The sequence below is a fragment of the Bombina bombina genome, chromosome 6 (genome assembly GCF_027579735.1).
Source record: "Bombina bombina isolate aBomBom1 chromosome 6, aBomBom1.pri, whole genome shotgun sequence".
Taxonomy (NCBI): Eukaryota; Metazoa; Chordata; class Amphibia; order Anura; family Bombinatoridae; genus Bombina; species Bombina bombina.
The window spans coordinates 241,959,175-242,031,263 of record NC_069504.1 but is presented as its reverse complement, the minus strand read 5'-3'; the positions used below and the strand labels follow the sequence as shown (position 1 = coordinate 242,031,263).

The 72,089-nt window shown below is 37.6% G+C and overlaps 1 protein-coding gene across 1 annotated transcript; it reads right to left on the bottom strand.

The window, feature by feature from the left end:
* Positions 1–12,655: 12,655 nt before the first annotated feature.
* On the bottom strand, positions 12,656–47,961 carry KRR1 (KRR1 small subunit processome component homolog). Its single transcript, XM_053716773.1, has 10 exons — positions 47,760–47,961; positions 45,640–45,815; positions 43,377–43,511; positions 40,683–40,808; positions 40,511–40,594; positions 37,309–37,365; positions 35,908–36,078; positions 27,382–27,459; positions 27,211–27,304; positions 12,656–13,852 (listed from the first exon to the last, which is right to left on the bottom strand). Exons 1-10 carry the CDS (start codon positions 47,830–47,832, stop codon positions 13,713–13,715), a joined length of 1,134 nt encoding a protein of 377 aa, XP_053572748.1. The 5' UTR covers positions 47,833–47,961; the 3' UTR covers positions 12,656–13,712.
* Between the last annotated feature and the right edge of the window lie 24,128 nt (positions 47,962–72,089).

Sequence of the window (72,089 nt, the reverse complement as noted above, 5' to 3'; positions counted from 1 at the left end):
ATGTCTGAATCATGAAGGGAAAAAAAAAAGTTGGACTTTAATGTCCCTTTAAGTATGCTGATGTGGCTTCATGCTACCCAGTGATTGCTTAGAGCAGTTAAATAATTTACACCTAGCCCTAAAAAGATACAATAAACATACGCACCAGGGTTTTAAAGTGTTTGATTCCTGGACTGATGGTGAGGATGCAAATCCTTGTACATTGTACCATTATCCTTTTAACGCCGTTGCGGCGTTCTATTCCGTCCTAACAGCGCCGGACTAGTGTCGTTAGGGCTGGAGGGCGTGCCTAGCTTCATAGGGATGCCCCCCTGACCCGATCCCATCATTGAAATCTCGCGATCACGTGCCTGATTGCGGCATTTCAATTTGTCTACAAGTTAACCCTGTCATTAAAGGGTTAAATAAACCGTTTTTTAAAACATTTATTTTGTATGTAGATCACTTACAATACAGGCGTACCTCGAAAATATTGCAGGTTCGGTTTCCTAGTGCATAAACAAGCTACTTTTACACTAATTAAAAAATTATTTATTGCTAAAAAAAACCCCAATCTGAGCCTTCAGTGAGTTATCTTTTGATGGTGGTGTGTGTGTATACACATATATATATATATATATATATATATATATATATATATATATATATATTTACACACACACATATATATATATATATATATATATATATATATATATATATATATTTACACACACACATATATATATATATATATATATATATATATATATATATATATATATATATATATATATATATATATTATACATACACACACACACACACATGTTGAAAAAATTGCGGCAATAGACTTGCTCGACGTAAGGTTGCCACAAACCTTCAAATTTGTAAAAAGAGCAATATCTGCAGCACAATAAAAGCAGGTATACCTGTACATTGCTTAATTTTTACTATAGGATTATAAAAATCCTTTTAACTCCTGTGAGTATATAACAAAATTATAAAAATTTTAATTATTCTAATGGATTTCTAACAGATTATCAACAATTAACTTTCAAGATTTTTTTTTTACTACATAGAAGGCATTTTTAAAATATGCTAAAATTAAAAAAATGTCCACCAATAGAGCTGTAGGCGTTGTTCTTTCCCTAGAGATGAATGATGCACCAACACTTCATATTTTCAAATAAATTTAAACAAATAAACTGAATAGTTTCAAGTCAAAATATTTCAAATGTTTAGTGTCAAAATGCATGACAGAAATGTAAAGTTTAAAGGGAAAGTCTACTTTAAAATGTTTGTTTAAAAAGATATATAATCCCTTTATTACCCTTTCCCCAGTTTTGCATAGCTAACAGTTGTATTAAAGGGACACTGAACTCAAATTTATTCTTTCGTGATTTAGATAGAGCATGACATTTTAAGCAACTTTCTAATGTACTCCTATTATCAATTTGTCTTCGTTCTCTTGCTATCTTTATTTGAATATGAAGGCATCTTTTTTTTTGGTTGAGGACTATGGACAGCACTTTTCTATTGGTAGATGAATTTATCCACCAATCAGCAAGAACAACCCAAGTTGTTCACCAAAAATGGGCCGGCATCTAAACTTACATTCTTGCATTTCAAATAAAGATACCAAGAGAATTAAACACATTTGACAATAGGAGTAAATTAGAAAGTTGCTTAAAACGTCATGCTCTATCTGAATCACAAAAGAAAAAATTTGGGTTTAATGTCCCTTTAATATACTGTTTACCTCTGTAATTACCTTGTATCTAAGCCTCGGTAGACTGCCCCCTTATTTAAGTTCTTTTGACAGATTTGCATTTTAGCCAAACAGTGCTGACTCCTAGGTAACTCCATGGTAATTTTGTTGGCACACATGAATTAGCCCTATCTAGCTGTGAAAACTGTCAAAATGCACTGAGAAGAGGCTGACTTTAATGACATAGAAATTAGCATATGAGCTTTCCTAGGTTTAGCTTTCAACAAATAATACCAAGAGAACAAAGCAAATTTGATAGAAGTCAAATTGGAAAGTTGGTTAAAATTGCATGCACTATCTAAATAAGGAGTTACATTTTGACTAGACTGTCCCTTTAACCCCTTAACGACCAATGACGTATGGGGTACGTCCTGCAAAAAAATGCAGTTAACAACCAAGGACGTACCGCATACGTTGTTGGACTTTGAAAGCAGAGGAAGTGATCTTGATCGCTTCCATGTTATCGCAGTGATGCCTCAATATTGAGGCATCCTGCAATAACAGTTTTGAGTAGTCCGATGCAGAGAGAGCCACTCCGTGGCCCTCTCTGCATCGGCCATCGATGGCCATGTTAGTTGGTGGGTGGGAGCTGATCCAGGGAGGCGGGTGGGCGGCCATCAGTGGAGGAGGGGGGAGGGATCGCATGCGGGCGGGTGAGAACCCTACACTATGGAACAAGTCTATGGTAGGACTCGGTGGGAGAGAGGGTGGGAATAAAAAAATTTAGTGATCTGGGAAAGGGTGATAAATTTCTCTCTCTTGTGATGTATCCAGTCCACGGATTCATCCATACTTATGGGATATACTCCTTCCATACAGGAAGTGGCAGAGAGAGCACCCACAGCAGAGCTGTCCATATAGCTCCTCACTTAGCTCCACCCCCAGTCATTCGACCGAAGGCTAGGAAGAAAAAGGAGAAACTATAGAGTGCAGTGGTGACAGAAGTTTTTTAAATAAATACTAAAAGAAATTGTTTCTTACAATTTCCAAAGGCTAAAACTCAGTGCATTATATAGTCACACATTGCAAACAGTCCCCTTCCCTATTCTCTGTTTTTCTTTTCTATTTAATTTTTGCTATGGAGGCATACGAGCAGCGATCTAGAGAGGCACTTATACTCCTATGGCAGGAGCGGGATATTCCAATACGTTCAAAGAACAAAGATTTACTAATACAAGCTCTTGTTGAATATGATAACAGCCATATCACACCAGTTGAAGTCTCAGGAAAGATGTCTGCAGCTGTGGGCGGTGATTCATCAGGATCTGGGGATCCATTGGACTGTTATTTGCAAACTGTTCTTAACCTCTTAAGGACATATGACAGAATTTTTCCGTCATAAAACAATTGAGCAAACTGAAAGCTGTGTCCTTAAAGGGTTAAACATATGGGCTCAGTGGATGCAAGTTTGCGCATGGAACTGATTACAAAGTTTTATGAAAGACAGGCTGCTGTGGCTGAGAGACAGGCGTCTCTGGCAGCTGAGAGAGAGGCTCTGGCAGCTGAAAGACAGGCTGCTGAACGACAGGCGGAGAGAGAGTATCAACTACAGCTTGCACGGTTGGAGAGAGGGATGGTCTCACCTGTTGTTAGTGAACCGAGAGACCCACCTGCTCCCAGAGTGCGTGCAGAGAATTTTCCCACCCTGGAGAAAGATGGAGATGTGGATGTATTCCTGCGTAGCTTTGAGAAAGTTTGCAGACAGTTCCAGTTGCCAAGGGAGCAGTGGGCCAAGTACCTTACCCCTGGCCTGAAAGGTCCTGCACAGGAGGCGTTTGCTGAACTACCCCCAGAGTTTGATCAGGACTATGATTCAATTAAAGCTGCACTGCAGAGGAGATACAATCTTACTCCTGAAGTTTACCGAAAGAAATTCCGTTCTCTGCAGAAAGGTTTGTCAGAGAGCTATATTACCGCTGTTGGGAACTTGATGACAGCCTTTAAACAGTGGGTCAGAGGATTAAAAGTTGCCACTATGGAGGAGCTGGAAGATTTGATGGTGAAGAAGCAATTTATGCAGCTGTGCCCAGCTGGAGTTCAAGAATGGGTTTTAGATCGGAAGCCCATAACAGCATTGGAAGCTGGCGAGCTGGCTGATTTTTACACAGCTAACAGGTCTCCAGAGAATGGGAGGAAATCCTTTTCTAAGGGGGGGATCCACCTATAAAGGAGCTGCTGCACAACCCCCCTTCACAAAACCTGCTGTGCCTTTATCCAGTGTGTCTGCTCCCTCTGGGAAAGGAGGGGCGGGTGCTGCATCTGGGCAGGGAGATACTCGCAAGTGTTTTGCTTGTCAAAAAATGGGTCACATCAGCACTAACTGCCCAGAGAGGAAGAAACCTTCAGCATCAGCAGGAGGAGGCCGCTCCTCAGGATTATCATCTTCTGTTTTGTTTGTAACCCGGCCAGAGGAAAGTACCAATGAGAACTTACAACCTGTGACTGTTGGAGATAAGGTAACATTGGGGCTCCGGGACACGGGTGCAGAAGTGACTATTGTACGTCCAGAGCTAGTTAGCTCGGAGGACATTATCCCTGGAAAGACTCTAGCAGTAAAAGGGATCGGGGGAGTACAGCCTGCAGTGCCTATGGCATGAGTATATCTAGATTGGGGAGCAGGAAGAGGGTTAAGAGATGTGAGAGTGTCAGATAATATTCCTACAAATGTATTGCTTGGTACTGATTTGGGTAGATTATTGTCACAGTATATATCTGATCATGATGCCTGTGACCTAGGTAAACAAGATAGGGGCCCAAATGTACAAAAGACCATGTGTAACTATGCCCAGATATGTGCTGTAGGGGAGGGGGGGCTGTGTACGTGTGTGACGCAGCCTTTACCTGAACCAGACATGTCTGTAGTGCGCTGTGAACATGTGGAAGGATGCACTGACAGAGAAAGAGAGAGAGAGCTGAATGAGAATGACAGTCTGTTGGTGTGTGAACCAATTGTCCCTCAGTACCTGAAGTGTGTGAAAGTAGTGCCAGAGGTGGAGGGCCCCTCTGTATCAGTGGTGACCCGACAGCAGTCTGCCCAGATTAAGGAGCAGGGGATGCTTCAGCCCGAGGACACCACTGATATGGAAGATGGGGGGCCTCAAACAGCACAGTCACTAATAATTGGTCAGAGTCAGGATTTTCAGCAGGCCCAGGGAACCGATCCCACACTAGAGAAGATAAGGGACCTAGCTAGGCAGCTGCCTGCTGACTCTGATAAAGAGAGAGTGTACTGGGATAAAGGGAGGTTGTACCGGGAGTCCATTCCAGTGGAGGGACAGGATCCCTGGCTAGCTGAGAGACAGTTAGTGGTACCTAAACGGTTTAGAGCGCAACTGTTGGGAGTGGCCCATGAAATTCCTATGGCAGGACATCTAGGGGTACAGAGAACCAAAGCCCGGTTGTCCCATCACTTTTATTGGCCGGGGATGGGTACTGATGTTGCTAATTATTGTCGCTCCTGTCCTGCATGTCAGAAAGTGGGGAAACCTGGAGAGGTGGGACGTGCCCCTTTAATTCCCCTCCCCATAGTGACTGAGCCCCTTGAGAGGGTGGCTGTGGATATAGTAGGGCCCCTAGCCATCCCAAGCAGTTCAGGGAAAAGATTTATTCTGACGATAGTGGATTATGCGACCCGCTACCCAGAGGCAGTGGCCCTATCATCTATCAGAGCTGATAAAGTGGCTGATGCTTTATTGGGTATCTTTGCAAGGGTAGGTTTCCCTAAGGAAATGCTAACTGATCAGGGCACGCAATTTATGTCTGGCCTGATGCAGAGTCTATGTAAAAAGGTGCAGGTAGAACACCTAGTGACTAGCCCATACCACCCCCAGACCAATGGCTTGTGTGAAAGGTTTAATGGAACCCTGAAGCAGATGCTTAAAACCTTTGTGGAGTCACAGGGAAAGGACTGGGAGCGTTACCTGCCACACCTCCTATTTGCTTATAGAGAGGTGCCCCAGGAATCCACTGGTTTCTCCCCCTTTGAACTCCTATATGGACGCAGACTGCGTGGCCCCCTTGATCTGATCAGGGAGGGATGGGAAGGGAAATTGGGTGCTCAAGAGACCTCAGTAGTAGACTATGTGATAAGGTTCAGGGACAGAATGCATAGCCTAGTGGGGGAGGTACTGGAAAACCTAAAGGCTGCCCAGTCTAAGCAGAAGCAGTGGTATGACCGGAATGCCAGAGAGAGTATGATGTGGGACAGAAAGTGCTTGTTTTAATACCCATGAGACAGAACAAACTACAGGCTGCCTGGGAGGGTCCATTTACTATCCTAAAGAGGATGAATGATGTGAACTATGTGGTGTCTCTGGATGAGGAGGGTAAAAGGCAAAAAATCTATCATATAAATATGATAAAAGCTTATTATGACAGAGAACCCACCGTGTTAACTGTGTGTAGTTTGCCTGGAGAAGAGCATGAGACTGACCCTCTTGTTGATTTACTGGCCCCCACCAGAAAAAACAACACCCTAGAAGCTGCCCAGATTAGTGCCCACTTAACTGGGGATCAGCGGCATCAGCTGTCTGAGGTGCTTAGGCCTTACTACAGCGTGTTCACAGGGAAACCTGGCAGGACACACCTAGTCACACATCATGTAGATACTGGGAATCACCATCCCCTCAGACAAACAGCTTACAGGGTATCCTTGCAGGTCAGTGCTGACATAAAAAGGGAGATAGAGGAGATGCTAGAGCTTGGAGTGATTTGTAAGTCCCACAGCCCCTGGGCCTCCCCAGTGGTACTAGTCCCCAAAAAGGACAAAACCACTAGGTTCTGTGTAGATTACAGAAAGCTAAACTTGGTGACTGAATTTGATGCTTATCCTATGCCTCGCATAGATGAGCTACTGGACAGGCTAGCAGGGGCCAAGTTTCTGAGTATCATGGATCTCAGCAGGGGATACTGGCAGATCCCTATGACCCCAGAAGCACAAGAGAGATCTGCCTTTATCACTCCTTTTGGGTTATATGAGTTCCAAGTGATGCCCTTTGGGATGAAAAATGTCCCTGCCACATTCCAGCTGCTAGTTAACCACGTATTGGAGGGGCTAGAGGGGCAAGCTGTTGCATACCTGGATGATATTGCAGTGTTCAGTGATACCTGGGAGGAACACCTCACACATTTAGCCAGTGTCTTGGACCGAATAGCCACTGCTGGGCTAACTATAAAACCAGATAAGTGTCAGCTGGGCATGGGAGAGGTCCAGTACTTGGGTCACCTGGTGGGAGGAGGGGTACTGCGCCCCGAGCCCAGTAAAACTGAAGCCATAATGGCCTGGCCTACCCCTGAGACAAAGAAACAGGTTATGTCCTTCCTGGGTACCGCAGGGTACTATAGAAAGTTTGTGCCCCACTATAGTGCCATAGCCAAACCCCTAACAGACCTTACAAAGAAAAGCCTACCTCTAACAGTCAAATGGACCCCTGAGTGTGACAGGGCTTTTAATTTACTGAAAATTGCCCTTACGGCCTCCCCTGTACTACAGGCCCCTGATTTCCACAGGAGATTCATAGTGCAAACAGATGCTTCTAACTATGGGCTAGGGGCTGTACTGAGTCAGGTGGATAAGAAAGGTGAGGAGCACCCCATTGTATACCTCAGCAGGAAATTACTCCCGCGAGAAGTGGCATATGCCACTGTGGAAAAAGAGTGCCTTGCTATAGTTTGGGCCTTGCAAAAGCTACAGCCTTATCTGTATGGACGCCAGTTTACAGTGATAACTGACCACAACCCCTTACACTGGTTACATAGGGTAGCTGGCTCAAATGGTAAACTCCTCAGGTGGAGCCTAGCTCTACAACAACATGAGTTTACCATACAACATAAAAAGGGCAGTATGCATGGTAATGCTGATGGTCTGTCACGCCAGGAGGAGTGTCCCCTTTGATACGCATCGGGAGTGGCTTGTAGCCACCCCCTTTTGCGTCTCTTATTGGGGGAGGTGTCACGAATATCTCAGGATTCAGCTGCTAAGGAGTTAACTTTGTGTAGCTTGGACTCAAAACAGTTATTTGTTTTTCAAGAAGAATTGTGTTTGTGTCTTCTTTGAAGTGCCAGGAGCATCATAAATGCTTGGCAGTGTAAACAGGACAGACTTTTATGGCCTAAGCTGTCAGGAGCAGGGCATGATGTAGAACAGGGCCCCCCAGCACATCTCCTGAGGAAGTCAATAAAGGGACATGGGTTATGTATATATGTGTGTTAAAACTGCTATACCCTTAAAGGAAGGTAAATATGACAACCTATGGCATATTTGATATCAAACCGATTCTCCCAATAAAACTAAAAAGGTTCTAGATATGTAAATATAGAAATTTCTTACCTAGCAGGAATGATAATGGATTGTATAAATTCAGGCAAGAAATTAGTCTATTGAAGGTTGTAAAGACAGGGGGGTTTCTTAGCCCTCCCAGGAGGGTGTGGTTAAGCAACCTGATCTCTGAAAAGTAGTTTTAAGAATCTTATTTCTTAACAATAAGAGTGTCATTCTTACAAGGGGAGCTGCTGTACAGAAGTAAGGAGCCATCATTTTCATGCCAGCCCCTGGCGCATATCTTGAAGACTAGGAAAGTATTCAATTCTGTTTTTCTCCTTTTTATTTTAAAAAATACTGTTTGCATGTGTAATTTTATTTGTAACAACTTTTTATTAATAATGCATTGTGCATAATATTTTTGGCATAATAAATAATTCCTTTATTAAGTTTGGCCTTTGTCTAATAATTGAACCACGTTACTGAAAGAGACTGGAATATTAGAACTGTATAATTTAGGTTATTTTCTGCTAAATTGTATTTCTAGAGTTAATGTGTAGAGTCTGGGTTTTTCCTTATGATTTTCCCTTTAATAAATTTTAAGTGGTGGCAGTATTTGAGCTATAGGATTGTTGGTTTAGTGTGGGTGGCATTAAAAGGGAGTTTAGGGCATTTCTCTTACGTCTAGTACAGACTAGGGAGTGGGATTAACCCTTGCACCCACTAAACTGAATCACAAGCTTGCCTGGTGTGGCTAGATTGTGACCTATAGGTGACAGAAAAGGGGGCTGAAAACCCTTTCTGTGCCAAATAAGTGACTGGAGCAGGGTTGGATAACCTTGGTTCGTCACATAGGTCTCGTGAACATCGTGAACATCTCTTGCCCAAGCCTGAGCGAAGAGAGAGTCTGCCCCCTTTTAGATCCGGTCCTGGATCGGGGGCTACCCCTTCATGCTGTCTTAGAGGCAGCAGCAGGCTTCTTGGCCCGTTTACCTTTGTTCCAAGCCTGGTTAGGTCTCCAGACTGACTTGGATTGGACAGAATTCCCCTCTTGCTTTGCTGCAGGGGAAGCTGAAGCGGGACCTTTGAAGTTCTGAAAGGAACGAAAATTATTTTGTTTGGTCCTCATCTTATTTGTTTTATCCTGAGGGAGGGCATGGCCTTTCCCTCCAGTGATGTCTGAAATAATTTCTTTCAGTGTAGGCCCGAATAGGGTCTTTCCTTTGAAAGGGATGTTCAACAATTTAGATTTTGATGACACATCAGCAGACCAGGACTTAAGCCATAACGCCCTGCGTGCTAAAATGGCAAAACCTGAATTCTTTGCCGCTAATTTAGCCATTTGGAAAGCGGCATCTGTAATGAAAGAATTAGCCAACTTAAGGGCCTTAATTCTATCCATAATATCCTCTAATGGAGTCTCCACCTGGAGAGACTCAAACCAGAAAGCAGCTGCAGTAGTTACAGGAACAATGCATGCAATAGGTTGGAGAAGAAAACCTTGATGAACAAAAATTTTCTTTAGGAGACCCTCTAATTTTTTATCCATAGGATCTTTGAAAGCACAACTGTCTTCGATAGGTATAGTTGTACGCTTAGCAAGGAGTAGAAATAGCTCCCTCCACCTTAGGAACAGTCTGCCACGAGTCCTGTATGGTGTCAGATATGGGAAACATTTTCTTAAAAACAGGAGGGGGAGCGAACGGAATACCTGGTCTATCCCACTCCTTAGTAACAATAGTCACAATCCTCTTAGGGACTGGAAAAACATCAGTGTAAACAGGGACCTCTAAGTATCTGTCCATTTTACACAATTTCTCTGGGACCACTATAGGGTCAGAATCGTCTAGAGTAGCTAATACCTCCTTGAGCAATAAGCGGAGGTGTTCAAGCTTAAATTTAAAGGCCGTCATATCAGAATCTGTCTGAGGGAGCGTCTTTCATGAATCAGAAATCTCTCCCTCAGATAACAAATCCCTTACCCCTACTTCAGAACATTGTGAGGGTATATCGGATACGGCTACTAAAGCGTCAGACGGCTCAGCATTTGTTCTTAACCCAAAGCTGTCACGCTTTCCTTGTAAACCAGGCAGTTTAGAGAAAACCTCTGAGGGTTTTATTTATAACTATGGCCATGTCTTGTAAAGTAAATGAATTAGAGGTACTTGGCGTCACTTGTGCGGGCGTTACCGGTTGTGAAACTTGGGGAGAGCTAGATGCTAAACCCTCATTTCCTTCTAACTGAGAATCATCTATTGCAATATTTTTAAGTGCTAAAATATGTTCTTTATAATTTATAGACATATTAGTGCAAGTGGGACACATTCTAAGAGGGGGTTCCACAATGGCTTCTAAACACATAGAACAAGGATTTTCCTTGGTGTCAGACATGTTAAACAGGCTAGTAATGAAACAAACAAGCTTGGAAAACACTTTAATCAAAGAAAATAACACTAAACAAAAACGGTACTGTGCCTTTAAGAGAAAAAAAGCTGCACAAACTCTGCAAAACAGTGTAAAAAAGCAGTAAACAAAATGAAATTTTTACAGTAGCATCATAAAGCCTTAGTAACTTTGTACCACTATGCAAATAAACAATTAACCCCTTAATGTAAAAACCGGATTGAAAAAACGTAAAAACCAGTAAAATAATGTTCAGCACCTTGCCACAGCTCTGCTGTGGTGCCTACCTGCCCTTTAGGAAGATTTGTGGGGGAAAAAAACCTCTTTACAGCCCTCAAATACAGCAGGAATCTCTGGAGAAGTAGCTGGATGCTTCTGAGGTAAATAAACTGTAAATAGGCCCCTCCCACCTCACTTAAACTAGCCATGTGGGTTAATAACCATTAAACAAGCCACAAAGACCCCTTAAAGTCCCTCAAAAAATTTTTATATTTGTAATTAAACCAAAACGTTTTTTCCTATCAGTGTCACCAGTAACTAAGAGCCCTTTATGCAAGCTTGGATTCCTCTTTTACTGAATACAGCTTACCTTTCCCTCATGGGGATATTGCCAGCCTTTTCTAGAAATAACACAGTCTGTCTAGAAAAAAATAGACTGAACATACCTTAATGCAGTTTAGCCTGCAAACTGTTCCCCCAACTGACGTTTTCCAGTACTCGTCAGCCCTTTTGAGAACAGCAGTGGATCTTAGTCACAAAATGCTAAGATCATCATCCTCCTTGCAGAAATCTTCATCCTTTTCTGCCAGAGAGTAAATAGTACACACCGGTACCATTTAAAATAACAAACTTTTGCTTGAGAAAATAAAAAATAACATTTTTGTCACCACACTCCCTTTGCCCTTCCTAGCAGTTAAGCAGGCAGAGAGAATGACTGGGGGGTGGAGCTAAGGGAGGAGCTATATGGACAGCTCTGCTGCGGGTGCTCTCTCTGCCACTTCCTGTAGGGAAGGAGAATATCCCATAAGTATGGATGAATCTGTGGACTCGATACATCTTACAAGAGAAACATAATTTCATTTCAAACTGGGTACTGGCAGACAGCCCAGTACCCAATATGGCGCACAATAAGGCAGAGGGGGGGGGGGGGGAAAGATCAGGGAGGTTGGGGGCTAAGGGGGGGATCCTACATAGCAGAATAATTATTATTTTTTGTTTTTTTTAAACAGCAAAAAAAAACAACTTATTTTAGTACTGGCAGACTTTCTGCCAGTATTTAAGATGGCGAGGACAATTGTGGGGTGGGGGAGGGAAGAGAGCCGTTTGGTAAGGAACAGGGGGTGTGATATGTCAGGTGGGAGGCTAATCTCTACACTAAAGCTAAAATTAACCCTGTAAGCTCACTACAAAGTTACCTAATTAACCCCTTCACTACTGGGCATAATAAATGTGTGGTGCACAGCAGCATTTAGTGGCCTAATTACCAAAAAGCAACGCCAAAGCCATATATGTCTACTATTTCTGAACAAAGGGGATCCCAGAGAAGCATTTACAACCATTTGTGTCATAATTGTACAAGCTGTTTGTAAATAATTTCAGTGAGAAACCTAAAGTTTGTGAAATAATTTGTGAAAAAGTGAACGATTTTTTTTATTTGAAAACACATTTGACGTTGAAATGGTGGCATGAAATATACCAAAATGGGCCTAGATCAATACTTTGGGATGTCTTCTAAAAAAAAAAAAAAAAAAAATACATGTCAAGTGATATTCATGGATTCCTGAAAGATATCAGTGTTCCATTGTAACTAGCTCTAATTTTGAAAAAAGTCATTTGGAAATACCAAAATGCTACTTGTATTTATGGCCCTATAACTTGCAAAAAACCAAAAGAACATGTAAACATTGGGTATTTCTAAACTCAGGACAAAATTTAGAAACTATTTAGCATGGTTGTTTTTTGGTGGTAGTAGATGTGTAACAGATTTTGGGGATCAAAGTTAGAAAAAGTATTTTTTCCCCATTTTATAAAAAAAATTTCTAGTAAATTATAAGATATGATGAAAATAATGGTATCTTTAGAAAGTCCATTTAATGGTGAGAAAAACTGTATATGTGTGGGTACAGTAAATGAGTAAAAGGAAAATTACAGCAAAAACACAAACACCGCAAAAATATAGGGGTTAATGTAACTTTAAATAAAGTACGATTTGTCTTCTCAAATAAACACATGAAATCTATTAATACAATAAATTACAAAGTAAGTTTATTGAGCAGTGATGGAGTTTTTAATAAAAACAAACAAGTTTTGACAGTTTGAAACACAATATAAAATTCTAGTATCCAGACAAAGAATGGTATGAAAAAAAACAAAAAACACAACTTATCCACATGAGCAAGCAGTTTTTTCAAGGACTATTTTAGTTCAGCTACTGAATCCTCTATCCGACTTCAAAACAAGTAGTCAGGAAAAAAATTTTGCAGACAAATATTTATATTCCTTATTCTATCATAAGAAAAAACATGAATCTTTATTTCTGTTGTCATAGAAACATGAAATGTAATATATTGCTCTAGGTACGGTAGAATTACAGAACTTTTGTTTAAGATTTGTTTATATAGTTGATTATTTGAAAGACAGTATATAGGGTCTTGTTTTTCTGTTTAATGTGTTTGATACATTGTAAAGAAAGAACTGCGCCAAATAAACATGGAATTTTAGATATGTTTATGACTATTGTTGACAAGCAATGTAAAATGTTTAAACAGCTCCATATGGCATTTGTCTTTTTAAACTATGCAGAAACAATATGGGGGGGGGGGGGCGGACAGTCTTGTTAAAGTCAATAGAGGCTGGCATTGCTGGTCAGAGAAGACTATAGGAACAGTTATTCATCACTTTGGAAATGGACGCCTTCGCATTTATGCTATGAAAATTTATGAACAGAATGGTAATAAACTGCAGTCAAAACATACGTGTGAAGAGTGCACCTGTTAATATGATTATACACTAATCCACTTTTTGGACAGTACTTAATTTTTCTATTAAAAAGGGAGAATTAGCCACTCAAGGAAAAACGGTAGTTTTACAATGAATACCAAAATATTTCCGCTTACCTGGTAAACAAAACCATTTTACACAGCTAAGGTGGCAGTTGTAATAAGTACAGCAGAACACTGGAAGAATGAGGTCTTTCATTATATTTAATCTTCTGAATTTGACGTCAGGTTAAAAAAAAAAATATATATATATATATATATATATATATAGTAATGTCCACTTAATACTTTTATAAAAATTCTATTTCTTCTTCTTTTTCTTGTCAGCTGCTGCCATCTTCTGCTTCACCTCCTCATCAGGAAGAGCGCCAAGCTTTTTACTCTTTGCTTTCTTTACTTTTTCCTTGATGGCATTTACATCAATTTTGGTAGAACTGGGGGCTAGAAGGTACAAATAATTGTGAGAAGTGAAGACTGAAATGAACAGATATGCTATGTTGTGATCCAGTTATGCTGAATGTGAAATAACCATTTGTTATTACATGACACAAAAGTCCATAAAAGAAAATGTAGATTCTCCAAACCTACATGCATACATCTTACTGGTCTCTGTATACAGATGTGTTTTTCTTCACAGTAATGTATATTGCAATGTCATGACTAAAGTAGTATCAAAACTGCTACATCCAATGGTCAACAAAATTTCACATGGCCTTTAATTGTGGTCTTGTCAATAAATTTAAATAGGATTTTAAAAAGTACATATTCTACTTTTATTTGGCAACCTACAAAACTGTAGTGCATATAGATAGATATGTACATATAGAAAGGTACTGATGTAGGAGGGCACTCACAAGACTTTTATTGAAGCAAAGAACAGTGTAATTTTATTTCCAAATGTATTTCACATGTTTAAATGTCGACGTTTCGACCCATTTGTGGGGCTTCAAGACAATTATGATCTAGCAACTGCTGCACAGGAAGTAAATGGGAGAACAAAGGTCAGTTCAATATATGAAACTGACCTTTGTTCTCCTCCCATTTACTTCCAGTGCAGCAGTTGCTGGATCATAATTGTCTTGAAGAAGGCCCATAAATGGGTCGAAACATATATGTGTATATACATACAAAACATGGAAGGGGACTGCACTCTTAGCCTGGACTGGGTACACATGCCATGACCCTGCAACATGCTCAGCCCTGCGTGCTATAGCACTCTCAGGAAGCTGTGCTGTCTGCAGAGTCACAGGCAGTTAACCCCAGACAAGCCTGGGTGCAAGGCCCATCGGGAAAATTACAAAATAAATACAACACACAAAGAAAGCCCAGCACTCTCTTACAAGTTCTCAGCTATGATTAAAAGCAAAACAGAGAGTTAGTAACCGCATCTAGCCAAATGGGACAAGCCCAGGTACCACGTCAAGGTCTCTTCCAAAACCTGGGTCCCTAATACAGCCATACAAATGCAAGCGCTCAAACTGGGAATAAGTCAGGGTTCAGAGACTTATGTAATCTCCCTAGACATATACAAAACACGGAAGGGGACTGCACTCTCAGACTGGAATGGGTACATACCCCATGACCCTGCAACATGCTCATCTCTGGGTGCTATAGCCCGCTCAGGAAGCTGTGCTGTCTCCAGAGTAACAGGCAGTTAACCCCAAACAAGCCTGGGTGCAAGGCCCATCGGGAAAATGACAAAATAAATTAATACAACAAACAGAGAAAGCCCAGCACTCGCTTATAAGCTCTCAGCTAAGATTAAAAACAAAACTGGAAGAGTTAGTTACCGCATCTGGAGATCTTGCATTTGTATGGCTGTATTAGGGACCCAGGTTTTGGAAGAGACCTTGACGTGGTACCTGGGCTTGTCCCATTTTGCCAGATGCGGTTACTAACTCTTCCAGTTTTGCTTTTAATCTGTTTTTAATCTAAACGACCCCTCTGAGGAAGCGTTTTTTGTGAAACGTACGTCAGGGGTCCTCTGGGATAAGCTTTGTCTTTCCCCTTTTTTAACTTGCTCACCCTCGTTGGTCTGGTAAATTGCAGCTTTATAATATACTTGGTCAAATTAAACTTAATTTAGCCCTCGGATTGTAAGGGCTTAGTCTATATTTATATTCATGCTGCAAGATACCCTATATGCTGATTTCAGATTAATTTAAAAACTACAGCTCTACCTGGGTGTAGTGTTTTTAATTTTTAGCTCTTGCTAAATGTATGTGTGGTTAAATATATTGACTTAATAAACTTTAGTGTATGAATGGATAAGAAAAACATTTTTTCTAAATAATACAAATCTAGCTCTGACTCTGATAGGGCTCAGTTGGTAAAATTTCTCTCACAGATTTAAGTTACCTATTCTTATTTGTAAGTCTATTTACAATTACTTGTTAGTTGCTTTTAATCTTAGCTGAGAGCTTGTAAGCGAGTGTTGGGCTGTGTGTTGTATTAATTTATTTTGTCATTTCCCCGATGGGCCTTGCACCTAGGCTTGTCTGGCATTAACTGCCTATGACTCTGGAGACAGCACAGCTTCCTGAGAGTGCTATAGCACCCAGGGCTGAGCATGTTGCAGGTTCATGGGATGTGTACCCAGTCCAGTCTGAGAGTGCAGTCCCCTTCCGTGTTTTGTATATGTCTAGGGAGATTACATAAGTCTGTGAACCCTGACTTGTTCCCAGTTTGATTGAGAGCTTGCATTTGTATGGCTGTATTAGAGACCCAGGTTTTGGAAGAGACCTTGACGTGGTACCTGGGCTTGTCCCATTTGGCCAGATGCGGTAACTAACTCTTCCAGTTGTGCTTTTGATCTTAGCTGAGAGCTATATCTCTATATATATCTATCTATATCTCTATCTATATATATCTATATATCTCTCATTTGCAAAAAAATCCTTCTGTTACAAGTTTCTTCTTCACATAGACCACGGTGTATGCTCTGGTTGCAGCACTGATTTGTCACTATTGGTGCTTGTATGCTATTTGTATATATTATACACACACACATAAAAAATTGGGACAGTATGGAAAATGCAAAAAAAAAAAATTTAATTTAAAAATTTGATTCACCCTGTACTATAGTGAAAACACCATTATTAAACACATTGTTTAATGTATTTTTGAAATTATACACTCATTTCAAATAGGATGACTGCAACACACTCCAAAAACGTTGGAACAGTCGACTGTGTAACATAACCTTTTCTTTTAACCCCTTAATGACAAGTGACGTACCAGGTACGTCCTGCAAAAACTTGCAGTTAGTGACAATGGACGTACCTGGTACGTCACTTGTCTAAGAGAGTGCTGGAAGCGATCGCAATCGCTTCCAGCAGCTCTCAGGGTATTGCAGTGATGCCTCGATATTGAGGCATCCTGCAATACCCTTAGAAAGCATCCGATGCAGAGAGAGCCACTCTGTGGCCCTCTCTGCACCGGTAGCGATGCGGCCGGTTCGTTGGTGGGTGGGAGCGCAACTGGGAGGCGGGTGGGCGGCCCATCGCTACCCGGCATCCGGCTCCTGTTAGTGCAATGTGCACGCCGGGTGCCGGGGGCGCGCGTGCGCGTGCGCGCGCGCACGCCCGCGATCACCTACCCACACTGACACCAATGAGTGGGAAGAGGGGGGGAAATATATATATATGAGGATCTGGGAGGGGGAGGGGGTTGGGGTATTGTGGGGGGCTGATACACTACAGGAAAAAATAAATTAGTAATAAAAAATAATTAAAAACACTTTTTTGGGGGGCAAATTGGGTACTGGCAGACAGCTGCCAGTACCCAAGATGGCGGCAATTAGGTAGGGGAGAGGGTTAGATTGCTGGGGGGGGGGATCATGGAGGTTGGGGCTAAGGCAGGAGTCCATCACAGCTAAAACATTTTATTTTTTTTTATTAAAAAAAATAAAAACTCCTTTTATTTAGTACTGGCAGACTTTCTGCCAGTACTTAAGATGGCGGGGACAATTGTGGGGTGGGGGAGGGAAGAGAACTGTTTGGGAGGGATCAGGGGGTGGGATGTGTCAGGTGGGAGGCTGATCTCTACCCTAAAGCTAAAATTAACCCTGCAAGCTCCCTACAAGCTACCTAATTTAACCCCTTAACTGCTGGGCATAATTTACGTGTGGTGCGCAGCAGCATTTAGCGGCCTTCTACTTACCAAAAAGCAACCACAAAGCCATATAAGTCTGCTATTTCTGAACAAAGGGGATCCCAAAGAAGCATTTACAACCATTTGTGCCTTAATTGCAGAAGCTGTTTGTAAATAATTTCAGTGGGAAACCTAAAGTTTGTGACAAAATTTGTGAAAAAGTGAACTTTTTTTTTATTTGATGACATTTGGCGGTGAAATGGTGGCATGAAATATACCAAATTGGGCCTAGATCAATACTTTGGGTTGTCTTCTAAAAAAAAATATATACATGTCAAGGGATATTCAGGTATTCCTGACAGATATCAGGGTTCCAATGTAACTAGCGCTAATTTTGAAAAAAAGTTGTTTGGAAATAGCAAAGTGCTACTTGTATTTATGGCCCTATAACTTGCAAAAAAAGTAAAGAACATGTAAACATTGGGTATTTCTAAACTCAGGACAAAATTTAGAAACTATTTAGCATGGGTGTTTTTTGGTGATTGTAGATGTGTAACAGATTTTGGGGGTCAAAGTTAGAAAAAGTGTGTTTTTTTCAATTTTTTCCTCATATTTTATATTTTTTTTTATAGGAAATTATAAGATATGATGAAAATAATGGTATCCTTAGAAAGTCCATTTAATGGCGAGAAAAACGGTATATAATATGTATGGGTACAGTAAATGAGTAAGAGGAAAATTACAGCTAAACACAAACACTGCAGAAATGTAAAAATAGCCATTGTCATTAAGGGTAAGAAAATTGAAAAATGGTCCGGTCATTAAGGGGTTAATAACACTTATTAAGCGTTTGGGCACTGGAGACACCAACTGGTTAAGTTTAGCAAGTAGAATTTCCCCCCATATATCCATTACGCATGTCTTCAGCTGCACAAGTATACAGGACCTTTGTTGCCTTATTTTGCACTTCATAATGTGCCACACATAGGTCAGGACTGCAGACAGGCCATGCTGGCACCCGCACTCTCTGCTTACGCAACCATGCACTTGTAATCCAGGCAGAATGTGGTTTGACATTGTCCTGCTGGAAAATGCAGGAACCTCCCTGGTAAAGATAACGTCTGGATGGCAACATATGTTGTTCCAAAATGTATATATGTCTTTCAGCATTAATGGTGCCCACACAGATGTGCAAGTTACCCATGCCATGGGCACTGATACACCCCCATACCATGACAGATGCTAGCTTTTGGACTTTACAGCTTGTATGGTCCTTTTCCTCTTTGACACGACGACTATTTTTTCCAAAAACTACTTGAAATGTTGACTCGGACCACAAAAACACGATTCCACTGTGCTACTGTCCATCTCAGATGAGACCAGGCCCAGAGAAGTTGGCGACACTTCTGGACAGTGTTGATGTATGGCTTCTGCTTTGCATTGTAAAGCCTTAACTTGCATCTGTGGATGCAGTGGCAAATGGTGTTGACCGACAAAGGTTTACCAAAGTAATCCCGAGCACATATTAGAATATCCATTAGAGACTCATGAGTTTTTGATACAGTGACGTCTGAGGGATCGGAAATCACGCGCATTCAAAAGTTGTTTTCCGCCTTGCCCTTAACACACTGAGATTTGACCGGATTCCTTGAATCTTTTAATTATATTGTGCACTGTACCGATTTGTCTTTGGGGAATGTTGTTCTCAAAGTGATGGATTATTCGCTGACGCATCTGTTGGCAACCCATCCTTGCTCTTGAAGGACTAGGCCTTTTTAGAGGCTCCTTAAATATTATAACAACACGATTGCCTCACATCACATTCTTATTTCAACTTGTCACATTGCCATTAGTTTTAAATTGCCTCTGTCCCAACTTTTTTGGAACGTGTTGCAGTCAGATTTGAAATGTGTATTTTCTCATAAATACATTAAATGCCCAAAGTAAAACATCAAATAATGTGTTCTCAATATAGTACAGGGTGAATTGAATTTTCGAATTACTCTTTTTGGTTTTGTGTTTGCATGTTCATACTGTCCCAACGTTTTCGGAAGTGTGTGTGTGTATATATATATATATATATATATATATATATAATATATATATAATATATATAATATATATATAATATATATATATAATATATAATATATATATATAAATATATATATATATATATATATATATATATATATATATATATATATATATATATATATATATATATATATATATATATATATATAGTAAATATCTATGTTTGTGTGTGCATTTGTATGTGTGCATGTTTGTGTATGTGTCTACGGAAGTTGGCAGCTCTATACAAAATAAGATTAAAGTGAAAGTCAATCCTAGCATTGTACAAACGCTAGGATTAACTATTGAAACAAATAAAGGGGACTTTCATTCATGAAGTATAAGATATCATGTAGAAAGCTCCTTTATTTGTTTCAACCGATCGCCGTTCTTAGCTGCTACAGCAGCCCACGGGAGCAGGGTTTACCGCACAACTATTGGCTAAGAGGTGACGTCACCTCTTAGCAAAAAATGTTTTAGCCTTGGGCTGTTGTAGGAGCTAAGAATGTCGATCGGTTGAAACAAATAAAGGAGCATTCTAAATGAAGTATCTTATACTTCATGAATTAAAGTCCCATTTATTTGTTTCAATAGTCAAGCCTAGCGTTTGACTTTCACTTTAATGTCTGTCTAAGTATGTGTGTTTGTATGTATAAATGTGGGCATGTGCATGCATGTGCGTTTTGTTTGTATACATATTTCTTTCATGTAATTAGCAAGAGTCCATGAGCTAGTGACGTATGGGATATACATTCCTACCAGGAGGGGCAAAGTTTCCCAAACCTCAAAATGCCTATAAATACACCCCCTCACCACACCCACAATTCAGTTTTACAAACTTTGCCTCCGATGGAGGTGGTGAAGTAAGTTTGTGCTAGATTCTACGTTGATATGCGCTCCGCAGCAAGTTGGAGCCCGGTTTTCCTCTCAGCGTGCAGTGAATGTCAGAGGGATGCGAGGAGAGTATTGCCTATTTGAATGCAGTGATCTCCTTCTACGGGGTCTATTTCATAGGTTCTCTGTTATCGGTCGTAGAGATTCATCTCTTACCTCCCTTTTCAGATCGACGATATACTCTTATATATACCATTACCTCTGCTGATTCTCGTTTCAGTACTGGTTTGGCTTTCTACAAACATGTAGATGAGTGTCCTGGGGTAAGTAAATCTTATTTTCTGTGAAACTCTAAGCTATGGTTGGGCACCTTGTTTATAAAGTTCTAAATATATGTATTCAAACATTTATTTGCCTTGACTCAGAATGTTCAACTTTCCTTATTTTCAGACAGTCAGTTTCATATTTGGGATAATGCATTTGATTTAATCATTTTTTCTTACCTTCAAAAATTTGACTTTTTTCCCTGTGGGCTGTTAGGCTCGCGGGGGCTGAAAATGCTTCATTTTATTGCGTCATTCTTGGCGCTGACTTTTTTGGCGCAAAAATTCTTTTCCGTTTCCGGCGTCATACATGTCGCCGGAAGTTGCGTCATTTTTTGACGTTATTTTGCGCCAAAAATGTCGGCGTTCCGGATGTGGCGTCATTTTGGCGCCAAAATAGCATTTAGGCGCCAAATAATGTGGGCGTCTTATTTGGCGCTAAAAAATATGGGCGTCGCTTTTGTCTCCACATTATTTAAGTCTCATTTTTCATTGCTTCTGGTTGCTAGAAGCTTGTTTTGGCATTTTTTCCCATTCCTGAAACTGTCATTTAAGGAATTTGATCAATTTTGCTTTATATGTTGTTGTTTTTTCTCTTACATATTGCAAGATGTCTCACGTTGCATCTGAGTCAGAAGATACTACAGGAAAATCGCTGTCTAGTGCTGGATCTACCAAAGCTAAGTGTATCTGCTGTAAACTTTTGGTAGCTATTCCTCCAGCTGTTGTTTGTATTGATTGTCATGACAAACTTGTTAAAGCAGATAATATTTCCTTTAGTAAAGTACCATTGCCTGTTGCAGTTCCTTCAACATCTAAGGTGCAGAATGTTCCTGATAACATAAGAGATTTTGTTTCTGAATCCATAAAGAAGGCTATGTCTGTTATTTCTCCTTCTAGTAAACGTAAAAAATCTTTTAAAACCTCTCTCCCTACAGATGAATTTTTAAATGAACATCATCATTCTGATTCTGATAACTCTTCTGGTTCAGAGGATTCGGTCTCAGAGGTTGATGCTGATAAATCTTCATATTTATTTAAAATGGAATTTATTCGTTCTTTACTTAAAGAAGTCCTAATTGCTTTAGAAATAGAGGATTCTGGTCCTCTTGATACTAATTCTAAACGTTTGGATAAGAGATTTAAATCTCCTGTGGTTATTCCAGAAGTTTTTCCTGTTCCTAATGCTATTTCTGCAGTAATTTCCAAAGAATGGGATAAATTGGGTAATTCATTTACTCCCTCTAAACGTTTTAAGCAATTATATCCTGTGCCGTCTGACAGATTAGAATTTTGGGACAAAATCCCTAAAGTTGATGGGGCTATTTCTACCCTTGCTAAACGTACTACTATTCCTACGTCAGATGGTACTTCGTTTAAGGATCCTTTAGATAGGAAAATTGAGTCCTTTCTAAGAAAAGCTTATCTGTGTTCAGGTAATCTTCTTAGACCTGCTATATCTTTGGCTGATGTTGCTGCAGCTTCAACTTTTTGGTTGGAAACCTTAGCGCAACAAGTAACACATCATGATATTATTATTATTCTTCAGCATACTAATAATTTTATCTGTGATGCCATCTTTGATATTATCAGAGTTGATGTCAGGTTTATGTCTCTAGCTATTTTAGCTAGAAGAGCTTTATGGCTTAAGACTTGGAATGCTGATATGGCTTCTAAATCAACTCTACTTTCCATTTCTTTCCAGGGTAACAAATTATTTGGTTCTCAGTTGGATTCTATTATTTCAACTGTTACTGGTGGGAAAGGAACTTTTTTACCACAGGATAAAAAATCTAAGGGTAAAAACAGAGCTAATAATCGTTTTCGTTCCTTTCGTTTCAACAAAGAACAAAAACCTGATCCTTCATCCTCAGGAGCAGTTTCAGTTTGGAAACCATCTCCAATCTGGAATAAATCCAAGCCAGCCAGAAAGGCAAAGCCTGCTTCTAAATCCACATGAAGGTGCGGCCCTCATTCCAGCTCAGCTGGTAGGGGGCAGGTTACGTTTTTTCAAAGAAATTTGGATCAATTCTGTTCACAATCTTTGGATTCAGAACATTGTTTCAGAAGGGTACAGAATTGGTTTCAAGATGAGACCTCCTGCAAAGAGATTTTTTCTTTCCCGTGTCCCAGTAAATCCAGTAAAAGCTCAAGCATTTCTGAATTGTGTTTCAGATCTAGAGTTGACTGGAGTAATTATGCCAGTTCCAGTTCAGGAACAGGGGATGGGGTTTTATTCAAATCTCTTCATTGTACCAAAGAAGGAGAATTCCTTCAGACCAGTTCTGGATCTAAAAATATTGAATCGTTATGTAAGGAAACCAACGTTCAAGATGGTAACTGTAAGGACTATCTTGCCTTTTGTTCAGCAAGGGAATTATATGTCCACAATAGATTTACAGGATGCATATCTGCATATTCCGATTCATCCGGATCATTATCGATTCCTGAGATTCTCTTTTCTGGACAAGCATTACCAGTTTGTGGCTCTGCCGTTTGGCCTTGCTACAGCTCCAAGAATTTTTACAAAGGTTCTCGGTGCCCTTCTGTCTGTAATCAGAGAACAGGGTATTGTGGTATTTCCTTATTTGTACGATATCTTGGTACTTGCTCAGTCTTTACATTTAGCAGAATTTCATACGAATCGACTTGTGTTGTTTCTTCAAGATCATGGTTGGAGGATCAATTTACCAAAAAGTTCATTGATTCCTCAGACAAGGGTAACCTTTTTGGGTTTCCAAATAGATTCAGTGTCCATGACTCTGTCTTTAACAGACAAGAGGCGTCTAAAACTGATGGCAGCTTGTCGAAACCTTCAGTCACAATCATTCCCTTCGGTAGCCTTATGCATGGAAATTCTAGGTCTTATGACTGCTGCATCGGACGCGATCCCCTTTGCTCGTTTTTCACATGCGACCTCTTCAGCTTTGTATGCTGAATCAATGGTGCAAGGATTACACAAAGATATCTCAATTAATATCTTTAAAACAGATTGTTCGACACTCTCTAACGTGGTGGACAGATCACCATCGTTTAATTCAGGGGGCTTCTTTTGTGCTTCCGACCTGGACTGTAATTTCAACAGATGCAAGTCTCTCAGGTTGGGGAGCTGTGTGGGGATCTCTGACGGCACAAGGAGTTTGGGAATCTCAGGAGGTGAGATTACCGATCAATATTTTGGAACTCCGTGCAATTTTCAGAGCTCTTCAGTTTTGGCCTCTTCTGAAGAGAGAATCGTTCATTTGTTTTCAGACAGACAATGTCACAACTGTGGCATACATCAATCATCAAGGAGGAACTCAGTCATCTGGCTATGAAAGAAGTATCTCGAATTTTGGTTTGGGCGGAATCCAGCTCCTGTCTAATCTCTGCGGTTCATATCCCAGGTGTAGACAATTGGGAAGCGGATTATCTCAGTCGCCAAACGTTGCATCCGGGCGAATGGTCTCTTCACCCAGAGGTATTTCTTCAGATTGTTCAAATGTGGGAACTTCCAGAAATAGATTTGATGGCGTCCCATCTAAACAAGAAACTTCCCAGGTATCTGTCCAGATCCCGGAATCCTCAGGCGGAGGCAGTGGATGCATTATCACTTCCTTGGAAGTATCATCCTGCCTATATCTTTCCGCCCCTAGTTCTTCTTCCAAGAGTAATATCCAAGATTCTGAAGGAATGCTCGTTTGTTCTGCTGGTAGCTCCGGCATGGCCTCACAGGTTTTGGTATGCGGATCTTGTCCGGATGGCCTCTTGCCAACCGTGGACTCTTCCGTTAAGACCAGACCTTCTGTCACAAGGTCCTTTTTTCCATCAGGATCTGAAATCCTTAAATTTAAAAGGTATGGAGATTGAACGCTTGATTCTTCGTCAAAGAGGTTTCTCTGACGCTGTGATCAATACTATGTTACAGGCTCGTAAATCTGTATCTAGAGAGATATATTATAGAGTCTGGAAGACTTATATTTCTTGGTGTATTTCTCATCATTTTTCTTGGCATTCTTTCAGAATTCCGAGAATTTTACAGTTTCTTCAGGATGGTTTAGATAAAGGTTTGTCCGCAAGTTCCTTGAAAGGACAAATCTCTCCTCTTTCTGTTCTTTTTCACAGAAAGATTGCTATTCTTCCTGATATTCATTGTTTTGTACAAGCTTTGGTTCGTATAAAATCTGTCATTAAGTCAATTTCTCCTCCTTGGAGTTTGAATTTGGTTCTGGGGGCTCTTCAAGCTCCTCCGTTTGAACCTATGCATTCATTGGACATTAAATTACTTTCTTGGAAAGTTTTGTTCCTTTTGGCCATCTCATCTGCCAGAAGAGTTTCTGAATTATCTGCTCTTTCTTGTGAGTCTCCTTTTCTGATTTTTCATCAGGATAAGGCAGTGTTGCGAACTTCTTTTGAATTTTTACCTAAAGTTGTGAATTCCAACAACATTAGTAGAGAAATTGTGGTTCCTTCATTATGTCCTAATCCTAAGAATTCTAAGGAGAAATCGTTGCATTCTTTGGATGTTGTTAGAGCTTTGAAATATTATGTTGAAGCTACTAAATCTTTCAGAAAGACTTCTAGTCTATTTGTTATCTTTTCCGGTTCTAGAAAAGGCCAGAAAGCTTCTGCCATTTCTTTGGCATCTTGGTTGAAATCTTTAATTCATCTTGCCTATGTTGAGTTGGGTAAAACTCCGCCTCAGAGAATTACAGCTCATTCTACTAGGTCAGTTTCTACTTCCTGGGCGTTTAGGAATGAAGCTTCGGTTGATCAGATTTGCAAAGCAGCAACTTGGTCCTCTTTGCATACTTTTACTAAATTCTACCATTTTGATGTATTTTCTTCTTCTGAAGCAGTTTTTGGTAGAAAAGTTCTTCAGGCAGCAGTTTCAGTCTGAATCTTCTGCTTATGTTTTTCGTTAAACTTTATTTTTTTTTTGGGTGTGGATTATTTTCAGCAGGAATTGGCTGTCTTTATTTTATCCCTCCCTCTCTAGTGACTCTTGTGTGGAAAGATCCACATCTTGGGTAATCATTATCCCATACGTCACTAGCTCATGGACTCTTACTAATTACATGAAAGAAAACATAATTTATGTAAGAACTTACCTGATAAATTCATTTCTTTCATATTAGCAAGAGTCCATGAGGCCCGCCCTTTTTTTGTGGTGGTTATGATTTTGTATAAAGCACAATTATTCCAATTCCTTATTTTATATGCTTTCGCACTTTATCACCCCACTTCTTGGCTATTCGTTAAACTGAATTGTGGGTGTGGTGAGGGGTGTATTTATAGGCATTTTGAGGTTTGGGAAACTTTGCCCTTCCTGGTAGGAATGTATATCCCATACGTCACTAGCTCATGGACTCTTGCTAATATGAAAGAAATGAATTTATCAGGTAAGTTCTTACATAAATTATGTTTTTTTGTGTATGGGATTATGTTTAATAAAAAAAATTTTTTTTATATATTATATATATATATATATATATATATATATATATATATATATATATATATATATATCTATATCTATCTATATATATCTATATCTATATATATCTATCTATCTATATATCTATATCATGGTAAAGAGGAGGTTTGGTATCAGAGAGATGGATAAAAGAGGAGGCAATGTTTCAGTACAAAAGGGGAATACAAAGACAGTGCGAGAGACAGAAGGAAATGTATGAGAGAAGAAGAAAAAAATTGGATGATTAAGAGAACGTGAGCTAGCAGAAAAGAGAATGAAGAAGAGACTGTAGGATAAAGTACTGAGAAAATAATGAAGATAACGGTGTGATTTTTAAAAACAGACAGGGTGCACAGTGGTTTGTGTAACAGAGAGAGTTGGAAAGGATAAGATTGAGAGTGGTCAGTGGGTTAGGGGAGGATTCTTTTTGTGAGGACTAAGATGTGAGAAGGGGATATGTGTGAGGTACACCACAAAAATTAGGTTATTATCAATGAAAATGACAGTGCGAGCAGGGAATGGTTTGAGGATCACAAATGCCGATTGGGTCAGTAGGTATTTGGTTCATAGAAAGGGTGAAGAGGAGAATTGAGGTTGTGAGGGAAATTGATCTTTGCAGGTAAAAGTATAAGTTTGTGTATGTGTGGAAAAGTCCGTCTGATTCTAATGGATGTCGTCATAGGTGATGTCACTAGTGTCATTAATTATGTCCTCCGTGATGTCAATAAAAGCTCCCAAGGGGGTTGGGGGGAGTTTAAGTTTGAAATTGCAATGCTATTTAACATTTGATTTTGCATTAACGAAAAGTTTTTTGCCCTCTTAATATATAAAGCAGGTATATTAGAAATGTTTACTTAAAATATACATACTACTTAGGGCTTCTGATTTAAGTTGCTCTTCTTAATTCTTAATTTTTCCCTTACATACATATTACTGTAACTTATAAAACATTACGAAATGTTTTGTTAACATTTTACACATTTAAGTATTTTAATTAATAAAACAAGATGTTAAGTTACCTTTCTTTGTCTTGATTAATGTTTTTTCCTTTGGTGGAATAAAGGCCTTGTTCCTCTCTTCTTGTCTCTTGCTCACAGCTTCTGCTTGTCTTGCCTGAATTGAAATAAAGTAATTAAATTATCACATAGCAAATAAGTACCTGGCTCATTACTAAATAGTATATTACTCACTTTTATTTCTTCCAGCTTCTTCCGTCTCTTCTGACTTTCCTTCAAAAAGTATTCACCACTTGCCAATTCTTTGTCAACCTATCAAAAAAGTTTAAGACACAAGTACAGTGTTTATTAGCTGCAAATGTAGCTGAATTAACATCTATATAAAATAGTTCTATTTCAGTATTTTTGTTCCATGTACATTTTTTTTTCTTTCAAAATTAAAATTTTGTCCTGAGTTTAGAAATACCCAATGTTTACATGTTCTTTGCAAGTTATAGGGCAATAAGCTTTGCTATTTCCAAACCAGTTTTTTCCCCAAAATTAGCGATAGTTACATTGTAACACTGATATCTGTCAGGAATTCCTGAATAACCCTTCACATGTATATATATTTTTTTTTAGTAGACAAGTATTGTATACAAAGAATAAATGCAGGAGTCGCGGAGGTAAAGTCAATTTCTTCAGCATTTATTTCGGTTAAAACAGGTCACAAAAAAGGAAGAACAGCCCTTCAGTGATATACAAGCTTACGTGTTTCGGCTTTATGCCGTAATCATAGCTCACAAACTCCCTTCTTACTCTGGGCTTTAAAAAGGGTGTAAAAACATACTATTGGCTAAAAGGCTGTAGCCGGTTTAACTCCTTCACCGGTTAACTTGACTTAAACTTATTAGTGATCAAAATTTTACCTATTACCTGTTGAATTTATGAACTATGTTGTTTTGTGAATAATGATAACACTGTTGACCATTATTTTGGGTGATTAGTAAGTTACTACGTCTATAATACTTTTTGCAGCTTTTGCTGCTTAGATACTAACTGCCTTATTTTAAGACTATTAAATACATCCCTCATTCACGGACTGCACTGTGGGGCCCTGAATATCCTATATACCCACTCTTTGTTCAAATTCATGCAATACTAGGAATGATCAATTTTGTGTTTCTTATAGAATAAATTTCATTAAGTTGAATTAAATGTTGGGGTCATTAATCTAACACGCTCATCTCAACCTAATAATACAGAACACAGATATGGGATGGAACATTCCCTTAGATTTAATATGAAACAAGATTATTTCAATTATTAGAATTCTATTATATTGAGTTAAATTGGATATAATACTATTCTAAACTCTGGTGTAATGGTCAGGGGTTCAAAGTTGGGCTATTCTAAATCCAGTGATTAATGAGGTCATAAGCTGAATTAAGTCCTGTGGGATATCTTGTTTCCAATTTGAATATCCAGAATACTTTTTTGGCAAGCACTGACACTCTGTCCCCCCCCCCCCTTCGCCCTGCATCCACAGTCTCAATTATTGTCCATTTAAAATGTGTACTATCCTTATTGTGGATCAATTTAAAATGTTGGACGAGAGGGGTGGTCAGGAGGCCCGCCTTGATATCCAATAGGTGCTCCCTAATGCGCACCCGTGTCTCCCTTGTGGTCATGCCTACATATTGTAGGTTGCATGCCACACAGCCTGCTAGGTAAATCACAAAACTATTTCTGCAATTCATGCACTTTTTGTGATTATAATTGATGTTAGTTACACTACATCTAAATCCATTACCTATCAAAAGATGTTCACATGCATTGCATGTAGAGTTGTGACACCTGAATACTCCCTTAAATCTGAGCCAAGAGCTTGTTTGCTCTCTCCGTACACTTTTTAATTGTGTGGGGGCCAATAGATTGCCCATCATGACTCCCTTTCTGAATGAACACTTACAGCCTTTCTCTACCACACTAGCTAACGCATTGTCCGCTGCCAGCAGTTTGTAGTGCTTTCTTACTATTTGACAAATTTTGTTATATTGGATGCTGTAATCCGTTACAAAATACGTGTTTTTACTCCTAGCTGGCTTAGGTTCAGCTAGGTAACCTCCTTTTTGACTTTGTTTATCTCAGATGATCGATACCCTCTTGCCTTCAAGCGTTCTGTTAATTGTTCAGCATGCATTTCATATTGCTTGAAATCGCTACAATTGCGCTTAAGTCGGATAAATTGGCCCTTTGCGACCGATTTAAATACCTGTTTTGGATGACTGCTCCTGGCGTGGAGTAGTGTGTTACCTGTTATAGGCTTTCTGTAGACCTCAGTTACAACCCCGACCTTGGGAATTCCTCTCAATGTGAGGTCCAAAAAATTAATCTGATTTTTATTTAGTTCAAAAGTGAACTCGAGCCCAAAGTCTTTGTTGTTTAGCCACTTCACAAATGTCTCCGCTTGGTCCACTGTGCCCCTCCACACCAGGAGCAGATCACCTATGTAGCGCCGGTAAAATTGAATATTTCTCCTGAAGGGGTTCTCATCCCCATAGATATGGGACAGCTCCCACCACCCCATATAGAGGTTGGCGAAAGAGGGCGCAAACTTTGCGCCCATAGCTGTCCCGCATCTCTGGAGATAAAAAAACCCCTCAAAAGGAGGAGAAATAATTATGTGTCAAGAGAAACCGTACAATTCTGAGTACATAACTGATTAAGTCATCTGAAAAGCCAGTATGCCTCCTCAAGAAAAATTCTATTGCCTCCAAACCCTTTTCATGCGGTATGGAGGTGCACAGGGCTCCAACATCAATGGTGAGCCACATATCCTAAAGTATTGATCTAGGCCCATTTTGGTATATTTCAGGACACCATTTCACCGCCAAATGTGATCAAATTAAAAAAAATAAATAAAAAAAAATAACTTTTTCACAAACGTTAGGTTTCTCACAAATTTACAAACAGCTTGTGCAATTATGGCACAAATGGTTGTAAATGCTGCCAGTACTAAAATAAAAATATGTATGTATGTATGTATGTATACATACATACACAGGTGAAACTCGAAAAATTTGAATATTGTACAAAAGTTCATTTATTTCACAAATGCAACTAAAAAGGTGAAACTAATATATGAGATAGACTCATTACATGCAAAGCAAGATCGCTCAAGCCGTTATTTGTCATAATTGTGATGATTAAGGCTTACAGCTCATGAAAACCCCAAATCCACAATCTCAGAAAATTAGAATATTGTGAAAAAGGTGCAATATTCTAGGCTCAGTGTCCCATTCTAATCAGCAAATTAAGCCATAACACCTGCAAAGGGTTCCTGAGCCTTTAAATTGTCTCTCAGTCTGGTTCAGTAGGAATCACAATCATGGGAAAGACTGCTGACCTGACAGTTGTGCAGAAAACCATCATTGACACCCTCCATAAGGAGGGAAAGCCTCAAAAGGTAATTGCAAAAGAAGTTGGATGTTCCCAATGTGCTGTATCAAAGCACATTAATAGAAAGTTATGTGGAAGGGAAAAGTGTGGAAGAAAAAGGTGCAAAAGCAGCAGGGATGACCGCAGCCAGGAGAGGATTGTCAGGAAAAGGCCATTCAAAAGTGTTGGGGACTTTCACAAGAGCCACTACACACAGACGGATCCTGGACATGGGCTTCAAATGTCATATTCCTCTTGTCAAGGCACTCTTGAACAACAAACAACGTCAGAAGCGTCTTACCTGGGCTAAAGAAAAACAGACCGGTCTGTTGCTCAGTGGTCCAAAGTCCTCTTTTCTGATGAGAGCGAATTTTGCATCTCATTTGGAAACCAAAGACCCAGATTATGGAGGAAGAGTGGAGAGGCACACACACTGCAAGATGCTTGAAGTCCAGTGTGAAGTTTCCACAGTCTGTGTTGATTTGGGGAGCCATGTCATCTGCTGGTGTTGGTCCACTGTGCTTCATTAAGTCCAGGGTCAACGCAGCCATCTACCAGGAGATTTTGGAGCACTTCATGCTTCCTTCCGCAGACGAGCTCTATGGGGATGCTGACTTCATTTTCCAGCAGGACTTGGCACCTGCCCACACTGACAAAAGCACCAAAACCTGGTTCAATGACCGTGAGATTACTGTGCTTGATTGGCCAGCAAACTCGCCTGACCTAACCCCCATAGAGAATCTATGGGGCATTGTCAAGAGAAAGATGAGACATGAGACCGAACAATGCAGAAGAGCTGAAGACCGCTATTGAAGCATCCTGGTCTTCCATAACACCTCAGCAGTGCCACAGGCTGATAGTTTCCTTGCCACGCCGCATTGAGGCAGTAATTGCTGCAAAATGGGCCCAAAACCAAGTACTGAGTACATACAGTATGCATGCTTATACTTTTCAGAGGTCCGATATTGTTCTACAGGTATGTAACAATCCTTGTTTTATTGATTGCATGTAATATTCTAGTTTTCTGAGATTGTGGATTTGGGGTTTTCATGAGCTGTAAGCTATAATCATCACAAATATGACAAATCACGGCTTGAACTATCTTGCTTTGCATGCAATGAGTCTCTCATATATTAGTTTCACCTTTTAAGTTGCATTAGTGAAATAAATGAACTTTTGCACAATATTCTAATTTTTCAAGTTTCACCTGTATATCAATAGTTGAGGAAGTGAGAGTGCTTATTCCACAACGAATGGCCAGGGTGTCAGGAACAGTGGTTATCAATAGTACAAAGATCCGCACTCACTGGACTTTAAAAAACAAAACACGTGGTTATCACTGTCATACACCATATCATGGGGGGAGGGGCCATGGGCCTATATAGGCACAAAGTATTTTTCACTTTTGTTTGGTCTGATGAAGGGGATGGTTTGATCCCTGAAACATCACAACAATAAACCACGTTTTGTTTTTTAAAGTCCAGTGAGTGCAGATCTACTTTGTACAAAATATATATATATATATATATTTTAATATTACAGTGTTCGATCCCACCCCTTAGCCCCCAACCAGCTGTCTAACCCTCCTCCCTCCTATTTTATATAAATACCCCAATTTTTCTGTAATGTAGCTGCCCACCCTCAATACCCAGATCCCTTTCATAACTCTAATTCCCCCCTCCCTCTAGCTCCTTCACTTAAAATATACTTTATGAAGTGCACGTGTCCCCGCCCCCTCGACCTTGATCACATAGTGGCCCTCTCTGCATCGGTTTGCTTAAAAAAGGGTATTGCAAGATGCCTCAATATTGAGGCATCGCTGCAATACCCTGGAAGCGATCACGATTGCTTCAAACCCCAGAGGACGTGCCAGGCACGCCCTTGGTCGTTAAGGGGTTAAATAGGACTTTTTAAAATAAAATGTTTGAGGGAATATATATATATATATATATATATATATATATATATATATATATATATATATATATATATATATATATATATATATATATATATATATATATATATATATATATATATAGTTTCTATTTAAAGGGACATTATACACCAACAAAAATATGGGCTAATTAAATAAAGTGTTCGATATAGACAAAGTTTGTAATTAACATGCATTAGCTATTTTGCTTCTAAAAATGAGAAGAAACTTGCAGTTATTTGACTGTATATGAATACGGACATATTACAGGCTTGTGATATGGTTCCTAACTAGTAAGCTTTCAGCCAGCCGTCATGCTGGAGCTGTTTGTGTAATGTGGATGGGCAGTGTTATATGTAAATGTAAGAAAAGCTGCATATTCTCTGTAAAGACAAAGTAGCTACTCACTTTGAGGCAACAGAAATGTTTTACAACCAAATCCCAGTAAAATGACAGTATAGTTCTCAAATAGACATGTGCAATTCGGTTCGGAAATTCGGAGATTCGGATCGAACCGAATTTCCGAATTAAAATAGTGCCGAATAAATCCGAATTAGTTCGGATTTATTCGGTAGATTTGGATGGCCATGGATTACACTAGTATTGTACAGTATATTAGGTTATATCACTCTGCTATGGGTTACACCTAATATACAGTACATAATACTAGTCTAATCCCACCTAACACTTACCGAAATTCCGAACCGAATCCAGCCGAATTTATTTGAATCCGAACCGAATTTATTTGAATCCGAACCAATTCAAATTTTTCCAAATTCGAATCGCTCCGAACCAAAATTCGAAAAAATCAGAATCAATCCGAACCGAATTTTTTCGCCATGCACATGTCTATTCTCAAATTCCTTACATTCTTTGTAAATAAAAACAGATTGTTTAGCACTAAAACGCTCTCAAACCATATATGCAGGTGCACTTTTCATATCAGGGAACTGTAATATGGAAAAATATAAAGTGAAACCAGTAGAGCAGCTTTCAAACCCATTACCAGACCTTGCATGTTTCCAGGTTACCACGGCAGTGCACACACCTGAGGGGAAGTCTCACATACTGCTCTGTGTATTGATCTCCTTGAAATGAGGATCATATTACACAGAGCAATATGTGAGACCTCCCCAACGGTGTGTGCACTGCCGTGGTAACAGAGGGGGGAAGGGTTAGGGACATACCAGCAGTTACATAGGAGCTCTGCAGGGAACATAAACTGAGTGAGTAGCTGCTTTGTACAGAGAATCTGCAGCTTTTTCTACATTGATTAAACCTGGAAACATGCAAGGTTTGTACAGTAGTGCATTGCTTCCAAGCCTACCTATGCAGCCTTTTATACCAAGAGAAAAAAGCAAATTAGATAAAAGAAGTCAATTGAAAAAAATATTAAAAACCATGTTTTTTCTGAATCATGAAAGTTTAATTTTTACTTTACTGTCCCTTTAATGCCATTGTTCCCCTGCAAATCTATGTACACAGAATCAACCCATACAAAGTCTGAATAAGTTCACTGAATAGGAGATTGTTTGGAGTGGAATAGATCTGCACAAGGACCTAAGTGTGAGAGGAAGCATTACAAATGCAAATAATGTTATTGTTTTAGTTAAATAAAACTATTTAATTTATTATTAATGTAATCATTTTTCTCCTTTCACTAAAGTACAGGTAAAAAGGTTGATCAAATATGAATGATTAACCAATTAACTGGAGATAGTTCACCTCCAAATAATTTCATTCATGTCAATAATCTATCTATGCATTTCTAATGCTATATAGCCAAATCAGTAATGGTCTGATATAACAGGAAAAAAAAAATCTGAAAAACTTTATTCTAAAAATGAAAACCATGATTTAAATCAGTCTTACTGACTAGTGATTTAAATCAAATCCGCCCTGCTGATGTATATACACAATATGGATGTATTTAGTTATAGTCACTTTCTAGAATCACGGCTTCACTTACTCCTTTTGCAATGTGTTTTAGTACCAGTCTTTGTTTGGCTATGACTACATTGTCACTGTTTTAATGTTGTAAATCACAAAATTCATGTTTAGTTAAACAAGCCTACTTTATTGTACAAAAATATATTGTAACTGTAGAATGTAAGAGAATATTCTAGAACTTTGTAGTATATGTGATAATAAGGTATAAATGCCTTTGCAGAAGAGCTTTCTATCAGACATCCTTTTACCTTCTTTGGATGTCTCAACGTCTGCTTTATTTAAATCTGCTATTTAACATGTTATTTACTATTCAAGGAAGAAATATAATAAAAATATTTACTTAAATATTTGTGTCTGGGAAGTCCCTGTATAAGTACTGTACAGATTACAAAGTATGATCTTTTTAATTTGTTAGTGAAAACCGTGCGAGGCATCCGTTTAAAACTGATCAAATAAGTTTGGGGTTTTCTTAAAGAAAGGTCCTGCTTATACAGAGCATATTAGTCAAAAGTTATTGGAAACCTGTTTTCTAAATGAGGGCTTCAAACCTAGGGTTTTCAGGTATTTTAATTAGCTGTTTTTCCTCCCTTGCTATTCTACTACAACAGTTTTTACAACAAACTGACTCTTCTCTCTCACCACCATGGAGAGATATCACCCAAAAACTTTTGAGGTTTTATTATTTTTCAGAGCATTTTATTGTAATTTATAGGTACAGTATACACTCATTTTCATATAACTGTATGTAATAGACACTACAATAAAGAATAAGATGCAGATACTGATATAAAAATCCAGTATAAAACTGTTTAAAGAAAAAAGGAAAAAAAAAACTTACTTAGAAGCTCTCAGTTTAGCTCTGTTGAAAAGGTAGTTGGAAAGCCCACTGCAAGTGGGAAATAAGACACTCCCCCCCCCCCCCTTTTGCATATGAAAAGACCCTTTACACAAACAGGAGCAAGCTGGAGAAGGTAGCTGACGGTATTCTCATAAAACTTTGGGGCTTGGTTAGGAGTCTGAAAATCAGAGTAATGTTATTTAAAAATAAGCAAAATGATAATTTTTTTAAAAAGCAACAACTTTATGGACTATATAAATAGATAATCTGCAAAACATTTATGCAAAGAAAAAATGAGTGCATAATGTCCCTTTAAGTATTTCTCCTTCACATCTGAAACCCGCATAGAGAGAAAAACAGATCAAGCTAAAATTTCTCTTTCTAAAGTTTTTGGGGGAACCTCTCAGTAATAACAAGCTTTCTTAGATAATCTTGCCAGAGTGGAGAGCTTTAGATCATCAGGCTCTCAGAGAGAGGATAACAATACTATTGGCACTTATCTTGCTAATAAACTTTTCATTTGAAGTAAGGGAAAGGGGGATAGGGAAAAGAATTTAGCGTGATGCAAGGTAATATGTCTAGATGAATGTGCAGGAGTTTAGAATATTTTTCTTACCTGACTTTCTGGCTGTGGCGGTGGGAATGGTGTATAATCCTTTTTAACATTTTTCTTTTTCGGTTCTTTCCGTTTGTTCACATTTTTATGCTTAAATTTAGGCAAAAATCTCTCCCAACTTTTTGTTCGCAGTTCTGGATCTTTGGCAAGCTCTCGTTTTATCATTAAAGCCTATAAAAAAAAATATATAGATATGTTCGATTTAGAGATTTTGTCACTAACATTTATTGAAAAATAAAAATAAACATGTATCGCTTTTGCTGAATTATATAACATACTATAATTTAGATTACATATTAGGCCTACATTCAAAAAAAAAAAAATCTAGTTCTGATATTAAAGGATAGAGTGTTATTTTTACTGCAAAGACAAATATTTAAAATAAATAAAAACCAAAATAATTTTTGACTGGAAAGAATTAAATAACTGCATCCAAAGGTGCTCATCAGAAAAAAAAAAAACAATGGCCACTCAAAGCCAAAAAAAGAATAAAAGTAAAATATAGCATAACATTAAAGAAATTAATTTTACTCATAAGAAAAAAGTGTGTTTATTGAGAGTTATAAACCTACTTGGTATAACAATTTTCACACTGTGGAGCATAATGCTAGACAATTAATACAGCGTAAAAAAAAATTTTTTATCAGAGGCAAGCAATATGCAACAGCTCTAAAGTGAGCAATTTATATAGATAACAACTATCCACATAAAATTCTATACGTCAGCTTAAAGGGCTATGAAATGGCAGCTTAAAGGGCTATGAAACCGTCTGTTGCATTGCTCTAATAAAAAAGCACTAAGCAGCGACTTGTTCTTAATAGAAATTGCAGTATTATACATCAAAAAAAGAAAAGAAAAAGGGTTTTACCTTATTTTCTTTTTTTAAACTTAATTTGTGCAATGTCCATTACTTCCTGTCCCAGCTCTACAAGAAGGCTGGGGCCTCTGCAGGAAGGCATTTATAGCTAAGCTTGATGTCATAAAACTAGTAACATGAGCTGGTTTATTATTAAGTGAATATTAGATAACCAGGGAGTCAGATATGCTCATGCTTAGAACAGGCAGAATGCAACCTACGTCTCCAACAAATCTATTATCTAGCACAGATTTTGTAAAATGCTAATTTTGCAAGTAAACAAGTTGTTTGCTGGAGTTTTTTCCCCCCCACAATCTGTTTCTTTTTATGTTTAATTTGATTTAATATATTTGTATTTACTAAAAGGAGCACTGTTTCATATCCCATTAATGATTGTTGGTATTGTAAGTACATAAAAACCCTGCATAAATAAAAATTAAATTTCATAAACCTTTGGTATAACCATTGTTTGCATTTTGTTTTTAATAAGTATACAATGGTGTAAGACCAATATTTGTATGTTTATACCACCTCTTAGTAGTTACCTTAATATTGTATATAGGGTGGATATTCTTCATTGTGTCCAAAACGACTTTCCTAACCTGTATAAGGTAAAATCAACAGTTTGAAATCAACAGCATAATCTGAAAAAACAAATAAACAAACCAGGAACCACATCTTGCTAATTTCCAGGTAAGTAAAATAATTATAAAGGGACAGTCAACACCAAAATTGTTATGGTTTATAAAAGGTAGATAACTCATTTACTACCCATTCACCAGCTTTGCACAACCAACATTGTTATATCAATGTACTTTATAACCTTTAAACCTCTAAATTTATGCTTGCTTCTAAGCCACTAAAGCTTCTTATCACATGCTTTTTTTTTGCTTTTCACTACAGGGGAGTGCTAGTTCATGTGAGCCATATAGATAACATTGTGCCCATGGATTGTGGCAGACACTGCACTATTTGGATACAATGCAAGTCAATAGATAATAGTCATGCGATCAGGGGGCTGTCAGAAAAGGCTTAGATACAAGATAATCACAGAGGTAAAAAAGTATATTAAATATAACAGTGTTGGTTATGCAAAACATAGATTATCTATATTTGTAAACAATAAAAACATTTGAGTTGACTGTCCCTTTAAGCTATATAACTGATCAGAACAGACCAAATCATGATCTACTTCTGTTTCGTATCTAAAAGTGAACTGTGCATATGTTCCAGACGATAATCAGTTATAAAAGAATTAAAAAGGGACACTACACACATTTCATGCACCTCCCTCAAATCATGGGTGTTGCCATTTTGGAACCTAGGTTACACTGCAGGTATCTGAAGGAGTTACAGCACATCTGCAAAATAGGTCAGCACTATAATATAGTGAAAGACAGATTTCAACATGGTGGTACCGTCACTAGAGGGAGGGAGAGAATAACCTTGATACTATAATTAAAATGTATTTAGTGTTTAAAAGGGACATTAAACACTCAAATGCTAGATGGACTGATGCATTCAAAGTAAGGTTTAGTCTGAGAACATGTAGATTTTTTTTTTTTTAAAAAGGTTTCATTAGCTGTTTAAATAGACAAAATAAGTGTAAAGTTTTAGTGTCTATAAAACAAATCGGAGCTGCCATGTTTTAACTTAGTAACCTTCTCTGCTGTGGCCAATTAGGGACAGTTTTAAAAAGGTCACTAGAGTGTGCAGCCAATTGCTGTGTGGAATATAACAGTGTTCTGCACTTCCATTACTAACAGGAACTGAAAAGCTCACAATTTCAGAATGGAACTACAGGTCAAAGGGACAAAAATAATGAAAGAATATTGCATTTGCAATTTTTTATATAATTTATCATTTTATAATACCATCTCAAACAGTTAAATGTCCTTTTAAATATATATATATATATATATAAAAAGGAAATATAATATATAAAATTGGGGTCCATAATTAAATTGGGTGTTATAAAACAGATGTGCCAGTTGGGAAAAATACAGAAACTGTATTAATAGTATTATACAGGTACAAAACCTCCATTCCATTATCCAAACTGCTTGAGACCGGAAAATCTTTACATTTCAGATTAGTTTGGATTTCAGAATATTTGTATAGGCAAAGGGGGACACAGCTTGGAGAGGTGATGGGCCAGTGTGTAAACAAAAATAGCTTATGTAATTTAGGCATTATTTACATGTCATAATACAGTTTGTATGTGCAACCTGAATGTATACTTTATTTTTTGTATACATGGTACCATTAGAAAGATCTTACAGTAATCAAAATAGTTGTTTTAAATATGGACTAGAATTTGCATTTAAGAACACACAAAAAACAAAAAGGCATAGGCAGAGAAGATTGTGACCTAATGGTAGGGAAAGTAATTTTTAATAATTAAAAAAAAAAAAAAGTCTGGATTTTGAAATTCCGTATTGGGGATTTGTACCTGTGTAAATAATAAAATACATGTTCTATAGGGAAAATATTAAAACCGTAGGACACAGGATGAAACAGGAAACTTATCATTTTGATCCATATCTCCATAATAGATCTTTTGGTCACAACAAATTAACAGAATTGGACAGTATGCGCTATACAACCAATACCTGAGCATTTCAGCATTGTATAGGTTATGTTCTATCCATATGTAACCCTCTACTGTCTACTTCATTATAAAGCAGAAAGTAAAAAGGGACACTGAACCCATATTTTTTCTTTCATGATTCAGACAGAGCATGCAATTTTAAGCAACTTTCTAAGTTACTCCTATTATCAATTTTTCTTTGTACTCTTGGTATCTTTATTTTAAAAAGGCATCTAAGCTAAGGAGCCAGCAAACTTTTTGTTCAGTACCATGGACAGCACTTGTTTATTGGTGCTGTCTAATCAGCAAGGACAACCCTGGTTGGTCACCAAAAATGGGCCGGCATCTAAACTTACATTCTTGCTTTTCAAATAAACATACCAAGAGAACGAAGAAAATTTGATAATAGGAGTAAATTAGAAAGTTGTTTAAAATTGCTGCTTTATCTGAATCACAAAAGAAAAATTTTTGGGTTCAGTGTCCCTTTAATTGGAACAAAAGACATTTCCAATGGATAGTATGCATTTTCTTTTTTCTTTTTTTTTTTTTTTAAGTATATATTCCATACATTTCACAGCCCATTTTTACTAGATGTTGAATTGCATATTTAGACTGAGTTCAACATAATATATTTTAAAAGCCAGAGTATAGAGGCACATGCATAACATTGTACAATTATTGATGGGGAAAAAAAAGGGATACGGAGCCCAAACTGTTTCTTTCGTGATTCAGAGAGAGCATGCAGCTTTAAGCAACTTTCTAATTTACTCCCATCATCAAATTGTCTTTTCTCTTGGTATCTTTATTTGAAAAAGTAGGAATGTAAGCTTACGAGCCGGCCCATCTTTGATTCAGCACCTGGGTTGCGCTGATTGGTGGCTAAATATAGCCACCAATCAGCAATGGGTATCCAGGGTGCTGAACCAAAAATGTAGCCACCAATCAGCAAGCGCTATCCAGGGTGCTGAACTCTAAATAGAAAGAACAATTGATGATAGGAGTAAATTAAAAAGTTGCTTAAAACTGCAGGCTCTATCTGAATCATGAAAGAAAAAAAAATTGGGTTCTGTATCCATTTAATATACTTTATTTTGCTTATAAAGCGCTCACTTATTTTTCTACAAACTACAACAGTTAAACAAATGTAATCTGCTTACCTCCTTTAAACCATTGAATGGTCCTAATGCAGATACAGTGTTTCCCTGAACCATGACGTAACAGTTTGTAAGCAATTCAAGTGCCTGATGAAGAGAGAAGAATCAGAAGTTTGCCAGTGGTACAATAAATAGGATGATTTGATGCTTTTTAGGCGTTGTATATAAAACATACCTTTAGAGTTGATCCCTTAGGTCCTAAAAGCCGTTGTCTCCTTTTAACAAATCGCTCTCGGTTTCTTACCAGAGAGCCTATTTTAATGATATCACAAGCCATATCATCCTGGAGGATTCTTACAGCCTTACAAAGAAAAATACAAATGAGAAAATTGATTTTCCATATTTTAATTTCATTCCAATGCTTTAGAAATGTAACCAAAGATAAAAAAAGGCATAGCTGGAACACCTTTTTTGTCAATACACACATATATATATATATATATATATATATATATATATATATATATATATATATATATATATATATATATATATATATATATATATATATATATATATATATATATATATATATGTGTGCATATGGGCTTTGCTGATTTGTTAACTTGTTTGATAAATGAAAAGCCGATTATTGGACGAAAACAGACAAACGAAAATGATTGCTCAACAAAATCGATTTGTTCATGCCGTTTGGCACAAAAAAAAAAACCGTAAGGAACTAAATGCTGAATTTTAGTCATACAGAAGTTGTGTGTTAGAAATAATGTCCGAACTGAAAAAAAAAAAAAAAAATCAGGAATTTTTTTTTTGCCAGTGCACATGTATACTAATATCATTTTTTACTCAAACACAGTCTCCTTCCATGACTTATTTTAATCCTGCTGACTACAAAGTCTGACACAAAATCATGCATGAGTACGCAAGCTAGCGTGCTTGGTTATTCCAAGACAACACTATGGGGTTTTTTTTTTTTTTTAAACATCCCAGTTATTTATAGACAAAACAGTAGCTATAAGCTTCACGTACATGTGCACACCCTGGTGGATGACTTTATGGCTGCATTCTTTTATAAAAGCAGTGATTTTTATATATATATATATATATATATATATATATATATATATATATATATATATATATATATATATATATATATATATATATATATATATATTTTTATTATTTAGACAATTTATTGATAAAGTAGGTGTTTTTGTCCATCTACAAGAAAAATTTCAGCAAGAGAGCTGGACAGGATACTAACTGGAAAAGCACTCTGCCCTCATAGGTATGGGCTTAGTGCAGAGCTTTCCAAACTGTTCATGTTGGTGATGTATATAATAACGAAATGTATTTACAAGTAACAGTATGTAAGTGTGTGCAAGAATTAAAAACAAGTTTAATAACACCAATAACTACTTGATGGGATGAACACAGTTTTTGAATAGTTCGTGGAATACTAGATAAAGACACTTGCATTTCATCAAGCAGCTGTCCCACTCACTGACTACACGCGCAGTCACAGGCCAATTGAGGAGACTACGCGTGCGGTCGGGAGCCAATGTGCCATCAAAGCCGCCAATGGGAATAGTTTCAGTTCCCGCTGAGCTGCGCCAATAGGTTAAGATGATCTGTGACCCACTAGGTATCAATCACATGTCAACCACGTGATATGCGTAGCAGGCAGGCGGAAAGTCAGAAACCAAAAAAAATAAAAATAAAAATTGTGCTGAAGCAGGGACACACCTACACACTAATGTGTCATGACACACAGTTTGGAAAGCACTGGCTTAGTGTATATAGGTTTTAAAATATATCAACTTTATTAGTTTTATTTAAAAAGGGTTACACGCAATAAAAACAGTTGCAGCAAGTAAAAGTGGTAATCAAACTAAATGTAGTGAAAAAGGTGGATAGTTACAAATTGTTATCCTGAATGTATATCATGGATAGTAACTCCCACCTAAAGAGGATTTGTGGTAAATCTTAGTGGTAAAATGTATGCTTGTAATCTGCTGTGGGCTAACATCCCTGCAAAATGTGGCCAAACCTATTAGGATAAGAATTTGTAACTACCCATCCTTTTCACTACATTAGTTTGAAAACCACTTTTACTTGCTGCAACTGTTTTTATTGTGCGTAACCCTTTTTAAACAAAACTAATAAAGTTGATATATTTTAAAACCTATATACACTAAGCCCATACGTATGAGGGCAGAGTGCTTTTCTGGTTAGTATCCTGTCCAGCTCTCTTGCTGGAATTGTTCTTGTATATGTATCTCTCTGATACTCAGCACCTATACACAATTACATAGTATAACTATATATTAGATTATATTCCATACATTTAAATAGTGTTCCCTCAAAGTAACAAGAGTGGTGCCATTGCTCATCTCTCAAATTTTGTTTTTGTCCATCTGTCTGTCTGTGCCCAACTATCTCCTTGTGTAAACAGTGATCCAATAAAATGTATCCCTTTTTATTTAAAGCAACATAAAAGCTTTTCTTGATGCACACTCTTAATGAGGAATCTGCCCCTTGTATAACCGCTTTTCTATTCCTTTTTTCTTATATACACATCTTACACTTCCATTTATTTTCATTTTTCCTATAAAAATACCCTTACCCCCGTGCCCCTGTTAGGACGTTCCATGCCGTCCTAACTGCGCTGGGCTTTAGCGTCATTAAGACGTCATGGAACATCATAGCCATTTGGCTGTACTGAAGCCATAGCGGCTTGGTAAATGGGACTGCTGGCTAGAGGGCATGCCTAGCATCATAGGCACTCCCCCCTGACCCGATCCCATTAATGATCTTGTGATTTAAATTTGTACTTATTTGTTTGCATCGGAACAGGGGTTACTTAATGATTAGATACAAAACAAATTACTATAAAATGTAAACTCACCTGCTCAAATGGGACACTTCTGGCTAGTAACTTTATAAGATCCCTGGCCCTCAAAATAACATAAGGGTCAAAAGTCTTCTTGGTTGTGGTTACAGTCATGCTGCCTTCAATCAAATCTAGCTCTGCTTTCACAAACTGCAAGGGAAAAATTATATTACTTTCCAGACACAACAGCAGATGTAAAAACCATTAAGTTGGAAACGTAGGTATTGCAAAGACCTAACATAGATGGGAGAACCATACGTCTATAACCCAAACAATAAATGGATTTTCACAATTTATACACAGGTTTTTCAAAGAAGATTCATAGCACCAGAAGAAAAGAAAAAAACACATTGGAAGATCTTATTCCCAGTTCAAAAGAACCACTAACTTAATCTACGGAATCTGAAATCTGCAGGAAATAAAAACATTGTTGGAAAGAACATGACCACGTGTATACACTGCCACTAAAATAGCTGCTTACAATGTAACCTTTATATACAGACTTTTTCACCATTCTGCTACAATATAGTGAGCATATTTGATGTGGCATTGAAGTTTAATAATGCACATTTATAAAACATCCAGTTTGTCTAAATGGTAGAATTTTTCCCCCCAGAACAATTTATACAACTCTGTAGTCTCAACCTTTACTTAAAGGGATATGAAACCCAAAAATGTTTTTATTTTTTTATTATTCACAGCATACTATTAAAAGAAAAAAAAAAAAGTTTACATATTTTTATTATCAAGTTTGCTTAGTTCCCATTGTATTATCTGTTGAAGAAATACCTAGGTACGTGTCTGGAGCACTACTTGGCAGAAAATAGTGCTGCAATCTAGTGCTCTTGCAAATGGATCACATTCTTGCAAAACTGCTGCCATATAGTGCTTCAATCACACTCCGGAGCTTAAGTCCTTGCTTTTCAACAAAAGATACCCAGAGAATGAAGGAAATTACAAAGTTGTTTAAAATTGTATGCTCTAAACCATGAAAGAAAGTTTTTGGTTTAATGAAATAAAATCAGCTTGCATAGTAAGTCTAATAAGCAACTTAGAAAAGGAGGCAGATCAGTCACTAATTGAATTTACCACGTTATGGAGTAGTAATATCACATTTGAAGCAAACTTTCACAGTGGTAAATAGTACGCGAGGCACTGTATCTAAAGTATTTTAATTTAGTACTACACTAAGCTATATTAAACAAAGAACAAATAGTTATTATGAATGTTTTGGCTGTGTCATGATAAAGATAATGTAAACTTACTGAGTTTTGTAAGTTGTAGGACTAAAAATGGTTTTGTAAGCTAATGTGCAGAGACTTTACCCCTTGTTTTAGCAGGAATGCCCAAATTGTGATATATATATATATATATATATATATATATATATATATATATATATATATATATATATATATATATATATATATATATATATAATACCGTCCAGTATACAGTGTTACCCTCCTTCAGTCATCCGCCTGGGTGCAAGAATGCAGTAAATATACCATGGAAACAAATGCACTCTCAGGTCTTTCTGAAGTGGAGAAAAAAAAAAAATCTCTGTTTAATGGAACGTTTTCAGGGAACTCATCCCCGTCATCAGGCTGATGACAGGGATGAGTTCCCTGAAAACGTTCCATTAAACAGATTTTTTTCTCCACTTCAAAAAGACCTGAGGAGTGTATGTATGTAATATATCTATATACATCTATATCTATATACATCTATATCTATATACATCTATCTATATACATCTATATCTATATACATCTATATCTATATACATCTATATCTATATACATCTATCTATATACATCTATCTATATACATCTATCTATATACATCTATATCTCTATATCTCTATATAACACATAGAAACACCCAGCACTCACCAGCTAGCTCACAGCTAAGATAAAATCACAACTGGAAAGGTTAGTTACCGCATCTGGCCAAATAGGAAAGCTCAGGCACCACGTCAAGGTCCTCTCCATTGCCTGAGTCCCTAACACAGCCACACCATCATGCGAGCTCACAAAGCCAAACAGACTGAGAACAGAGAAGGGGTGCACAGGTGGATGTAATCACCCAGAGACTAGGGTTAACTGCCTGTGGCTCTGGTGACATCACAGCTTTTTTGGAGTGCTATTTAGCACCCAGGGCTGGATGTTGCCGAGTCACATGATGTGTACCTGGTCCGGTCTTGGAGTGCAGTTCCTATGTATGTATGTATATATATATATATATATATATATAATAACACAGCAAAGATACCTACACACTCATTGAGCGCTTTTTGAACCAAGGGCCAGCATTCCTTCAAATAAGCTTCTCGATACTTGGGAAACAATGTTGCAAAACTGCTCTCCTCAAGTAGTCCTTTGGGGTTATCGTCCTTTGTGAAGGGTGGTTCTTTCCAACCATCTGGGACAGTAAGAAGTTCAGATTCATCTACTATGAAACAAAATAAAATGAGTAACATTAACTAGTCATGAAACAGTATTGTCATATAAGTTTAGTATATATCCTAAGCACTGCATTGAAAAAGCATCTCTATAAAGAATAAACAAAATGAGAAGGTAATCTACATTCTAGACAAGGGCCTTCCACCACCTCTCTATCATTTTTATTATTGCTTATTCTTGAACTTTCTACCATAGCATCATGCATGTGTTTTTGTTTATAGTGATGAACAATTGACATTCTACAAATAAACTATAATGATTTATTCTATCATTTTGTTAGCAACATTTGCATTTAAACTCAAAATAATCACACATGCATTAAAAAGCATATGTACTGTGTTTATCTTATTACCTCAGCTGAGCCTGTGGCTAATATGTAATCAATCACAGTGCAGTATGTTGCATGAGCAAGTTACTGAACCCTGCTGAGCCTCTCTGGGCAGTGGGGAAATTAGCATTTAAAAGGGACAGTCTAGTCAAAATCAAAAACTTTCATGATTGAGATAGGACATGGAATTTTAAACAACTTTCCAATTTACTTTTATCATCAAAATTGCTTTGTTCTCTTTGTATTCTTGGTTGAAAGCTAAACCTAGATAGGCATGCTAATTTCTAAGCCCTTAAAGGCACCTCTTATATCAGTGCATTTTGATAGTTTTTCAAAGCTAGACAGTACTAGTTCATGTGTGCCATATAGATTGCATTGTGCTCATTCCCGTGGAGTTATTTATGAGTCAGCACTGACTGGCTAAAATATACCTGTAAGTCTGTAAAGAGAACTGAGATAAGGGGACAGTCTGCAGAGGCTTAGATACAAGTTAATCACAGGGGTAAAAGGTGTATTAAAAGGACCAGTAATTACAATAGATTTGCATAATCAATACATGCATGATAAAAATACAAAACAAAGTCTGAACTTCAAATGAGTAGTAGATTTTCTGATACAAATTTCAAAGTTACAGTATGTCTATTTCCACTCCTGTATCATGTGACAGCCATCAGCCAATCACAAATGCATACACATATATTCTGTTTGCACATGCTCAGTTGGAGCTGGTGACTCAGAGTGTAAATATAAAAAGACTGTGCACATTTGCATGTTCTATCTATTCTAATCATGAAAGTATCATTTTGAGTTGAGCGTCCCTGTAATATAACAGGGTTGGTTGTGCAAAACTGGGTAATGGGTAAAAAAGGGATTTTTTTTTTTAAATCATTTTTTATTAAGTTGTATAGAAAGACAACAGTGGTACACGATGCATGACCTATATATCTTTTTAATCAATAAAAATTGTCCAGTAGACTGTCCCTTTAATGCAATTTACCTCTATCAAAATAGATTAAGTACATTAGATGTATTTAATTTACAGTGTCTGACAAGCATTTCATATAGGATTTAAATCCCCTTTAAGTAGCAAATACTTCGCTTATCACTTGGAAAGGACCGTAATTCACCATTCTTAATGCTTTAAAGGAACATGAAACCCACACTTTTTCTTGCATGATCCAAACAAAACATACAATTTTAAACAACTTTTCAATTTACTTATATTATCAAATTTTCTTAATACTGTTTATTTGCAGAAGTGTCAGTAATGCACTACTGGGAGCTAGCTAGTCACATCTAGTGAGCCAATCACAAGAGACAAATGTGCGTAATCACCAGTTAGCTCTTAGTAGTGTATAATATACATATTCCTTTTTAAATAAAATATACCAAGAGAACAAAGTACATCTAATAAAAGAAGTGAATATAAAGTGCATTAAACTTACATGAAACAGCTGAATCATGAAAGTTTATTCTATAATTCTGCCCTATCCCTAGTAATACAAGAGACCTAATACGAAACGGGATTGCAGTCAGTGGCAACGAGATGTAAGACGTTTACTGTATAGAACATGGAAAGCTATGGGAAAGGCATCAGCCACTCACCCGACTCTTTCTCGGGCTTCCTTTTTTTCCCCTCTCTCGGTTTAGAGGTAACCTCACCAGTCTCCTCTGCCATGTTGCCAAGCTGTCATACACGTGACACAAACACTACTAGAGAAACACAGAGTACAACATGCTGCTCTCAAGCAAGATGTCTGCCTCCTTTTGCAAAGCAATCAATAGAAAGCAGACCGGAAATAGAAAATACAGAGTGTAAGACAAGTTATGGACGTAATGCGATTGCGCATGCGTGATAGCTCCGCCCCTCCTGCAACTACTCCAATGCTGCTACAACTCTAAAGCTGAGTCTCCTTGCATGAGAAACAGCCCCCCAGCCAGTCGGCAATCGCCACTGCTTCTGCTGATCCAATTTCCAATGCAGCTTTTCACAGGCTCCCTTCAATGTCATTGTGTTTCATACATCTCCAATTACTGCTGCAAAAATGTTTAAAAAAACAGGTTGTAATATCATCCAATAAAAAATCATCAAAATAATGTTAGTGATTCTTTCATATTTATTTCATTCCCTGGATATCCTTTGTTGAAAAATGTAATTCTCTGGATATCCTTTGTTGAAAAACTTTATTTCAATACTCCAGTACACAAAGAAACAGGTTGTAATGTTCATCCAATAAAGACTAATCAAATAATGTTAATGCTTTTTTCATATTTCTTTCATTCTCTGGATATCCTTTGTTAAAAATATAATTCTCTGGATATCCTTTATTGAAAAAAACTTTTTTAAAATACTCCAGCACACGACGAAACAGGTTGTAATATTCATCCAATAAAGATTAATCAAATAATGTTAATGCTTCTTTCATATTTCTTTCATACTCTGGATATCCTTTGTTGAAAAATATCATTCTCTGGATATCCTTTGTTGAAAAAACTTTATTTCAATACTCCAGTACACGAAGAAACAGGTTGTAATATTCATCAAATAAAGATTAATCAAATAATGTTAATGCTTCTTTCATATTTATTTGATTATCTGGATATCCTTTTTTGAAAATTGTCATTCTCTGGATATCCTTTGTTGAAAAAACTTTATTTAAAATACTCCAGTACACAAAGAAACAGGTTGTAATATTCATCCAATAAAGATTAATCAAATAATGTTAATGCTTCTTTCATATTTCTTGCATTCTCTGGATATCCTTTGTTAAAAAAATGTAATTCTCTGGATATCTTTTGTTGAAAAAACTTTATTTCCATACTCCAGTACACGAAGAAACAGGTTGTAATATTCATCAAATAAAGATTAATCAAATAATGTTAAAGCTTCTTTCATATTTCTTTCATTCTCTTGATATCCTTTGTTGAAACATGTCATTCTCTGGATATCCTTTGTTGAAAAAACTTTATTTAAAATACTCCAGTACACGAGGAAACAGGTTGTAATATTCAGCCAATAAAGATTAATCAAATAATGTTAATGCTTCTTTCATATTTCTTTCATTCTCTGGATATCCTTCTTTGAAAAATGTCACTCTATGGATATCCTTTGTTGAAAAACTTTATTTAAAATACTCCAGTACACGAAGAAACAGGTTGTAATATTCATCCAATAAAGATTAATCAAATAATGTTAATGCTTCTTTCATATTTCTTTCATTCTTTGGATATCCTTTGCCTATACACACTGCCTATAACCTCACTACTGTCACACACTGTATATAAATTCACTATTGTCACTTGGGCTAATGATTTTAAATGTAAAGTAATGGAAATGCGTATTGTTAATATACACTATATATATATATATGAACATGACTAAAGGTATATAACCCAAAACGTTGTTCATGCTCCCACCATGTGGAAATAAAGAGATTCTTTGGAAGATGATTAAGTGGTGCTGCTGCATTTTTTGTGCTATATTATTCAGTGGGATTTTTGCAGTAATCCTTTGGCAGTGTGCACACACCTAAGGGTTCAGAGTGCTGGATATTGAACTGTTTCTATCTATCTGTGTCTCTCTCTCCCTCTGTGTGTGTCTCCCTCTCTTTCTCTGTCTTTTGTTAAAGGGACACTGAACCCAATTTTTTTCTTTTGTGAGAGACGGAGGGAGAGGATAGCCAGGGAGGGAGGGAGCCAAAAAAGGAGGGAGAGGGGAGCCACAGAGGGAGTGAGAGAGTTAGAGGGGAGCCATACACGGAGGGAAGAAGAGAGACACCAGAGGGGATAGAGACACCATATAATAAAGTAGCCACAGGGGGGAGGGAGGGGATAAAAAAACTGCATTAACCCCTTAAGGACCAGCGACGTACCCTGTATGTCGCTGGCCTTTTTTTGGGACTTGATTGTTTTATAACGTGGTCTTGCCACCAGCGTTGAGACTGCTCTATTCCACAAAGCCTGCTAGAGGGAGGGCATTAATAGCGTGTTCTTGCTAGACTTGTGCTATTATGTCCTGAAAAAACCCTTAACGACCAGTGACATACAGGGTACATTGTGGTCATTAAGGGGTTAAATATCTATGTAATATAATATATATATATATATACTGTGTATATATATATATATATATATATATATATATATATATATATATATATATATATATTACATTAATTATCCACGTTAAATATTCGATATATAGAGAAGAATGGTAGACTTAAAGGGACAGTCTACACCTTAAAGTCTTACCTTAGTTTAGGCTGCAAATATCATCCTGCACCCTTTCTATATCATGCAGCATGAACAGTAAAATAGTTATTTTAAAATGAATATTGTTTCCGGACACTTTTAAATATCTTCCAAGCTCAGCCCACTGATCACATCACAATCTGGGCTTCATCCAGTCACTCTCCTGAATAGTAATAAGGATAATATTCACAACAGCATTGAGAGCCCATTGAATTCAACTATTGAGCCTTTTGTGATTAGACGACATATGCAGCCGAGATCATGATGTCATCAGTTTGCTGATCTTGGCAGCCATTTCAAATTGACCAGAAATAATATTGATTTCAAAATAACTATTCTATTGTTCCAGCTGCATAATATAGAAAGGGTGCAGGAGGATATTTGCAACTTAAAGGGCCATAAGACCCAAATGTTGAAACACTTGAAAGTGATGCAGCATAGCTGTAAAAAGCTAACTAGAATATATCACCTGAACATCTCTACGTAAAAAAGAAAGATATTTTACCTCAAAAGTTCCTCAGTAGCCACATCCCATTGTAAAGAACTTCTAAGCAGCATATTAGTATGTCTGTCCTAGGACAGCTGAAGGTATGAGCCTCATGCACTCTCATCTTATTTCACCAATCAGGTAAAGGAAGTTTACAATTAAATCTCATGAGAGTTAAGTCAAATCTCATGAGATCACAGTAAAAGAGTTCATGACCTCAGCACTGCTGATGCTGATTGGCTGCTGTTCATTTCTTCATTTTTTTTATTTTTTACCTGCAGCTGGGAGCAGCTGAGTATAACTTTTTACACAGAACTTACTCTGCTGAGCTGAGGAGATCGTGAGGTAAAATATCTTCCTTTTTTTACATAGAGATGCTCAGGTGATATTTTCCTGTCAGCTTTTTACAGTTATACTGCATCAGTTTCAAGTGATTTAGCATATGAGTATTATGTCCCTTTAATCTAAGGTAAAACTTAAAGATCACTAAGGTGTAGACTGTCCCTTTAATAATTAGAGATTTAGTCATTGTTTACAGTAAACTTTTTTTACACATACAGGTACATACATACCCTCTCCCCCCACCGCTGTTCCGATCAGCCAATAGAATGCGAGCTCCATCTGATTGGCTGATCCAATCAGCCAATCGGATTGAACTTGAATCTGATTGGCTGATTCAATCAGCCAATCAGGTTTTTCCTACCTTAATTCCGATTTGGCTGAAAGAATCCTATCAGCCAATCGGAATTCGAGGGACGCCATCTTGGTTGACGTCCCTTAAAGGAACCTACATTCGTCGTTAGTCCGTCGGTGAAGAAGGATGGCTCCGCGTCGGCTGCTTGAAGATGGTCCCGCTCCGCGCCGGATGGAAGAAGATAGAAGATGCCGCTTGGATGAAGATGTCTGCCGGTCTGCATGTCCTCTTCTGCCCGGATAGGATGAAGACTTTGGACCCTCTGGAGGAGCTCTTCTTGCCGGATAGGATCAAGACTTCGGACCCTCTTCTGGACAGATCGGTGATACCCGGCGTGGTGAAGACAAGGTAGGAAGATCTTCAGGGGCTTAGTGTTAGATTTATTTAAGGGGAGTTTGGGTTAGATCAGGGGTATGTGGGTGGTGGGTTGCAATGTTTGGGGGGTATTGTATGTTTTTTTTTACAGGCAAAAGAGCAGAATTCTTTGGGGCATGCCCCGCAAAAGGCCCTTTTAAGGGCTGGTAAGGTAAAAGAGCTTTACAATTTTTATTTTAGAATAGGGTAGGGCATTTTTTTATTTTGTGGGGCTTTGTTATTTTTTTAGGGGGCTTAGAGTAGGTGTAATTAGTTTAAAATTCTTGTAATCTTTTTTTATTTTTTGTAATTTAGTGGGGTTTTTTTTTTGTAATTTAGTGTTTGTTTTTTTTTGTAATTTAGCTTAGTTGATATAATTGTAGGTAATTGTAGGTAGTTTATTTAATTTATTTATTGATAGTGTAGTGTTAGGTTTAATTGTAACTTAGGTTAGGATTTATTTTACAGGTAATTTTGTAATTATTTTAACTAGGTAACTATTAAATAGTTATTAACTATTTAATAGCTATTGTACCTGGTTAAAATAAATACAAAGTTGCCTGTAAAATAAATATTAATCCTAAAATAGCTACAATATAATTATTATTTATATTGTAGCTATATTAGGGTTTATTTTACAGGTAAGTATTTAGCTTTAAATAGGATTAATTTATTTAATAAGATTTATTTTATTTCGTTAGATTAAAATTATATTTAATTTAGGGGGGTGTTAGGGTTAGGGTTAGACTTAGCTTTAGGGGTTAATACATTTATTAGAGTAGCGGCGAGGTCCGGTCGGCAGATTAGGGGTTAATAATTGTAGGTAGGTAGCAGCGACGTTGGGGGGGGCAGATTAGGGGTTAATAAATATTATGTAGTTGTCTTCGGTGTTAGGGGAAGCAGATTAGGGGTACATAGGGATAATGTAGGTGGCGGCGGTGTGCGGTCGGCAGATTAGGGGTTAAAAAAATTTAATAGAGTGGCGACGATGTGGGGAGGCCTCAGTTTAGGGGTACATAGGTAGTTTATGGGTGTTAGTGTACTTTAGAGCACAGTAGTTAAGAGCTTTATGAACCGGCGTTAGCCCAGAAAGCTCTTAACTCCTGCCTTTTTTCTGCGGCTGGAGTCTTGTCGTTAGATTTCTAACGCTCACTTCAGCCAAGACTCTAAATACCATCTTTAGAAAGATCCCATTGAAAAGATAGGATACGCAATTGGCGTAGGGGGATCTGCGGTATGGAAAAGTCGCGGCTGGAAAGTGAGCGTTAGACCCTTTCATGACTGACTCTAAATACCAGCGGGCGGTAAAAACCAGCGTTAGGAGCCCCAGCTAACGCAGAACTCTAAATCTAGGCGTTATTTTTTTATACTTTTTTTGTTATTAGTGAGGCATTATACGAGTACATAAGATCAATTGAAAAAACATCCTTACAAAATATACAGATAATATGACTTTAAGAAATTATAAAATGGGTTCTAACATATAAGTGTTATGTAAATGTGTTTATCTTACGTTTTGTTTTATTCATTCTAGAGCTCTCAGTAAATTAGTTAATGAGGATCAAACAAATTGGGAAATATACTTGGAGGCCACCCAGTTTTCTTTAAGATCAAAAGTACAAAGTACAACGAAGCATACGCCCTTTCATCTAATGTATGGGAGAGAGCCAGTTTTCCCTTGCGAAGTTCCGGTTGACCTACCAGTAATTTTTGTTGTTTTTTTAATCCTTTTCCTATTTTTTAAAAAAAAATTGCAATAGTAATTGTTTAGTATATAATGATCTCACCCCTTTCTGAATAATTGCAATATCCAACATAAAAGACACGTACAATTTTAATTATTTGTTGAATATTAGTAAAATGGTAAAGTTGGTGCCATAAGAGTGTTTAGGGTAATGTGCACATTTCAAAACAAGATTTTTTTTTTTTTTTTTTCTGCATTTTATTCTTGATAATTAACCAATAATATTTTTCATTGATAAAATGTAAGACTGTACCACAATAGTCTCACTTTCAACTTACTATGTCATAAAAAAATGTTTTTGTCCTTTCAGCTTAAAAATATTATTATGCCGGTGGAGAGGACATATTCTACCTTCATAAGGGTACTGGAAACAGCGATGGAGACTGATAAAGCAAGTACACAGCAAAACTTTGCCAAGTCGCAAGTCAAACAAAAGTTGGCTTATGATGAAAAGAAGGCCCAGAAAAAGTACAAGAGGTTATCGTACAGTATAGGTGATGAAGTCCTTCTTTATAATGCAAGAAAGCATGGAAGAAAAGGAGGAAGGCTTGAGCGAGACTTTTCTGGACCCTATATAATTCATGAAATGAGTGGCAAGGTGGTCACATTATCAAAATCTGATGGGGCTGCTCTAAAGAAAAAGGTAAATGTAGATCACATAAAGCCATATAAAAGAGCTGTTTGGAAGTCACACACGGATACCCACACCCCTACATCATTCATAGAACAGAGGGCTTCAGTGATTTGTTTTGGCACAAGGCAACAGGACGTCCCGAATCAGGTACAAGTAAAGTCACTAGTGTAAAAGCTTGCAACTGCATTGCGTATAATGTTCCTTCTTATGTTTACTCTGTGTATTATTCCTTTTATGTACTATATTGCCTTAAAAAGTTAAAGTTATGATAAGCGGGCGTTAAAAAGCAGCGTTTGAACCGGCCAACGCTGCTTTTTAAGCCTAACGCACAACTCGTAATCTAGCCGAAAGAATGCAAAGAGAAACACAAAATTGTCTGCAGTAATTTTGGTTGTCATGCACAAGAAAGGCTAACATCCTCACTGGCATTATTGTTTATATACACAGTTAATAAAAAGCACTATACAAATAATTAAGGCTGAAATGCAACCTTAGCATATAGCAGTTGAACAAACAATGCACTTGTGCCGGTGTGTACACGCAAACTAACTGCTAACACCCCGATCTGGCTCAGAGCAGGACATGATTCCCCAGAGATCTGACCAGTACCTGCTGTTTAGTACTTTTCACCAGCAGCGATCAAATCGGCTGCACTGTATTTTGGTAGCTGCACTTTTTCATGGTTCCTGGTTCTCATCCGGAAACACATGAGCAAACAGTTCTGCTGACACTAATACTTTGAGACTAATTGAAAAACAAAGGAAGATGGAGGATCCAGACTGCATGTCCTCACTTTACCATACAAATCTGCAAATAATTAGAATAGTGTACTGCATGCACAATAGTACTAGATCATTAACATGTGAAACACAATACTCAGCCCTCAGTGAACACAATTATTGTTCTATGTGTCCTGAGGGAAATTGGTGTTTTCAACACGACCCAGTAAACACAGGGCTGCGACCCAGTAATGGGTCGCAACCCGTGGCTTGAAGTATCCTGCAGTAGGGCACCTCAGTGTTGCTGAGGTGTAGAGGTCCTGCAATATTTATTTCTGAGTGGGGAAATTTAAATTTAAATTGTACATTGTTCTGAGGACTGAAGCTTTGTCTTAAATTGACAATAGTCTGTTGGCAACATTTTTAATTTTCTTTAATTTCTGAAAAAAAAATTGTTTTGTGAAACATGGACATGGACCAAGCTTTTGTTTCTTGTGCTTATTATGCCTAGATAATCAAATTGTTTTACCTATGCAATTTTGTGCTACATGTTTAGCTAGAACATTAGAGTGTAAAGATACATTATTTCCCTCTGTGCCTAATGTCTCTCAGGATGATGCTGTTCAGGCAATGCCACAGTTTTCTCCTTAGATGACCCAAGCCTCAATGGCATCACATATAGTACCCTGCAGTTCCTCTTAGCCTCCTGGAGGAGTTTATTTGCCTTCAGATTTTTCTGCACAGGTATCTTCTGCGGTATCTGCAGCATTATTTGCTTTTCCTATGTTGGGGAAACCCTTTCTAAATCAAACAATATTATTGCTCCACATTTTGTGCACTAGTAGATATAGGGATAAAAATGAAAAATACATTACTACTTATGGATTATCACAAGTCCACAAAGAGGCAGCACCTTAAAGCATATAAAAGTCTTTATTTCCACATACTGGAGTTAAAACTTATGGATTATGTTACATCTTTGTCTCTCATTACAAAGCAAGGGGACAATATTATTTCTCCAAATTTGTTGCAAAGTTTTGCTTAAAACTTGTTGCACTAATAGATATGGTGATAAAAATGAAATAAATACACAACATAATATAGCTAACTTCCTTTTTATTTTTTTTGAAAAAATCTATTTGCAACATGTTTAAGCGATGTAATACAAGCCCCACTCTCCACTTCGGCTCAAATTTTACACAACACTTTTCGCACCAATTATGACGCAAACTCCTAAACACACTAGTGAATTTTTCAACCACTTTTGATTGGAATACGCATAATCACATGATTTATGACATCAGCCAATCTGATTCAAATATACATTTTAAGCTATCACTAATGAATCAAATTGCTCGATACTTGTGTCATTGAATGAAAAATAGAAAGGAACAGGCCCTCGGCGTCTGCTTTCCTGCTCGGTTCAGCGCAGCAATGAAAGTACGGATGCCTCCTGGGTACAAAAAGTCTCTACGCGTTTCGTTTTGCACAAGCAAAATGTTTTCAAGAGTAAAAGTTCTTCTGAAGGTAGGGACTTATATATACACAGCCTTTACATTTAACCAACAGATGAAACAACTTAAATCAGGTATCAATATCTACCTTAGATAATTAAGACATTCAATGCACATATCGCTTGAGGTATAATCTATATAAGATCATAAAACATTCCACTAATATATACATAGGAGGGCTAATCCCTGTATACATCTAGTACATATATCACAGTAAATAAATAAAATCAAATAAACATACTGATAAAAAACTGATAAAAAAAATCCTTATTAATTCTAAAAATCTACTATCTAAAAATGTGAACAGGTGTCACCGTGTAGAAGAGCATGATATCAAATTTATATAATTAATTTAAATTGAAAGAATAAATGTGCCTTGTGAGTTATTAAATGTACATAGCATTAGTAGGTAATCCAAATAACTCTTCAGGATTTTATCTGTCAAAAAAATAGAAGATAAGTTATTGGTTATAGAAACATAGAAACATAGAATTTGATGGCAGATAAGAACCAAAAAGGCCCATCAAGTCTACCCATATTACATGTTACTTTTTCCTTAGGATAGCTTTATGCATGTCCCAGGCATTTTTAAATTCCTTTACAGTCTTTGTGTTTACCACCTCAAATGGAAGTTCATTCCATGAATCCACCACCCTTTCTGTAAAAAAATGCTTCCTTAAATTTCTCCTGAATCTGCTACCCTCTAACTTTAGATTGTGACCCCTTGTTTTGGCATTTATTTTTTTGTTTTTTATTTTTTTATTTTTTTTATTAAGTCCCTTCATATGTTTGAAGGTTTCTATCATGTCACCTCTTTCCCTTCTATCCTCTAAACTATACATATTTAGATCATACAGTCTTTCTTTGTACGTTGTATATTTTAGACCATGTACCATTTTAGTAGCCCTCCTTTGAACAGCTTCTAGTTTATTTATATCTTTCTGAAGATATGGTCTCCAGAACTGTACACAGTATTCCAGATTTGGTCTAACTAATGATCGGTAAAGTGGCATAAGAACCTTGCTATTTCTGCTATTAAAACCTCTTCCAATGCAACCAAGTATTTGACTGGCCTTGCTGGCTTCACTGCGGCATTGTGTACCACATTTTAAATCATCTGAAATAATAATTCCCAAATCCCTTTCTTCTTTAATTACAGTCAGTAATGTACCATTGAGACTATAATTGGCCTTTGGGTTTTTGGATCCTATATGCATAATTTTGCTCTTGGTAATATTACATTTCAGATCTCATTTATTTGACCAGTCCTCTAGTTTATTAATATTACAGTTCATTTGATCAACTCCTCCTGGAACATCTACCCTGTTACAATTTTTTTTATCATCAGCAAACAAGCAAACCTTCCCCTTAAGCCCACTTCCAATATCACTTATGAACATGTTAAACAAAACAGGCCCAAGAACTGACCCTTGGGGAACACCACTAGTAACTGATGCCTCATTTGAATGTACTCCATTAATTGAAACCCTCTGTCGTCTATCTTTAAGCCAGCATTCTACCCACTTAACAATCTTAGCATCTATTCCAAGGCAATACATTTTGTGAATAAGTTTGTTGTGGGGGACGGTGTCAAATGCTTTGCTAAAGTCTAGATATGCAACATCTACGGCTCCTCCCTGGTCTATTATTTTAGTTACATGGTCAAAGAAATCAATTAGATTAGTCAGACATGATCTTCCAGCAGTGAAACCATGCTGTCCTTTGTCTTCTAAGTTGTTTGTCTGAATGAAAGATACAAGTCTTTCCTTTAAAAGAGTTTCCATTAATTTCCCTGCAATTGAGGTCAAACTGACTGGCCTATAGTTAGCAGAATCTTCCCTACTACCCTTTTTATGAAGAGGGACTACATTGGCAATTTTCCAGTCTTTTGGAACAACTCCTGTTAGAAGTGAATGTCCAAATTCTAGCATTAGCGTTATGGAGAATGCATATCCTAAAGACATATATACGGGGGGGGGGGGTGTTTGGATCTTCTATTAAAAGCCACTTGTGTCATTGATCACTCATCAGAACTTGTAAGTGCCATTTGTTACATTGTGTATTATACTTTGAAAGTATGTATATGTGAAATTAGTATTAAAGATAAACATTGATGCTGACATTAGGACACACAGTGTAATATTTTAGACAATGATTTTAAAATTTTAATTGATGTTTGATTCAATATAATCTTAAGCTGATAGCTCAAAGGGATAGCCTACCTAACATTAAACTGTCCTGATTCAGATACAGCAGAAATTAAAATCACCTCTTTACTGTCATGATATTTTCAGTATTTTTCTTCCTTCTCTTGAATTTCTTTTCAGTAAGAAATGTCATTTTTATATGCCAGCACATTTTATAACACCTGTGATTGCAATCAGGAGGGGTTACACAGGTACAGAGAGAAAAACTGTCCCAGCTCTTAAAATATCCATTGATTGCAAATAAATACATATGATACCCTGATTACATGTTATATTCACAATTATTCCTGCTCAGAATAATAAAAAATGTAAACTATATACATATAGTTGTATTAACATAGAGATATGACAGACAACATTGTTTAGAACAAAAAAAGGAATTTTGGGACATGTAAATATGTTTGCACAAGATTTCTGACATAACACACACACTCATATATACACGGTAAAGGAAGGCACTCACTGGTCTTTTTTCTTCAAAATAACTTTAATAATCGTGACGTTTCGGGGACACACTCCCCTTCCTCAGACAAAAACAAACTAAAAGTGACTAGACTTATAAAGCCAAACTAACCCCTCCCAGTGAAAATTGCGCCAAAATAGTTGCCCTGGTGATCCTCAAAAACATACTAGTCATGTGATGAGTGTTACTCATGTGAATTGATTGTTGCTATTCAACAAACTATACATTATTCACACACAAATATATTGTACAACATATTGAGATATTCAAAAGATTACATCAAAGTATATGGGAACAAGCTTGTATAAGAGCAGCCTGTTTCTATAACCACATAGAGTGAGCAAGCACACAGGTGTAATAAACATATCATATTATTATATTAAAATAAAATATACTTTCTCCTGCACTCCAAATGAGTGAAATGGATAAATACCTGTGTGTCCCCTAACACATATTGTGTCCGTGAACAGGTGTAATGGTGCCTATAGTAAAGTGTATGTGAACTAAATATGTACATATTGACAGCCGTCTGGATAATCTGAATATAAATTCTATTTACACAACCTAATCAGAGAATCTCTAAACGATAATTTGAGGGGATACTATAAGCAGAGTTATAGGAAAAAATACTAGTCCCTTCAACAATACTGTATTAGCGTGTTGCAACAGATTATTTATCCTGTCTTGTATCACACAGACCGGATACGGCAATGCGGCTATAAATCCAGCCAAAGGCTCATATGTTTATATATTATGTGTTATATACATTATAACGTGGCCCTTTCTACTTGTTAACTCAGAGGGAGCCTACCTGTTACTTCTTGTGTATCCGTACCACAAACGCAAACACACCATATCTGGGATGACAGCATGGCCACTCTATGAGTATCAGAGGCGCTCACAGCCGGCTCAGTATGCCGACGTCATGTAGCTGCGCACTGTGTTATGCATCCGGTAGTCATGGTAGCGGTGCACACTGATAGAAAGGACCCATTAGAGGGAATGCCCTTCGTGGTATTGTATACTTAGTATACAGTCCAGCGCTGTCCGATATGCAAGTTAATATCAATGCTAAATCTAAAAGACTCAAAGCTGCCAATTCTATATGTGCGGTTATATGTATATACTCTAATCAATATGTCTATAATCTATAGAGTAAATTTCACAGCACTGCTTAGGAGCCTCTATACTACAAATCGTCATGTCTGATCAATCAAATTGGGCCAAACTTCAATGTAACAAGTGATACACGATAAACCAGAGCTATATAACTGAACAAAAATAAAATAAAATGAAAATAACATGAATAAAATGAAATAAAATATATACAAAAAATACAGGGTAAATAAAATAAATAAAATAAATTAAATAAATAAAACTAAGGATAAACATAAAAATAAAAATAAAAATAAATATAAATAAAAATAAAAATAAATAAAAAAATAAAAAAATAAAAATAATAAAAATAAAAATAAAAAATGTAAAGAATAAATGTAAAAATAAACATAAAGGATATAGAAGAGAAAATTGGAAGGAAAAATTAAGTGAAATAAAGAAGGTGAGGAAACAAAAGAATGCATAGAGACCCCAGACCACCCCATGAAGATATAGACAAGGAAACCCCAAAAATAAATAAATAGTCTAAATAAAGAACAAGAAAGAAGAAGAAAATAAAACCCCATAGTGAGAAAACACCAAGACACAAAGATAAAAAGATAAAAGGAACAAGATAGAGAGGTGAGGAGTGGAGATGAATGGATCGTCGACTCTCATAGGTGGAGCTCAACAGATAAAGTCATACAGTCTGTCTTCTACTCTTTCTTCTCCATAGACAACCACTGCCATTCCAAAGGGGTCTCCAATAGTTCAAAGGAAACAGTGCCAGTCCAGGTTCACATTCAGTCCCTTTGGGCGTATGGTATTGAGCCGGAAGGTCCACTTAGATTCGATTTGTAGTAATTTGTTGTCCCGGTCCCCACCCCTAGAGGGCATGGGGACATGGTCTATGAGCTTAAATCTTAGATCCTGTACACTGTGTCCACTGATAGCAAAGTGGTGTGCCACCGGTTGTTCACTTCCGTGATTTTTGATGGCTGTTCTGATAGCCGACCGATGGTTCGCCATGCGGGTACGGATGTCATCCACTGTTTTCCCCACATAGAATAAACCGCAAGGGCAGTTAATTAAGTAAACCACATACGTCGTGGTACAGGTCAAGTAATGTTGTATCTTGAAGGTTACATTAGTGTACGGATGACGGAAGGTCGCCCCCGGAATCATCGCATGACAGGTAGTGCACCCACTGCAACGATAGCATCCTTTCTTGTTAGAGGATAGCCAGGTTTTCCTATCATAGCAATGTTTGGGGTCTGTTAATACCAATTGGTCCCTCAAATTGCGGTTTCTCTTGAATCCCACTCTTGGACTTCCCCATTCGCCAAATGGAAGACCTGTATCATCCTTGATGATATGCCAGTGGGTCCTTAGACACTGTCCTATGTTCTTTACATCTGGGCAGTATCTGGTTACAAATGTCATCCTTTGTGTATCCTCCCTTGTTTGCCCCTCCTTGGGATCATACTGTTCCTTCATACATGCCAGGAGGTAGTCCCATTTGTAGCCCCTAGCCAAAAACTTCTTTGCCATTTCTTGTAGCTGTGTTTTCATGACATCAGCATTACTGTTATTTCTATTTACTCTTGTCATCTGGCCCCGTGGTATAGCCTTTAGTAGTGATGTAGGATGGCAGCTATGTGCATGTAATAATGAATATATATATATATATATATATATATATATATATATATATATATATATATATACAAGTATGTGCAAAGATATATGTCCAAATTCTAGCATTAATAATAATAAAAAAAAAAACATGAGATAAAAGCATATAATGACTTCTAGAAATACATATACACATTAATTTATGTGAAAGTATCATATAACAGATTTTTTTGTATATCAAATAAATATAAAAATAACTTTCTATGATATTGTTTGTTGAGGTATAAATCTAGCTATTTCTTGGACATTAACAGATGAAAAATAAAAGATCAGCTTGTTCATGAACAGTAATGAAATAGTATAAATAGAGTTGGGGAAAACCCGAATAACCGTGACATTGATGACTGTTAGTTAACAACAGTCCGATGCTCATCGCGCCATACTTGATGTTTTTTTAATAAATAAGGGCATCATATGTGGATCCGCAACAGCGATGTCTGGCGAGCATATTGACGCCAGCAAATGCACCGAGATTGACGCTTTGATAAATATCCCCCTTAAGCTTGAACACCTTCCTGTACTCTTAAAGGAGGTATTGGCTACTTTGGACGACTCTGATACTTCTGTCGTCAACCCTAGGAAGTCTAGTATACTTAATAAATATTATGATGTTCCTTCCTCTGTGGAAGTGTTTCCTGTTCCAGACCGTGTGACAGAGAATATTTCACAGGAATGGGAGAAGCCAGGGATACCTTTCTCCCCTTCTCCCATCTTTAAAAAGATGTTTTCTGTTGCTGAGTCCATTAAAGATTCATGGCGCACGGTGCTTAAAGTAGAAGGGGCTATTTCTACTATGGCTAAGAGAACTATGTTCCCTATAGAGGATAGATGCTCCTTTAAAGGTACATGAAACCCAAAATTGTGATTCGGATAGAGAATACAATTTCAAACAACTTTCTATTTTACTTCTATTATCTAATCTGTTTCATTCTCTTTGTATCATTTGTTGAAGGAGCAGCAATGCACTACTAGTTTCTAGCTGAACACATGGGTGAGCCAATAACATTCAATATATATATGCAACCACCAATCAACACCTAGAACCTAGGTTCTCTGCTGCTCATGAACTTGCCTAGATAAACCTTTGAGCAAATGATAACAAGAGAAGGAAGCAAATTAAATAATAGAAGTAAATTGGAAAGTTGTTTAAAATTGTATTCTCTATCTTAATCATGAAAGAAAAATTTTGGGTTTCATGTCCCTTTAAGGATCCCATGGACAAAAAGCTGGAGGCTTATTTGAAAAAGATGAATGTTCATCAAGGTCTTCAATGGCAACCTGCAGTTTGTATTGCCACAGTAGCAAGTGCGGCATCTTATTGGTGCAACACATTGTCTGAATCAATTTTAGTAGAGACTAAGTTGGAGGAGATCCAAGATAGGATTAAGGCTCTCAAACTTGCCAATTCCTTTATTTCTGATGCAAGTTATTAGACTGTGAGCCAAGATTTCTGGCTTCACTGTCTTAGCCTATAGGGCTTTGTTGGTAAAATCTTGGTCAGCTGATGTTACCTCCAAGTCCAAGCTTTTGGCGCTTCCTTACAAGGGTAAGACCTTGTTTGAACCTGGTCTGACAGAAATAATTTCTGAATCTGATATTACGGGTGGAAAAGGGTCTTTTCAACCACAAGACAAGAAGAACAGACCTAAAGGATGTCAAAGTAATTTTCGTTCCTTTCATAACTTCAAAGGTCAAAAGTCTTTCTCTCCCTCTTCCAAGCAGGAACAGTCCAAGTCTTCTTGGAAGCCCAATCAATCTTGGAATAAGGGGAAGCAATCAAAGAAACCCTCATCTAAGTTTAAGTCAGCATGAAGGGTCGGCCCCTGATCCAGGATCGGATCAAGTGGGGGCAGACTTTCCCTCTTTTGTCAAGCGTAGATACGAGATGTCCCAGATCCTTGGGCTGTGGACATAGTATCTCAGGGTTACAAAATAGTATTCAAAACTTTCCCTCCCAGGGGCAGATTCCACCTCTCAAGATTATCTGCAGACCAGGTAAAAAGAGAGGCATTTTTGAACTGCGTTCAGGACCTTTCCTCCCTGGGAGTGATTGTTTCAGTTCCAGTAAGGAAACAGTTTCTAGGATTTTATTCAAATTAAAATCTGTTCATGGTGCCCAAAAAAGATTGAACTTTTGACCCATTTTAGACCTAAAGTGTCCCAACAAGTTTCTCATGGTACCGTCCTTCAAAATGGAAACCATTCGTTCCATTCTTCCTTTGGATCAAGAGGGTCAGTTCATGATGACCATAGACCTGAAGGATGCATATCTTCATGTTCCCATTCACAGGGATCATCACAATTTCCTGAGATTCGCCTTTCTAGACAAACACTTTCAGTTTGTGGCTCTTCTGTTTGGCCTTGCCACAGCTCCCAGAATTTTCTCAAAGGTTCTGGGAGCTCTCTTGGCAATGACAGGTCTTGGGGAATTGCAGTGGTGCCCTATCTGGACGACATATTGGTTCAGGCGCCATCTTTTCAACAAGCAAACTCTCATACAGAGATCTTGTTGTCTTTTCTATGTTCCCACAGATGGAAAGTGAATCTGGAGAAGAGTTCCCTTGTTCCAGCTACAAGGGTGGTTTTCTTAGGAACCATAAAAGATTCCATATCTATGAAAATTTTCTGACAGATGTCAGAAAATCCAAGATTCTTTCCTCTTGCCTCTCTCTTCAGTCTAATGTTCGGTCGTCAGTAGCTCAATGTATGGAGGTAATTGGTCTGATGGTTGCTTCCATGGACATAATTCCCTTTGCTTAATTCCATTTTAGAGCTCTGCAGTTATGCATGCTCAGACAATGGAATGGAGACCATTCAGATCTGTCTCAGAGGCTAAATCTAGACCAGTCGACAAGAGACTCTGGCTTGCTCAGGAGCATTTGTCTCAGGGCACATGCTTCTGGAGACCTTCCTGGGAGATAGCGACCACGGATGCCAGCCTGCTAGGCTGGGGAGCAGTCTGGGACTCGTTAAAGGCTCAGGGACTATGGACTCGGGAGGAGTCTGCTCTTCCAATAAACATATTGGCATTGAAAGCAATTTACAATTATCTGATGGCTTGGCCCCAATTGTCCTTAGCCCGGTTTATCAGGTTACAGTCGGACAACATCACCTTAGTGGATTACATCAACCACCAGGTAGGAACTCAGAGTTCCTTAGCCATGAAGGAGGTGGCTCTGATTATTCAGTGGGTGGAAACTTACAATTGTTGTCTATCTGCCATCCACATTCCAGGAGTGGACAACTGGAAAGCGGATTTCCTGAGCAGACAGACATTTCATCCCGGGGAGTGGGCTCTCCATCCGGAGGTGTTCGCCAGGTTAACCCTCAAGTGGGGGGTGCCGGAGTTGGATCTGATGGCGTCTCTGAAGAACGCCCAGCTTTCAAGGTACGGTTCAAGGTCAAGAGGTCCGCAGGCCGCTCTGATAGATGCTCTGGTGGTACCTTGGGTTTTCGGTCTAGGATACCTGTTTCCTCCATTTGCACTCCTTCCACGAGTCATTGCTCGTATCAAACAGGAGAGAGCATCGGTAATTCTAATAGCTCCTGCATGGTCTTGCAAGATCTGGTATGCAGACCCAGTAAAGATGTCATCTCTGCCACCTTGGAGGTTGCCTCTGAGGAAGGACCTTCTAACTCAGGGTCCTTTCCTCCATCCAAATCTTGTTTCTCTGAAGCTGACTGCTTGGAGATTGATCACTTAGTTCTGGCTAAGCATGGGTTTTCTGAGTCGGTCATTGAAACCATGCTACAGGCTTACAAGCCTGTTACTCGTAAAATTTACTGTTTGGTATGGCGTAAATACCTTTATTGGTGTGAATCCAAAGACTACTCTTGGAGTAGGGTCAGGTTTCCTAGGCTTTTGTCTTTTCTCCAGGAAAGTCTGGAGAAAGGGATGTCAGTCAGTTAGTTCTCTGAAAGGTCAGATTCCTGCTTTTTCTATTCTTTTACATAAGCATCTGGCAGATGTGCCAGATGTTCAATCTTTTTGTCAGGCCCTGGTCAGAATCAGGCGTGTTTAAACCTATTTCTCCTCCTTGAAGCCTTAACCTTTTTCTTAAAGTTTGGCAGGTGGCTCCGTTTGAGCCAATGCATTCTATAGATATTAAGTTGTAATCTTGGAAGGTTTTGTTTCTTATTGCTATCTCTTCTGCTCTGAGGGTTTTCGGTAATCTCTTGGCTTTGCAGTGTGATTCGCCTTACTTTATCTTTCATGCAGATAAGGCGGTTCTTCATTCTAAATTGGGTTTTCTTCCGAAAGTGATTTCGGGTAGAAATATTAATCAGGAAATTGTTGTTCCTTCTCTCTGTCCCAATCCTTCTTCTCACAAGGAACGTCTGTTGCATAACTTGGATGTTGTGCATGCTCTAAAAGTCTACCTACAGGCGACTAAGGATTTTCACCAGTCTTCCGCCCTATTTGTTTGTTTCTCAGGAAAGCGTAAGGGTCAGAAGGCTATCGCTACTTCTCTTTCCCTCTGGTTGAGAAGTATAATTTGTTTTGCTTATGAGACTGCTGGTCAGCAGCCTCCTGGGAGAATTACAGCTCATCCCACTAGGGCTGTCTCCTCTTCTTGGGCTTTCAAAAATTAAGCTTCTGTGGAACTGATTTGCAAGGCTGCAACTTGTTCCTCTCTGCATACTTTTTCCAAATTTTACAAATTTGATACTTTTACCTTGGCTGAGGCCTCTTTTGGAAGAAAGGTTCTTCAAGGTTCTAGCTTGGGTATTGGTTCCCACTAGTAATTGGAATGTTGTCATGGACTCTTTATATCTTAGGAAAGAAAACAAAATTTATGCTTACCTGATAAATTTCTTTCTTTCCAGATATGTCCACAACCCCACCCTAAATTAACACAGTTATTTTTTTACTAAACCTCAGGCACCTCTACGCCTTTGTGTTATTCCTTTTTCCATTTTCCTTTGGTGGAATGACTGGGGATTATGGGTAGGGGAGTGACACTTAACAGCTTTGCTGTGGTGCTCTTTGCCTCCTCCTGCTGGCCAGGAGTGGACTAGTAACTTTTTAACTCTAGACTAGTAGCTTTTAACCCCTGACTAGTAAACCATAGTGATATTTTTCAACCCCTGTATGTATATATATATATATATATAGGATACAAAGAAAAGTCCGGATCCTCAAATGCAGATAAAACATAAATCCTTTATTTGATAATGCAGGTAAAAGCATAGAGTATCGGCAGATACAGTTATTTAAACCAAGACTGACATTTTAACATAGACAGCTGGGCAATCTGCAGCAGACATGTTTCGTGCCTACAGGCACTTGTTCACTGCTCACAGGTGTCCCAGCTCATTATCCTTAAATAGGTATTTCTTAAAGGTATAGAGACTCAAATGAGTAAATGGTAATCTAATTATGGTCTATGTTAATAACTATTATAATATATACAAATCACAGATACATATATACATATGAAAGTCACTAAGCTCAGATAAACACTTCAGTTCATACACTTAAAAATACTAATATGAACTATTGAAGATTAAATATGAATAAATACACATAAACTCTGTTCATAATCTTATAACCTAATGCATATAGTGAACAATCATAATATAGAGGGGCAATATACAAAGACATGTGTATTACATAGAGTATGGAAGTCTAAGGATTAGATTTATACTTTCCCCTGTTTGATGTATAAATATACAAAATTCCTCTCTTATTTATGTTAAATATACAAATCTATGTCCCTTCTAAAATTTAATCCTTGCGGAATGATAGTATTGAGGGAAAAAATCCAGAATACTTCCCTAGTATTTAGCTTTGTTTCTCTGTCACCTCCCCTCTTCCATAGGGGTACATGGTCTATTGCTTGGACCATTAATAGGCTGGCATCAGAGTTGTGATGCTCTCGAAAATGCCTAGCTATTGGGGTGTCAGACTCAATATCATCTATTGACCTGAGGTGTGCCAAGAATCTGTCCTTTAAGGATCTCTTAGTTTTTCCTACATACTGTTTATAGCACCCCCTACAGGTCAATAGATATATTACATGTGTGGTGGAGAAATTTTAGGAGAAGGTTTAGGAATCAACAGAAAAAAGTTAAACAAGTTACTTTCTCTGACACGGAATATGAGGTGGAGTCCTCAGAGGGAGAAATGACCAATGACTGCACAGAATCTCTACAGGCAGAGACTTTACCATCAGGAAGAAAAAAACACACAGGGGGAAAAGGGGCAAAGGAACAAAAACAAACACACAGGGAAGGCCAGGAGGGTATATCACACCCCAAACAAAAAATTCAGCTGAAGACCTACCCTACCAGATTAGCAAAACAGATAAAGAAATATGCTTAAATACTAATGTAATCAATCTATCTGATACAATTTTAAATGATGATGAAATAAAGGTATTATCCAAGGGTCTGAATTATGTTCCTTCACAGCACTTCAACTTGTTTAACACTGTGTTAGATGTAAATAAATTCGTGAGGAAATTGTTATTGCGTAAACATTTTGCAGATGCTGAGAAAGAACATAGCAATGTTATTTCTACAAAAGTGGAATCTGATAAAGAATTTTTGTCCTTTTCTGAGCAATGTTCTGTATTTGACCTACAAGGCTTATTAAATGAGAATACACAGGAACTATCTAATACGTTAATTACAGAAAGAGATATAGATTTGTTTAAATTTAAGAAGAAAAGCAATTTCTATCCGGTGCACTCTAGAACTCACCCGGTGGAGACCTTCCAAAAAGTAGTTGAGGAAAAACTAAGGGAACTTGATAAGAAAGAGAAGAAACAAAGACATAATTTATCCTTTAAAGAAAAACAGGCACTTAAAAAGATTTCAGACAATACCAAAATTGTGGTGAGAGCCTCAGACAAGGGGGGAAATGTGGTAGTACTTAATAGGGATTCATATTTAAAAGAAGCCAGTAGACAATTAAGTGAGGAAGTATATGTAAAATTAAAAGAAAATCCAACTTTACAGTACAAAGAAATTTTGAAAGATATAGTAAAACACGCCAGATACAATAATGTCATTAATCAGGCTATTGAGGATATGTTAATCCCAGAGTATCCAGTGACACCTATATTTCACTACCTCCCTAAGACGCACAAAGACATGTTTAATCCCCCGGGGCGTCCCATAATTGCTGGTATAAATTCATTAAATGAATCTCTTTCGGAGCTCATAGATAGTTACTTGCAGCCATTGGTGAAAGAACTTCCAAGCTTTATACAAGACACCACCTCCTTACTGGTAAAATTGCAGAATATTAAATGGAAGTCATCTTATAGGTTTTTGGTGGTAGATGTAACCTCACTATATACAGCCATCAAACATGATAAAGGGCTAGATGCTATTGGATATTTTTTAGATACACATAGCAATTATGATGTGACCACCAAACAATTTATTCTGACATCAATTGAATACCTATTGACCCACAATTATTTTATGTTCGAGGGAGGTTTCTATCTCCAGAGGCGTGGAACCGCTATGGGGGCCAAGTTTGCCCCCTGTTACGCCAATCTCTTTATGGGATGGTGGGAGCGGTTCCACGTCTTTGGAGATGGCAACCCCCTCCGTAATAAGATCATTTTCTATGCAAGATTCATAGATGATCTGATTTTTATAATTGATGGTGAGGAAAGTGAAATAGAAGGATTTTGTGATTATTTGAATCATAATAACTGTGGCATTAAGCTGATAGGGGAACAGCATAAGAGCTCAATCTGCTTCCTGGATATAACATTAAAGGGTAGTGCCACACAGGAGATGATAGAAACAGATCTATTTAGAAAGGCCTCAGCAGGTAATACTATTCTAGAATATAACTCATGTCATCCAAGGCATACCCTAAATGGTATTCCCAAGGGTCAATACATAAGGGCCAAGAGAAATTGTACTACTAATGAAAGTTATGAAATTCAAGCTAATTTGATTACTGAAAGATTATTGGATAGGGGTTATTCCCCTAGAGTGTTAGAAAAAGCTAGGAATGATGTAAACGTCATACCAAGGAATGAACTGTTAAGATATCGTAAAAGACAGGGATACAATAAGGATAAGCAGGAAGATAATAGACCCAAATTTATAACAACTTACAGTCTGGAATATGGGGAAGTGTGTAACATCATAAAAGAATGTATTCCAATCTTATATACAGATTTGGCATTAAAGAAAATAATTCAAAAAGGATGTGACTTTATCTCTAAGAAGGGGAAAACTATAGGAAACTATGTTTCTCCTTCTGACAGCTCTGGCAGTGGTTCTGCAACGTGTTGGTTGAAAAAGCGGAAAGGCTTTTTCAAATGCAGAAGGAATGTTTGTAAGACCTGTGATCATGTATCAGAGGGGGAAACATTTGTTTCAACCCATCTTCAAAAAACGTACAAAATTAATTTTTATTTAAACTGTAACACCACACATGTAATATATCTATTGACCTGTAGGGGGTGCTATAAACAGTATGTAGGAAAAACTAAGAGATCCTTAAAGGACAGATTCTTGGCACACCTCAGGTCAATAGATGATATTGAGTCTGACACCCCAATAGCTAGGCATTTTCGAGAGCATCACAACTCTGATGCCATCCTATTAATGGTCCAAGCAATAGACCATGTACCCCTATGGAAGAGGGGAGGTGACAGAGAAACAAAGCTAAATACTAGGGAAGTATTCTGGATTTTTTCCCTCAATACTATCATTCCGCAAGGATTAAATTTTAGAAGGGACATAGATTTGTATATTTAACATAAATAAGAGAGGAATTTTGTATATTTATACATCAAACAGGGGAAAGTATAAATCTAATCCTTAGACTTCCATACTCTATGTAATACACATGTCTTTGTATATTGCCCCTCTATATTATGATTGTTCACTATATGCATTAGGTTATAAGATTATGAACAGAGTTTATGTGTATTTATTCATATTTAATCTTCAATAGTTCATATTAGTATTTTTAAGTGTATGAACTGAAGTGTTTATCTGAGCTTAGTGACTTTCATATGTATATATGTATCTGTGATTTGTATATATTATAATAGTTATTAACATAGACAATAATTAGATTACCATTTACTCATTTGAGTCTCTATACCTTTAAGAAATACCTATTTAAGGATAATGAGCTGGGACACCTGTGAGCAGTGAACAAGTGCCTGTAGGCACGAAACATGTCTGCTGCAGATTGCCCAGCTGTCTATGTTAAAATGTCAGTCTTGGTTTAAATAACTGTATCTGCCGATACTCTATGCTTTTACCTGCATTATCAAATAAAGGATTTATGTTTTATCTGCATTTGAGGATCCAGACTTTTCTTTGTATCCTATACACTTTTTCAGCGCTCTTTGGATGAAGTGAGCGCTGCAGCTTGGATCCCCTGCGCAGAACGTCTATGAGTGACGTCTCCCACGCTCCAGTGTGCCGTAGCCAGGAAGGAGGAAGCATTAGACGGGTAGTGTGAGCGCAAGGCGAGTGTTTGTTACACATATATATATATATACACACATATATATAAATATATGTATAATATTGATTTCCCAACCTCAAAATTCTATTTAGTAATAAAAAATTCTCCACATCCAACATAATATGAGTGTATATTGAAAATCGTGATATTAATTCTTTTTTAAAGCTATAATCTCAATGGAAAATACAAATTTGTTTTCTTCTAAAGAGAAAGTAAAATAAAAATTACACAAAACTGCACCAGCACACACAAATACAATGGTTGTGTAATGCTTGTGGGATACTCCTCTATCAGTCCGAACTCGGCCAGTAGTCTTGTTATCCCGGCGTCGAGCCGGAATGATAGGGAATACCCCAGAGCAGAGAAGGTTTGCAAGGCACAGGCAGGACAGTCCTCAGTGGCAACAGGCAGGAAACCAGAGAAAGGTAGTTCAGGGGCAAACCACCAGAAAGGTCAGATAGGCAGGACCTGGCAACAGCAAGACAGTCCAAAAGCAAACCACTAGGATGGTCAGGCAGGCAGGGTTTGGCAATAGTAAGGCATTCCAGAGGTAAACCAATAGGATGGTCAGACAGGCAGGGTTTGGCAACAGTAAGGCAATCCAGAGCAATAGGGGTTAAC

What these genes read in the sequence shown, in the direction of transcription:
- KRR1 (XM_053716773.1), bottom strand. Translation starts at nt 47,832, where the DNA reads ATGGCAGAGGAGACTGGTGAGGTTACCTCTAAACCGAGAGAGGGGAAA. An exon ending in GAAGTGTCCCATTTGAGCAG is followed by an intron (nt 40,809 to 43,376) that starts GTGAGTTTACAT and finishes TTTCTTTGTAAG; the next exon opens with GCTGTAAGAATCCTCCAGGA. An exon ending in AGAAGCTGGAAGAAATAAAA is followed by an intron (nt 27,305 to 27,381) that starts GTGAGTAATATA and finishes ATTTCAATTCAG; the next exon opens with GCAAGACAAGCAGAAGCTGT.